Source organism: Balaenoptera borealis (assembly GCF_965194805.1).
Source record: "Balaenoptera borealis genome assembly, chromosome: 15".
NCBI classification, from domain to species: domain Eukaryota; kingdom Metazoa; phylum Chordata; class Mammalia; order Artiodactyla; family Balaenopteridae; genus Balaenoptera; species Balaenoptera borealis.
The window spans coordinates 64,532,415-64,604,503 of NC_138871.1; the positions used below are offsets into that span (position 1 = coordinate 64,532,415).

Below are 72,089 nucleotides of genomic sequence, written 5' to 3' on the forward strand. Positions count from 1 at the left end.
AATCCTACATGAACCACCAGGCCGTAAAGACTGATGTGGGTGACAGCAGTCCATCATCAGGTGGAAGTGGTATGTGCAAGACTGGGCTCCAAAAGAAAGGTGAACATAAGCTGCCACAAGCTAGTGATTTAGATTCTCATGGTGCCTACTCATGTTGCATTGCCTCTTCTCCCTCACCTCATACCATGGCCTCATGAAAACTCCACTATGACCACTTCACTGAGAAGGGAAACTAGTTGGGCATGGTTTACAAATGGTTCCAGAAGATAATCTAAAACTATTTGGAAATAGATGGCAGTAGTAGTACTGAAGGGAAGCTATTTAACGGATATCCTCCTTGCAGGTAGAATTTTGAGCAGTTAGAATTTTAAGTTAGGTAGCCTCAAATATAAGGTTACTTGGAAAACAAAACTGTAAATCTACACTTATCTATAGATAGTCACTAACAATTTAGCTGAATGACCAGGGATTTGAAAAGGACAAGATTCAAACACTGGAAAAACTGCGTAGGAGAAGAGGTATGTGGATGAATCTTTCAGAATGGGCACAAAATGTGGGGGATATTTGTGTGTCATGTAACAATACAAGAGCAAACATAGCAGAGGAGACACTTAACAATTAGATGGGCAAAACGTTCCATTCTGTGAATATCAACCATGGCTGGAAATTATGTGTTGGCTCAAAAATGCGACTTTTCATTCCCCATTGCTGATATAGTTATATCCACTGTTGAAGGAGCAATTTATCAGCAACATGGATACCAATTCTGAGTCCCCACTGGGCAAAAAACTATGATACACTTGCTGAGGGCAAAGGGATTATAGATAGTGGAAGTGGGAAGTTACAAATACCAATTATGGCCATGTGACAAGAAGCAGAAAAAAAGGGCTAGTAACTGTCCATATTTTCTTTATTCTTTGATATGTATATATTTGTATAAACTAAGCTTCCCCTATATTCTCCATTATGAATATAAAATATGCTCAGAGTGGTCAACTCTATATTTTAATATTCAAGTCATGGACTATCAGAAATAAAGTGGCATATGAGCCTTTCTGCCTTCCCTTTGGGGAAAATGAATGTGTCTGTACTTGAATTAAGGTTAAGTGCATCATATTAGTTGGAAGCAAGACATTATATTTGTCTTTACTCAGAAATTAAATATTGAAGGAGAAGTGTTACACTTGGATGTTGAGTTGATAAAGGGGTGATTGTGTGGAATTGCCAGTCCTCAACTCAACACTGCCCCTATTCCCCTCCTATGCAATGCAGACGAGTAGCCGGGAACTACATTTTTTAGGAGCCTGAACTTTGTATGGTTCTGGATTAGAGACTAACAATGAGAGAAACTCGTGTGATATTGTGCAGGCAGAATGGAGAAGAAATCATTATTCTTTGGAGTTTGCAGTAATGAGATTCATGGGTAGATGGAGGATATTCATTGACTTCCCAAGCATTCCAGATGGGTCCATATTTTCATGATAGCCCACTAGTTGGTAGGAACTTTCCCAGAGATATTGAGATTGCAGCAATTCCCTGGCAATCCTTTAAGAATCACAAGTTTTAGAGCCTCCAGCTGAGGTCCTTAGTGACTATTTCCCTCACCTTCAAGCTACAGACTTCCAACATCCACTCTCTCAGCTCTTTCCACAATCATGGCAACCTTAATTCCTTTAATTGATATTTTTTCTCATAATACCTAGAGTGGTTCTGTTTTCCTGATCAAACCCAGACTGACGCAAATTATTTGTGTTTTCTTTCATCTGTGTAAGTTTGCCACTCAAATTCTCTCTGATTTCTAAAGCACAGTCCATCTGTGACACCAGAAGTATCATGTCTCACAAATCTTTGTAACATTTCGATATGACTACCTTTTATATTGAAAATATAGGGCAAGATGTGGAGAAGTGATCTCCTGAGGTGAGAATGGTGCTGGTCATGAGAATGGATGCTCATGGTTTCAGACTGAATTATGCCAGTATGAGTCCTAGATCCCAAGTGACAGAAAAAACCAAGTACTCTTAGATAAATGTACTCTGTCTGTGTTTGTGTGATACACAGGGCTCTCTAAAGTTCAGGGCCTTGCCCCAACCTGAAGGCTGTTCTAAGAACAAAAATCATCCAGAAAAACTATGAAGTAAACTTGTATAGATGCTATATCTTCTGGTCTACATGTTACCATCATTCTAAAAACTATCAGTCAGAAACTGGGATGCATTGTTTACATATTTATGTAAAGCCACTGAACTACATGGAGTGATTCATTCATGTCGTTCCATAAATAAAAGCAACCTACATGAAATTAGTCACAAGAGCACTAAGTTACATACACTCTCTATTCCTCACATCAAAGACCTAAAGGAACATGCTATATGCCCTCAGGGTGATTCACTTAAGGTAAAAACACCCACAGATTGTTTTAAGCCTTTCAGAATTATATATCAGAAATGCTTATGATAAATATGCCAAATGAGAAACCAACCAAGTGACATATATGCTGCAGTGCATTTTTTGGACACTTCCCACTGAATCAGAGTTATCTAAGCCTATACAGAAGACATCAATTGCTGTCCCAGATGTAAAGAAGATTTCAGATTCATTTTAATCCTAAGATTAAAGGGATAGAAAAGATACTGAGAGATCTTCAAGTTCATCAAGATTAGATTTAAATTGCTCCAAGGAGAACAAAATCCAATCTCTTTAGACTCTCTAGGGAAGGGATATTCGACTTCCTCTGCTACCATCCTCACTATTGGGATGTGACTTTAACCTAAATCAATTCTGTTGCTATTTCCTATTGTTTGTTCCCTAGTAGACAAGGACAGTTTGCATTCTCTTTGTCAATGAATGCTTTGAGATTGATCTATTTGTATGTATATAAAATACATATGTGATTCTGAAGCCAAGGTTCATTTCTTCAACAATCAATTTATGAGCATCTCCTAAGTTATTATGATTCTTGCACTGGATATTAGGAAACAGAAGCAAAGAAAAGGAGCTCATAATCTAAACTGTAAACCTAATACTGCCTCTAAGCTTCGTAGCTCTTTGTGGTTTATAAACTGTTTTCATTCTCTTGATAATATTTGAACTCATAAAATCTTCTAATATTTTCCAGGATTACTCTATCAGTAATATGACATGAGACATAACGAAGAGGTGAGGCATCTTGAACGTTATCCCATACCTTTCAATTCTTTGTCCAGGCTCTTTTGATTATGCCTGTTTTATGAAAATTTTTATCTATGAAACCTTTCCCTCAAATGAAAACTGAAACAATAGCCCAGCATATTTGAAATCCAAGTCTGGGCCCCACTACTACATTTAGTCAAAACAGGTATCAATCTTGCCACCCAACATATTCGTCTTGCACATTGATTATAAAAAAGGCACACTCATCCAAAGTTTAGTGAATATTATGTTTTCTGAACATCTCATGGGAAAATGAAGGAGAGGGTGCAGACCATTTACTATGACTTAGTAAAGAATTGCATTAGACAGTTTCCCCAAGTTTTTTGATATTCACTTAGCCAGTCGGTGGTCCTTTCCCTCACCTGTCTACCATTCCCTCTTGCTTTCCTTTGGCTTCCTCTGCCTTGAAAGAGCACATGCACACAGCCAGCTCTAAAATTCACACTGCCCACAGGTGATCCTCACCACTCTATGCAGCTGTCCTGAAAGATGTACTCAATTTCCCATTTTGACCCTAGTGCTTTCATCAGAGGTTATTTGATAGTGAATAACAAAAAATAGCCTCAAACTTTCTTAACAAAAATAGGAGTTACGAGCACTTTACTTCCATAAGGGACTAAATCAGGTAGTGGAAAGCCGGGTCACAGGTTACTTTGCAATTTCTCTAAGCCCCAGTTCAGTAGCTGCCTCATTAATATCACCCTCTGCAGAATAATTTTATCTGCTTCTCCCAGTAGAATAAGATGCCCCATGGGAGGCAGACAGCACTTTACTTTAAATACCCACCAGAGATTGACAACAATTCCCACATCCTGTGAGACAAAATCTGGTTGACTCAGCATACACCAGCCAGGTCAGATGTCCAATAAACCATGGCCAAAGTCACATAACCCATTCTCTATCCCGAAGAGGTGGTAAAGATACACCATCAAGAAGGGTCTTGGGGAATTCCCTGGCGGTCCAGTGGTTAGGATTCTGCGCTTTCACTGCTGAAGGCATGGGTTCAACCACTGGTCAGGGAACTAAGATCACACAAGCCACAAGCCATGCAGCGCAGCCAAAAAAAAACAAACAGGCCTTGGATGTAAATGGTATTGCTAAACATACACATAAGTCATCATTAAAGCCTATACTTCTGAATTTGAGGTCAATATTTATATACTCAGTCAATCAGCCTTTCAGTTAATGAATATAAGTTTCTGCTCTACAGAAGACTTCTCTATAGAAAAGAAACAAAACCCAGATATTTGGCCTGACTAAAGACAATCTGTCTAGTAGAGAGTAAAGCATATATACAAATAAGACTGACTGCAGTGTTTCTCTAATAAGGATCTATTGGTGTATTCCTGTGACTCCTAAAGTTCTTTATGATAGTGTTTAAATATTGTCTTTGTATTTTGTTGAGTTGAAAAATATATCTTATTCTAGATTATCTAGATAAGCCTCTAATAACCATGCTTTGCTCAGACTTTCATTGCTTAAGTTTGATTAGTATTTATGTGTAAGGTGTGAAATGACCACCTAACTATTTAATAAAGTGTTTCTTACATTGGAATCCATATATTGGGGGAACTTTGAGGTTACTGAAGTTTAAGAAGCACTGATAAAAGAAGAAAGTTGATAAGGTACTGTCATTTATTGAACCCCTCCTATGAACCACATATTTTTAGAAAGATTTTATAAAATTACACACTTAACCTTAAAATAATCACTTGAAGTTGGTATTATGATCCTCATTGTGTAGATGGAGAAAATGAAGACTATAAAAGCTAAGCAGTTTGCCCAAAGGTCACAGAGATGGCCAACTTGAAGCCATAATGCTAATCCAAGTATGTCTCATCTTTATCCTTTCTTCTACATCATGTTGACTTAGGAGAGGGAACAGTTATGTGCTCCATATTTTATTTATGGCATCTAGGTATTTAGGAGGTAATTCTGACAAGAATCAGAAAAACTGAAAAGCATGAGGTACATATAGAAAACAAAATAGATTTGAATCTGGTAAATGTAGCAAGCATGGAAGTAGGGTTGCCAGATTTAGCAAATAAAAATACCCAGTTAAATTTAAATTTCATATACATAATGAATCATTTTTATAGTATGAATATTTCCCATGCAGTATTTGGGATATATTCATACTAATAAGTTACTCATTTTCATCTGAAATTCAAATTACCTGGGTATCCTGTATATTATTATCTGGCAACCCTCCATGAAAGGAAGTAATTGAGAGTAAGCAGAAGGGGAAGGGAGTGGTAGAGATAAATGGAACCGAAGGCTGTTGACTGACTAAAACTAGATTTTATTCTCCAGGCATATGGGAATCATTTGGGGTTTCTGAGAAAAATAGTGACGTGATGGGATTTGTGCTTCAGGAAGATTAATCTGGCTGAGAAAGGTGAAACAAATTAGAGACATGAAGAGCTGGAGGCAGCAATTCAGAGAAGAGGTATGAGGGCCTGGATTATGCTACTTACAGTAGGATAGAGGTGCCAGGGCAGGTTTGAATGAGATAACGGAGGTAGCATCATCAAATTAGGTAATCTCAAACTGGCTAGTGAAAGTTGCCTCCCTGGATTTGTAGAACTAACAAACAGCTTCGAAAAAAACATGTACCACTGTCAATATTTCTAGTTTAAAACAAATACTAGAAATGCATCTTGGATTGTTTCCCACATTTGGGTGACATTTTCTTCAGAAGCTATGTAAACAGCTGAGATTCAATGTGGAGTTCCTCTGCTGAGTTCACGGAGCAGTTTTTCATCATGACAGTGAACCCAGAGCACATGCTCAAGAGGTATATGATGGATTAAGGACAGCTTTGAGTTGCCAGTGGGGATGAAAAACAGAAGACTGAAGACTGCAGCACACCAGAGAGAAGCCTTACCTTTTGGTCGTTTTTTATCAAGCATGAAGTTTATCTTTAGCCCCAGGACTGCAATGTTTTCCACATGGGCACAGTACTTTCTGATCACATGTAGGTAACTCTCCAGAGGTTATGTAAGTCATCCATCAGGCCTGGTGGTCAGTTGTCACGAGTATCATCTAGATACACACACACTCTGAAAAAGAGAACAGAATATGTTGGCAATATTAGAATTTTTTAAATCAATTTTTTAAATTTATTCAGCTAATATTTATTGCATACCTACTATGGTCTACAATAAGGGTCAGCAAATGGAAGTCCATATGCCAAATCTGGGCTGTAGCCTGTTTTTATAAATAGAATTTTACTGGAACTTAGTCACAATCATTTATTTAGCTGCTTTCAAGCCTCAATGGCGAAAACAGATCCCATGTCCTGCAGGGTCAGCAAACTTTCCTAAAGAGACAGATAATAAATATTTGAGGTTTTGTGGAGTCATTTGGTCTCTGTCACAACTACTCTATTGTGCATTGTCAAGCAAAAGCCACCACAGACAAAATGTAAATGAATGGCCATGGCTGTATTCTCATACAATTTTATTTGCAAAAGCAGGAGGTCAACCTGCAGCCTTAATTGGTCACTCCTTGGTCTACACCATAGAATTATCTTTGGAAAAGGCAATAATAATTTCCCCAAGAACTGGTTCCGTATTTTCAAATAACACTGGCTCAGTATTTTTATTTCTCTCCACTACTCTAGACACAGAGGTTTGACAAAACATATTTTATTTGTTGTTTTTGTTTTTCCATATCATGACTTGGATAATGCAGTTTCAACAGATCACAATTAAATCTCAAGTTCATGTTATTCTATGTTTTGTCATTCAAATATATGTTTGTTGCAAAAGAGAAAAGAAAACATCTTCATATGCTTCTCAAATTCATTTGACAACAGACATTTTATGGTGCTTTGCTTTTATTTCAACATATACTTGAGTAAATTGAGGTTTTTTTTACTAAGTTTGGATGTAGATTCTGCCATATGATCACCAATTGCTGGTAACTGGAAAGGAAAATATATTAGCATTTAAAAGGCACACTCTGAATTTACCAATTGCTACATCTGGGTGATATCCATTATACATGGAATAATAATTTATCAGTAAGAACCCAACCGGATACAGAAACCACACCAGTAATTTAATCAGGGAAACTTTAAAGAATTGCTAACTAGTACAAAGAGAATAAACATTTTACTAGTAAAAGGTAAAAGAACACTAACGAATACAAGAAAATAAACATGAGATGCAGCCACTATCCATAGGGCTGAAGGATAGTGCCCAAGGAAGAAACAAACCCAGAAACGAGCTCCACCAGGGCTGAGGTTCAGATTTCACTGGAAGGTGTGGCTATGGCCCAACAGATGGCCAAGTTTGCTGAGTTCCTGCAGGCTGAGGCTGGCAAGCAAGAAAATAACCACTCACTGGGGTGCCAATTAGATTTGCATGGAAGACACCCACTGGGGCACCCACAGGACTTGCTAGAGAGCTGTCTACTGGGGCTTACTTGGGAACTGCCCACTGGATTCCTGGGGAAACTATGTAGGAAGTCATTGATCGACCAAGATAAATAGCACTGAAACTGCAAGACATGTTCCTAGATACCCTTCCAGTGCCCTCTACTGAAAAGACCTAGCATTAGTGATTGCCATGAATAATAATTTCATTTTTCAAATATGGCCTGCAAAAGCATCATTGCATCAATGCACTCTGTTCTAATAAGAATCTATCTACATATCTTGGGGCTTCCCTGGTGGCGCAGTGGTTAAGAATCTGCCTGCCAATGCAGGGGACACGGGTTCGAGTCCTGGTCTGGGAAGGTCCCCCATGCTGCGGAGCAACTAAGCCCTTGCGCCACAACTACTGAGCCTGTGCTCTAGAGCCCGTGAGCCACAACTACTGAGCCCGAGTGCCACAACTACTGAAGCTCGCGTGCCTAGAGCCCATGCTCCACAACAAGGGAAACACCGGCAATGAGAAGCCAGTGCACCGCAAGGAAGAGTAGCCCCCGCTCTCCGCAACTAGAGAAAAGCCCACGCACAGCAACAAAGACCCAACGCAGCCAAAAATAAAATAATAAATAATAAAAAATAAATAAATAAAAGAATCTATCCACATATCTTGTATCCAGTGTCACCCATGTGCAAGGCAACTATTCCTAAGCCTGAATGTACACTTGCCTCTGGATGCAGTATAGATGTCTACTGTGAACTGCTTGTTTGTGTCCCCCCAAATTTAAAAGTTGAAATCCTAACCCCCATACTGCAGTGTGACTGGAAAGCAAGTCATTATTCCCAAAGTTGGGCCAATGATTTTTTTTTTTTTTTTTTAAGGCCTCACTGCAGGGCATGTGGGATCTTATTTCCCTGACCAGGGATCGAACCTGCACCCCCTGCAGTGGAAGCACGGAGTTTTAACCACTGGACCACGAGGGAAGTCCAGGCCAATGACTTCTAAATTTGCATCTTTGCTAATGCTTTTTCCTCTAACTTACTTCCCCCAACACTTCAAAATAAAATATTTGATGAAATCCTGCCCAATCCAGTCCAGTTTAAAGGCACTGCCTTCACTGTCTTCCCTAAATTTTCCATCTAAAACACTTATCTCTATTTTGGGGCCCCTAGTATTATGTGCCAGGTTCTGTTATAGGTACTGAGGGTACAGGTAAACAAGATAAAACCCTCCATACAGAGATTCTTTGGTAATGGATGAGACAGACAATGATGAAAGAGATGTTAGAAAAGCTAGAAGAGCAGGACCCCAAAAATCAGTGAGGAAGTGTTTCTAAATAAAAGGAATGATCATCAATGCCAAATGCTACTGAGAAATACAGTAAGATAAAAACTGAAAACATACCATGAGCCTGGCAAAATGGCAGTATCCTTTATAAGAGTTATTTTGAGAGATGGTGAAAACAAAAGCCTAATTGGAGAATTGGAGTGGATCAAAGAGAGAATGACAGATGAGGAAGAGACAATGAGTAGAGACAAGTTTTTGTTTTGCTGTAAAAAGGAGCAGACAAACGGGGTGATTGTTTGATTAAAAATGGGTCCTTTACTATATTTGAAAACGAAATACTTCATAGCATGATTTTATATTTATGGGAGTGATCAACAAGAGAAAGAAAATATTGAGATGCAAAAGAGAAGCCCTTGAATAGGCAAGAGAGACTGATATCTAATATACAAATACAGAAGCTGTAGGTTAGAATGGGGCTAGTTCAATCAGGAAACAAGAGGGAAAAGACTACAGAGATGTGGATGCAGGTATAGTAAGAGATTTGGGGAGGGAAAATGAGGTCTATTTTGAGAGATTCTATTTTTTCAGTGACGGAAGGAATAAAGGATTGGAGAAAGAGTATTAGAGTTTGGAGGAGAGGAAGGTGTGAGTTATCTCAGAAAATAAGGTGAATTTATTAGGCTTACCATGAGGCGTCAATGATGTGTTTGAGAATTTAGCATTGATTAGGCAGCATGATTGTGTCCTTTTCTCCAGCCACACTTTGATGCACGGGTGCAGAGGTGAAGTATCTGGAGAGTTAGGTTTAATGAGGGTAGAGGTATTGTCAAGTATGACAGGAAAAGTGAAGGGAAAAGGGTTGAGGCTGTAGTTGGGAAAAGTTGCATGGATTCTAAGCTGGGTGAGCAGGGAAGTGAGCACAAGAGAATAGTAAAGAATAACGTATATAAAAGATACTGAGTAATAGAAGTCCCACTGGGAAAATGGTTGAAAATGGGGCACTGGAATGGTACAGTTATTCCTGATGACAAGATCTAAAATATGATTGTGGAAGTGGGTAGCTGATGTGGGGTGGAGAAAAAATTCTTGGGAGTGGGATTCAAAGAAATCTTGTCCTATTTAATGGTACTCACACTCTGCCCAGTACTATATACAGAGTTCTATATTTGTAGTCCCCAAAATTTAAGTTTACAGCACCTTTAATATCTCAGTAATTTTTCTCACATCACCCAGAGGCAAAAAACAAACAAACAAACAAAAAACCTAACAGTTCTGTTTATTAAGTAGTTGGGTCCAAATAACTTAAGTATTTAAGTCTTAACAACTTGGCAGTTTTTTGAAAAAGAATGTACATATTGAAAGAAAAAACAATATTGAGCTAATTGAATAGACACATAAATTACCACAATTAAGAAAGGGTAGTCCTGGGAACTCCCTGGCAGTCCAGTGGTTAGGACTCCGCACTTTCACTCCCAAGGGCCTGGGTTCAATCCCTGGTGGGGGAACTAAGATCCCTGCAAGCTTTGAGGCGCAGCCAAAAAAAAAAGAAAGAAAGAAAGGGTAGCCCTCATGGGGAAAACTGATCTCTTGATTGACTTGGAGATGGGATGATGCACTGCTGGTAACCTATATATCCCAGTACTGTGGGCCACAGCCTGGGAACCTAGGTTCTGGTCCAGGGATCATATCTGGTCCATATGTCCACATATGGCATAGAGGGCTAGAAATTGTTATGTTTGTTAATTTTATGCTTGGGATATGTATCCTAGAGGAGAACAGGACTCAAAAAGAAAAGCAACACAAATATATTCATGCAGGAAGATTTTTACTAGTTCTGGTTTCTTCTTCCTATTAGCAATAATAATAACAATAATATGATGATGATAGCATTTTGATCCTAATCTTTGAATCATTGTCGTCATCTCCCTCTCTAACACCACCATATCCAGTGGTTGCCAAGACCCACATGTATTGATATTTAGTCTATTATGGTTACCTCCTAATTAAGGTCTGCACTTTCAGTCTCTTTTGACATTTAAGGACTCCTTGGCTTTTACCTTAAAGACTCCCATAAAACTGGCTAATTTCCTTTTCCTGGATTACCTCTGTACTTTCTGCATAAGTAACTTTTTAGCTGACTTCTTTTCTTCTGGAATGTTCCCACCCCCATCTCCAACTGTCAAAATTTTCTTATTGCTTAGGAAGCCATCTCTAATACTGTCTTTCACATGAAGAGTTTCCTGTTGCTCCACTAAGTAAATATACTCATTCCCTACTCTGATCTCCTCCAACAACATTTCTATATCCCTTCTGTCAGTTACCATGCTCCACAAGTATTATATTCCTTTGTCTACTATTTTGAGAAAACAATGCCTGATAAGCAACTTACAGACTAGGACTGTATTTTAGGGAGCCAGTGTAGTACAGGGGATGATGTATTAAATCTGATGGTTGGGTATGAGGCCCAGCTGCTGTACTTGCTAGAGGTTCTCTTCAGGCCTCAATTTCTGATTCAGTGAAATACAGATAATATTAACAGTGTTGCACACAAATTGACTAACACAGTGTTTAGCTCACAGTATGTGCCAAATAAGTGTCAGTTTTTTTCTTTTCATCTTTAGAGTCCTCCTGGTCCCTAACACAAAGACTATTCAATATTTTTAATTCATTTACATAGAAATGTAGGTCATGATAAAGGCTGTCATACTGGGAATTCAGTATCATCAAATGAACAATCTATTTCAATCTGTAGTATAGCAAAATCTTTAAAGGTCTAATTTCCAAATCTGTTTCTCCAATATGGGAAACAAAATATGAATTAATCTAGTGTTCCCAACTCTGTGTGTGTGTGTGTGTGTGTGTAGATACATAGAGATACATATATATATATATATATATATATATATATATATATGGAGAGAGATACAGATATATATATATATATATATATATGGAGAGAGAGAGAGAGAATGAGATTATGTAAATGAAAGACACATGGAATCCTTAAGTTCCAAAATCAGACCATTATTTGGATTTTGTATTCATTTTTCTTAGTCCATTCAGTATTTTTTTCTTATCTGTTCAGTTCAGTTGAAGTTTTAGATGGAAACATATTAGTTCTTTTTTTTCCCTCTATTATAACCTTTCTAGCTTTCTTTTAGTTGTATTTGTCCCCTCATTTTGCATTGTCTCCAAATCCAATGTAATTACTACCATCAAGCAGAAATTTTACTAATTCTTTTATTTTAAAAAAATCAAGTTGCTTAAACCACACAAGATGACCTAATTAAACAAGAAATGAAATCCTAAAAATTGTGAATAACTTGAATTTGTTTACTTGAATGAATGAATATTGTGTTAAATGTTTTTTAATATAATCCTTGAGGAATAAAAATATATAAGTAATCTGGGGAAAGTGAATAATTCACATTGATATAGCTCTTTTTAAATGCAGGTTTTCAGCTGTCACATTGTCTTTATGTGGGATAAATCTGTAATCTCATTCCTACCTACTTGATATTTATTTCCGTAATAACAAAATATATATTGGCTTATGAGAAAATAAAAACCACGTTTAATGAAATAAATAAAGGGGAGAAGTCATGAGCTGCATTAATAAATTTAGCCCACAGTTTAGAAAGGGCAGCCAAATGAGGTACCCCATCTCTTATATTCAAGTGGAAATGCCCTCTTTGAACACAGAAAAGAAATATAACTCTATTAAAAACTCAGACACAGGCTGCTAGCCAGTTGAATATAATTTTATAGATTTTTTATACTTGAATATGGAGAGGCTTTTGACTGTCATTTCTTCAATAAGATTTGTATAATTGAGGGATGACTGGTTACACTGTGATATACAAATGTACTGCTCATCTGCTACTTTCATGGTTTTGCTATGATGATAAAAAACTTACAATGACATTTCCCTTGACATAAATGCAGACCTATGAAACAGAGATTACATCTTCAGGATCACAGAATGTTTGTACTAATGGGATCATAGAGGTGACTTAGTGTAGCCTTTTCCTTTTATATTTCAGAATATCGAGACCCAGAGAGGTAATGACACACCCAAGATCATCCTGGTTGTTGGCATCTATACCACAGGAACTTTTAGTTCTCTGTTTCTTCCTTTATTCCATAGCTGAAAACAGAAATGGGAAATTCTAGAGCATTTAAAATCCGAAATTTACAGCTTAACCTCTAGCATACTTGTTGAGAGCCTGAGCTGCTCTAAAAATTCCAGCACTTCATTCCTTTGGTGAATGGTATAAACTCTCAAGATGGTCCTTCAGGCAGAGGCTGGGCTTACTATCAGCTATCAGCTGACTTCCAGCTCCTCTCATGAGCTCTTAGACTCAGATCTTTCTGGTTGATTAGTGCAGTTACCACTTGCCTGTCTGCTTTCTTGTATTCCAAATGTTTCTTGTATTCCAAATTCCTATTATATTCTCCTTGTTCCTCTGCACTTATGGCTTTTTTAAAAATCACTTTGCTATCAGAGTATTGCTGTTTGGATAGAAAGGAGGTTTAATCTGCTAGTGTAATCATCCCCTAGGATATTCTGACAATTAAAAAAAACCTGGCAGGTCAGCATACTTTGAGGGACATCAGCACTAGGACGTAGCATGGTCTGGCAGAAGGATGAAGACCTTTGGGGTCAGAGAAACTGGGATCCAATACTAGCTTTGCCATTGTTAACTAGGTGATACGGGGTAAGTTAAAAATATCTAGGCTTCAGTTTTCCCTTCCAAATGGACATAATACACATTTTGTAGCTTCTTGAGAAAACTGGGTTAAACAAAGATGTTAAGCATATTTTCATGTCCTTTTTGGTCATCTGTATGTCTTCTTTGCAGAAATCTCTACTTAGATCTTCTGCCTATTTTTTGATTGGGTGGTTTGTTGTTTTGTTTTGATATTGAGCTGTATGAGCTGTTTGTATTTGGAGATTAATCCCTTGTTGGTAGCATCATCTGCAAATATTTTCTCACATTCCATAGTTGTCTTTTCATTTTGTTTATGGTTTCCTTTGCTGTGAAAAGCTTTTAAGTTTAATTAGGTCCCATTTGTTTATTTTTGCTTTTGTTTCCATTACTCTAGGAGACAGATCCAAAAAAATTATCGCTGCAGTTTATGTCAGAGAATGTCTTGCCTATGTTTTCCTCTAAGAGTTTTATAGTATCCGGTCTTATATTTATGTCTTTAATCCATTTTGAGTTTAGTTTTGTATGGTGTTAGAGAATATTCTAATTTTATTCTTCTACATGTAGCTGTCCAGTTTTCCTGGCACCACTTATTGAAGAGACTGTCTTTTCTTCATTATATATTTTTACCTCCTTTGTCATAGATTAATTGACCATAATGTGTGGGTTTATTTCTAGGCTTTCCACCATTGATCTATATGTCTGTTTTTGTGGCAGTACCATACTATTTTGATTACTATAGCTTTGTAGTATAGTCTGAAGTCAGGGAACATGATTCCTCCACCTCTGTTCTTCTTCCTCAAGATTGCTTTGGCTATTTGGGTCCTTTGTGTTTCCATACAAGTTTTAAATTTTTTTGTTCCTGTTCTGTGAAAAATGTCCTTGGTAATTTGATAGGTATTGCACTGAATCTGTAGATTGCTTTGGGTAGTGTGGTCATTTTAACAAAATTGATTCTTCTAATCCAAGAACATGGCATATCTTTCCAACTGTTTGTGTGGTCTTCAATTTCTTTCATCAGCATCTTATAGTTTTCAAATACAGGTCTTTTGCCTCCCTAAGTAGGTTTACTCCTAGGTATTTTATTCCTTTTGATGTAGTGGTAAATGAGATTATTTCCTTAATTTCTCTTTCTGATACTTTGTTGTTAATGTATAGAAATGAAACAGATGTCTGTGTGTTAATTTTGTATCCTGCAACTTTACCAAATTCATTGATAGTAGTTTTTCAGTAGCATCTTTAAGGGTTTCTATGTATAGTATCATGTCATCTGCAAACAGTGACAGTTTTAAGGAATATTTTGAAGCAAAGTGACTGTCATTATTCTCATCAAGATACTTGAAGCATTCATTTAAAATTTGGACTCTGTGAATTCAATTGGTTACCAGAAAGAATTATGAAATGTCAGTGTGATGACACTATGCTCCAACTATCCCTTAATCCAACCCCAAACAGGATGCTCTCTTAAGCACAGCCTTAGATGGCAAGAAAAAATCAGGAAAATGATTATCAGCTTCTCAACCAGATACAGCTTTATAACTGCAAAACTACTTTGGATTAATGCCCACCTTTAAACTGCTGCACCCAGGAATTTAATATCTAATGTCTAACTCTCACACAGGATTGCCATGCTCATAGGTAAATGTTAATTAGAGGACTAAATAAACCAACATTTTGTGACAGTGCTCCATCAGTACATCTAGAAAAGCCTTTACCCCTAGGACCTTGTTTGGCTAGCCACTCATCTAGTAGATCTTTCCAGATCTCATCAGTAATTGCAAATGTTACCTCTTTGGATGAAAGAAAAATGCTGCCAGTTATTATGTTGACAAGTGTATCTGTGGAGATATTTCACTGCCAAGAGCAGAAGCTGGATGTGAGGAAATTTCATTAGGCTCATATTTCCATTTAAAAAATTAAATGATCAGAACCATCTCTCTTAAGCATAGTCTTTAGCATTGACCTGGAATTGATTCAGTTGTTATTGTTGTTTTGATGGAATTGCTTTTTTTTTTTTCTCAATAAAACTTCAATAAGATTCATTTGCAAAAGTTTTAGTTCATGGCATTTAGCCAAAGGGTTTATCAACAGGATTTCACTTCTTAGATGTGTTTGGAAGCTTTGAAATAGTTTTTTTTTTTTTTTTTCCCCCCACTTGGAAGTCTCCAGAGAATGTCTGGAGACATAAGTATTAGATGGTCTCTATTCCAAAATTCATCTTATATTAAACTTGAAATTCCCAGGACTCCCTTGGGTACTAAAATATGTAAATGTATGAGTGTAATACCACATAAATACATGGTTAAAGATTCTGTGACTGAAAGAGAATACCAGTTTAAGTGAAATGAAATGTATTTTTTCCTTAGTTAAAGGATAAAGAAGACCAAAAACATAGAAATGTATTGAGTTTGATGGTAATAATAATACAGTACAATTTATTAAATTAAAATTTCAATCCTGGTCTGTCTCCCCAGGCCATACCATGCTTCGTTAACTGACGATTTCAATTGCTACAGTGCAGAAGAACATCCGTCTCTTTTTAGAATATCTTTGCTCTGATGAAGAAGTTGGGTTTTACTTATGGAAGAAGACTCTGGTTCACCACAATGCATTCACCCGCATGTGCTACTTTCTAGCTGCAAGATCTTGATTCTTCCTCAGAACCTCATATCCTTCATTTTGAAAATGCAGAAAATGTCTAACTCCCTCACAGGATTGCTATGCTCATAGGTAAAGCACCTGCACAGAATTTGTACCTAGTGAGACACTCAATAAACATTCATTACCTTCTCTTGCTTTCCCACCACAGCCTCAAGCTATAAATAAAAAATACCTATATGGCTTAGAGATTTCCTGGGCTTTACTCAATCATTTACCTTAACAGTGACAATCATTATCAGCTGTACTAGCAGAAACAGTCACAGGTCAGATACATGGGGTTTATATTATACACTGACTTCGCTCATAGGCTCAGGATTCTGTGGCTGCTTATATGGTAACAAACTTTGAATCTTTATGTGAGAAAATATAGAGACCTGGGATGCTTTAGGAAAAACTTCTGTACCAAAAATTAGATCTGTTCTCCAGTCTTATTTTCATCACCGAGTGTCTCAGTAACTTTTGCTGTCACTTTATTTTTTGAGACTCAATTTCTTCACCTGAAAATTTGTCTCAGTTAACTCATAGAGTCTTATAAGGATCCAGTGAAGTATGGAAACTAGAAATCTACACAACTCCAAGGCAGTGGTAGTAATAGAACCACAGAAATCTTCCTGCTCCTCTGAGCAATTCTGTTTTTATCAGCAAACATGTAGAAAAAAAGATTTTCTAAGTGGATCATTGGTTACTCTCAGATTTTCCTCATGTTGAGAACCAAGATGTCATCAAGACTGGGGTGCAGGGGCTAGACAAATTCTCTCTGGGTGAGACCAATGGGGCAAAGGGTAGGAGTTACAAATAAGAGAGTGTTACTAAGAAGGATGAAGGTCAGTACACAGTACATGTAATATGACAGAGCAGGTCATGATGTAAAATTATATAAATATTTATCAATTTGTGAATATATAAAAGCAGTCTGAACAATAAGAAAATTCAGTGAGGTTGAACTTCTTTTCCTTGATTGGGAGCAGGGATTTGTTACCTAATATAGACGAATAGGCATGCAGCCTTTTTTCCATGAATTTTTATATTGGCTTATCCAAAACAAGGACATGGGCCATTTTGGCTTGAGAAGTAAAGGTGTGAGAGCAAATGAGTGAGGGTGTAGATACCAGAAGCAAATCTATCATGTTATCCCCAGCATACCAGCAGTGGCTGAACTTTCATCAACTATAGAAAGGGCTTCACAAAGACCTTCTTTCTCCATGAACTGAACTTTCAAATAAACTTTTGAGCCCTTCAGAATGACTACTAACAGAGTCCTCCTACTTGCTAGCAATGATCCATCAACCTTGTGTCCCAGATTCCTAATGGATGTCCATTGTAGACAATGAAAGCCATGGCTATTACTCAGCCATAACTTATTTTTAAGGGGTGATTATTTGTGGGGTTTGTTATCAAGAGAGAATTTTCATGCTTCTTCTGTTTAAATATCTGTAAAACGTTCCAGATATATACACATACATCTCTCATATAATTCTAAAATAAGATGCCTAAGAGAATGAACCAAATCTGGAAAGAAAAGGAAACCGTCAGTAGCATAGGAACTTCTCTTTAAATAGCTTATTTTTCTGTTATAGAAAATTCCCAGCCCAATCACCACCTTTCTAAGAACTTAAAGGAATAAAGCCAAGGCCCATCCAGAGCAATTTTTATTGAAATTTGGTCACTCTCTGTGAAACCATAGACAATTATGCCTCAGAATGCTAGAAGAAAAGACCCCAGAAACCCAGGAGTGGATACAAACAGACACAGAATCATCTTCTAGTGCTAGCAGAAAAGTTTGTTTTCAAAGGAAGGATAAACACTTTATTGCCTATGAAACAAGATTCTGATATTCTACCAAATAATGTCAGAACATGAAATAAGGAGGCAGAAGAATTTAGAATTAAGAATCAAGATGTCTTGCTCTGCCTCTAGCTATTTGTACATCACTGGCAAGTCACTTTCTTTATTTAGGCTTTGTTATCTCAACTGTAAAATGAAAAGGTTAAATTATGGTACCTAATGTTCCATACAGCTTTCAGTCTCTGTGATGTTCATGCTACCTCTGTTCAGTAGTGACAAGAGGAACCGAAAGGCCACACAAGGAGAAGTCAATTTTGTCTTAGATGGAAAAATCTTCCAAAATACCATCTCTTTAACTTCTGTATGAAAAAAGTAATTATTTATTTGTTTATATTTAATAAATATAAACAGGCCAATCAGCACCAATGAATCTACTAACCAAACTTGAAAGCTAGGACCCTGACAACGATGTGAGATTTTTTTTTCTTTTCCTAAAAAGGCAGAAGACATACCTTTGGATTCAGGGTCATCAATGACTTCATGAAGCCCAAGGGTTTTCCCTGGTCTTGCTAAAATGCACATGTTCCTAACAATCCTAACACTCAGCAATCTTGGGTTGGATCCAGCTGCCAATAATTTGCTCTGTGATCCTGAGCATATCACTTAATTTGCCCATACTCAGTTTTCTCTACTTTACATGGTAGGGGATTAGAGTAGGTTCCATGCATCCCAAAAATTCTATGATTCATTTAAACAACAATGAAAAGGAATGATTGTAATGTGCAATGGAGAGATATTGTATCTATGACTTCACCCTAACCTTACTTTACCTTCACTTCTTCTAGATCCATTTTCCAAATATGGCTGAGTTGCAAAATTGCAAACACATTCATTCAGTAAGTAATTTTTACAGCACCTAGAACAGTATATGACATATATTAGGCCATAAGTATGTGTTGGTTGAATGTATGAATGCAAGGAAACTATAGAATAACAAAGAGAAGCTTCAATTATTATATCAATTCCAACCAAATCCTATGAAATCTAAGACTAGAAACCTTTTAATTGGAAGTTACAAAAATTAACCAGTATTCTGAGATATACAGTTACTTATGTATCCATTGCTTTGGGATAATCTACAGCTTGGACATAATTCCAGCTAAATGGATAGGATTCAAATCTAAAGTAATTTGTCCCTTCAAATCCAAGCAGTATAGTGGAAATTTCATATATGTTCAGTGATTAGGTGATTTTCTGGTCAGTATTTCATTATTGGTTTATTATTAAAGACAGGTCACAGCTCTAATTTAAGTATTCTATTTATGTCTGGAAATCTGTGCTGTGGTGTACTTTGATGTGCTATTGCAAGGGAGAGAGAAAGGAATAGCCCTGAGTCAATGGCAATAAGTTTAGATTCTGGTTCCTCATCTAGAGTGATTTAAACCTATCCCTGTTCTCAGTTTGCAAGTGTAGAATGATGCCAATTAAATTTTCTCCTGCATACCTACCTCATGAGTATTAATGGGTTACTGCTGATTATTAACAGGGTATGCATAGTCTAGAAATAGGAAGAATAAAGGAAAAGGAAGGAAGCAAAACAGCAGGAAGAAAAGATGTTCCTTTTGGCATGTACTGGATGTTCTATTGACAACATCTTTGCTTCTTCCAAGAGATCCTAGAAGCTAGAATGATGAATGCACAAAAGGGGGGATTGGGGAAGGACCAAGAAGAGTGCTTGGCAAAGGGAGAAGAGAATTGACACACCATCTGTGGAATCTTCAATTATCAGTATGGTTGGTGACAATAATATTCTGACTGCTATTCACTATTTGCATACACTTGCACATGCATAGCTCTATATATAAGCTTTAGTAGTTAATTCACTCTGAAAGCACCTAGGCTTACGTTTATTGTGCTTTAAATACCATACCTAAAAGATTTATGTACATCTTTAAAAAATGAACAATGTATTTCTAGAGGAAGTAAGTGGTAAAGAAGATAAAATTTGTTGAAAGGGATTTGTAGCAAATGGAAAGCATTTGAGCCAGCCTCAAAGTGTGCTGGGAGAGAGGGAAGAACAAAGAGGAGGGAGGTTGTATTAAAAAATAAATAAATGGTGACCATGAGGGCATTGAATTCCATCTTTGTCAGAGACAGCAGTTGTATATGCAGCAAAGTTAGCCCTCCTCTAAAGAGAGCTAACATGGGGAAAATATAAAGCCATAATAGGAGCTCCATCAAGTACAGCTTGAAACTTACTAGAGTGGAAGAAAGACAACACAACATATCATCACACAACATATCCTCTGAAAGAAAAGCCATAACAATTCTAATCGCCTAGGAAAGAGTAAAATGGGAGGAATAAAGGAACCAGACCACACTGAATTTCTACCCAGAACAGGAATAATTATTAATTTTACTCAAAGGTTGCCTAGGGGAAAATTCTTTAATTTTACATATAAATTGTTTACATTAGACATAGATAAATATTATATATATGTATACATATATACATATTTGAATGTCAATGTTATAGGACTTTTGAAGATAAAAATATTAAAGAAATATCTTGCTTGTGATATACTAAACTTACAACCCTACGGTGTACACCTCTTTTCCTTTATGAACACTTAATTTTAGAAATTTGAGAAGTACAATGAGAGTTAAGTAACACCTCTCTGCATCAAGTACACAAACTTTAAGCCATTTTTTGGTGAAAAATGTTCAGATCCCAGGACTTTAATAAGGAGAGGGGATGCCCCCATTCCCTGAAGATAACCTCTTCATACAGAATGAGTACTTGCCACCAAGAGCAGGAGGTTCTCCCAGAGAGAGGCCAAATGATGGGAGAGTAATAAAGATGTTTGCAAAAGGTAAATGTTGAAGTTAACCCCCCTCTGTTTTTTCTCCTACTAAATTTAATACAACCCTCAACTCTACCTGTAATGGAATCTCAATTTTAAAAATTACATCTTGTTTATAACCCACTGCTTAAGCAGAAGAAACTCTGAAACCTCTTAGTGAGCTTTAAAATCTGCTGGTGATTCACTAAATATTAAAAGTAATAGCAAAATAAATAAATAAAAATAAAACCCCCAGTCATTTGTGTCAGGAAGAGCTAAGTTCTCCAGCAAAATGCAGAGAGAGCTCACTTTAATAAACTGCAGGAAAATTTTCAAATAAACAATGGCTACTAGAGCAAAAATGAAAATGAATCTACAACTTCCAAAGAAGCCAAATAACTCATTTCCCTTCCGAAAGGATTATGTCTGTTCAGCAGTGCCTTTAATATAGTAAAGATGTATAAAAAGACGCAATTATATTTAGCAATTTGGGAAGGTCAAAACTAAACCTTTTATTCTAACTCAAATTTGTATAGTAAGCACCTAGCAGAGCAAACAAACAGAAAGAACTGTTTATCAGATGAAAGCTGCAGGGCACATGGCAACACAGCAGGCCCAGGCTAACAGCAGATTTCCAAAGGACAGCCTAGTGGGACGATCAAAGAGGTGGAACAATCAGCCAAGCATGACTGCACATCACAAATCCATCAAGACCTATGATATCCTGGCAAGACAAACAGCAAGGAGCACAGAGACTTAAATGCTATTTGAGAAAATTTACTATCCCCCAGCCTCCAGCAGGGCTGAGAAACAATACCATTCAAACTCCCATCTATTCCAACAACATAATCAAAATACTCTTTTCCTTAGCCAGTTGAATTTACTACCTAATATTTATTTATTTTTAACTGCATGTATGTATAGCTATAAAAATAAAAATACATTTGTATATGTTTTAACATATCTCTGTTACTACATCAAGCAAAATCAGCTTGACAGATTTTCATGAAATTTGGAGAGTATGTTTTGAGCAACATGATTTTAAATATAGGCTATGGGGCATGCCTGAAATTTGCTTTGGGGTCCTCTGGGGGGACAGGCAGGCAGTCATTTACCAGAGCAGTTGAAACAGAAGTGAAATAAGAGGTCCATAAGACTGCCAAAAGGAGTAATGAGCCATAAGTATGAAGATGCATTCATATGCCAAGGACAGAGAAAACAATCAGTAGTTTTAAATTTGAGTCCCAAACTGATCATCATAAAGGCAAGTGTGGTTTCCAATCTAGCCACGTCTCACCTGGGTAACTTTAAGTAGAACCATTCAGGCTAAGTAGCATCAGTGACTTATTCAGTTAATTGTGATTAATACATTTTTCTTCAGCAGTTCTGAGGAGGCATTTTTGGAAAGAAGTAGCAATGTGGAGTGAATCCCACCCTCCATCCCAAGTCAGAGTAAGGAAATGTTGGCCCTCTCACCTCACACTGATGAGAGGGGCTTCAACAGAACACTTGGGAGCACTTATTCCCCACAGTTACAAGGTCTTGGGCCCTGATGTCTGACTCTTTCCTACAAATGTAACAGTCCAAAGGCAAGCGGACTAGCCACTACTGACAAGTCAAAGGAATGGTGGATGAGTGGGTTCAGCCCGAACTCCCAGAGTCTGTTGGCACAAAACACGCATAAGCATTTCCCATGGACCAGATGTGTGCCATGCAGGAGAGAGAGAGCCTGAATGTTATTAAGTCCTGTCTGAGTGGGTAACAGACTTGAGCAGAGAGAAATTGTAGGCAGTACCTGATTTCTAGTGCCTGCCTGTGGAAGGACTAAGTCATCAGCCAGAATAAAGAAATATTTGCTATTATCAAGGGATCTGCAGTAACTTGGCAGTAGTAGGAGAAGGTTTCCACCAAAGAATATTTGAGTATCCCATGAAAGGAAGGATTAAACACATGCCAGATCCAGAGGACAGAGGCAGCTTTTGATAGTGCCCATTATGTAGAACTTACTAGAGTAGTCACGGACCACTTAGATTTTCATCCAGAAGCAAGGAAAGAACTAGCTCCAACAAATATTTTTAAAGGGACAGAGGAATAAATATATAGTTGCTTAATGGTTATACCCCAACAGGTATGGTGGTTCAATACACCAAATATACTACATACACATAAGCAACAGTGGAATGGCACACTCATATAGACATACAATGTGTGATTAGATAAGGTGATTTAGAAGCAGAAAACAATTTAAGAAGCACTAGTTGTCTGAGAATTATACTGCTCAGGGACTTAGGAGAGCTCCCAACTGTCTAGTAAATCGCATTTCTAAGAGCCCTTGGCCTTGTAGTTGAGACTATACTGCCTGACCCCACGTGTCTACTTCTCTTCCTCACAAATCTCATTTCCCATCACTCCCACATGCACATCCTTTGGCACAGCCAGGCAAACTATTCATTATCACTCTCATTATTGATACTTATGTCCAATTTCCCACTCTGCTATGTGCAAAGAAATACTTCTCATTGTTCAAAGAATCCTCAGGACTGGGGAAGATCTAGCTATTGATCTTTTGTGCCTTAGGGTTATGTGTTCTCATGGCTGCTGATCTTCTCGCCCTATGAAGGTTCTGTGGTTCTCAAAACTGGCTACATATTACCAGAGAGCTTTAAAAACAATACCACTGGGGTTTCCCTGGTGGCGCAGTGGTTAAGAATCCGCCTGACAATGCAGGGGACACAGGCTCGCGCTCTGGTCTGGGAAGATCCCACATGCCACGGAGCAACTAAGCCCATGCGCCACAACTACTGAGCCTGTGCTCTAGAGCCTGCGAGACACAACTACTGAAGCCCGCGTGCCTAGAGCCCGTGCTCCACAATGAGAGAAGCCACCACAATGAGAAGCCCACACACCGCAACGAAGAGTAACCCCCGCTCGCCGCAACTAGAGAAAGCCCGCGCGCAGCAACGAAGACCCAATGCAGTCAAAAATAAAATAAATAAATAAAATAAAAAACAATACCACTGACTGGGGCCCCATCCCATAATAGTTGAACCAGAATCTCCAGGGGTTGGTGATGAGCAGAGGTGTTTGTTTTGTTTCTGATTTTTTAAAAGCTCCCCAAGTAATTCTAATGTGCAGCCAGAATTGAGTCTACACTGGCTGAGGTACAATACAGCTAATCAATTTCTTAATGTGTAAGAATGTATAGGTTTTCTAAGCTGGTCCCCTGAGTAATGTTAATAAAATGTCAGCTGTGGTTGTGTAGGTTTTTAGTATTCTCTGACAGGTGAGAATGGAATTAGACATGGCTATGGATAAAATGTTGGGCCTGGGATAACAGAAAATAGATCAAAAAAGGGGGAAATGGTTGTGCCAGAGCAGTGGTTCTCAATGCTGAATACACAGTGATATCCCACATTTTAAAAATATGTTTATGAAATGTAAGTAAGAGGCAGTATCTCTATTAACAAAGCAAGACATCAAATTGCCTATAAGGTACAGTCTCAATGATATAAAATAAAATAAATATATAAAGTCTAAAATGTTAATGGAGGCTATCCTTGAACAAGGGCATTAAGAATAATTATTTCCTTTTTTTAAGCCTTTCCTGTACTTTCTAAATTTTCTTTCATGAGCAAGTTATACTCTTACCTTCAGGAAAAAACAACTCTAAAAAGGGTAAGAAAGAAAACAGTCCCTGAGGGACTTGTAATTCTGATTAACACATCATTCAAAAGGGGGAAAGAGTTGACAAAGGTCCTCCCTTTTTATAACTTATCCAACTGGCAAAATGAGATGAAATTGGCCTCTGTCAGTTGGTGACAGTCCTCTACTTCTAAGGATCCCTCATTTCTTCTTGGGGATCTCTATCTGCCTAGCCACTTACTAGGAATAAGTTTCAGCTTGGTCTCTCAAATCCTGCACATTCTTGTACATACTGAGTTGCCTCCTCCTTAGAATCAGAAGCAGTTCAATACTAACAAAGAAGGATTTTCATTTGTGTTTGGTTTCATTTCACTTTCCCAATTCCACTAAACTGCATGAAGCCAAAGTTTCACAGGTAGCCAATATATAATGAAGTGAAAATCTTAATAAATGTCTAATTTCATGTTGAGCTTTAGATTTTAAAGGCCACTATTTATTTATACTGTGATATTCATGTCTTTGAATGAATGATTCTATTTTTAAATAATTGAAACCATTCCATATAGTCAATTTAATGTCTTATTTTGTTAATATGAATACTACACTAAAATTTCATAAGCATATTTTTAAACCAATGGATTATGAGTTTCTTAAATTGGAAAACTCCATTGCACTCATCTTTGTTATCCTCACCACTTAGCAAAGTGGGCGGCACACTGTAGGTGGGGTTGACACTAACAGTGCTCACTAACATCTGGTTTTGCTCTGTATCTAAGACCTAAGACAGATCTTGTTTCGCAGGGACCTTGCAGTTAGGTGGGGCCAAGTGACCTGTTCTGGCCAGTAAACTATGCTGGGACATGACACCTGTCATTTTAGAGCTGAAGCAGTGAAAAGTCCATGAACTACCCTCTAAATTCTCTTCCATGGCTGCAGCAACCAGGAAGCCCCATGTTGAATGGCAGAGCTGCAACAAGATGGGCACGATCAGGAGTCCTGAGTCACCACTTGGAAGGAAGGTGTGTGAAGGAACTGCTGAGCCTGCAGAAGATTTTGCTTGAGCAAGTAATAAATGTTTATATGTTAAGCCACTGAGATACCAGGATTTATTTGTTCCTGAAGCACAGTCTAACCTATCCTAATACTGTAAGCATTCTTGGAAGTTGATTTGAATTTAATTAGAAGCTTTTAATATTTCACTGTCAAGATATGTTTCCTGATAAAACCAAAAGCACCTATGCTTTTGTTTTTTCTACTAAATGTTTCAGCATTTGCTAAACTTAGCAAGGGAAGAAGACAGACTCTTCTGTGCAGGCTACTCCATAACCATAGCCTTAGAGGTTGCAGAAAGGACATGTAAGCCATTAAGCTCATGCTCTAGGCCTCATGTCTCATTTTTGAGCTGCAAGGGAATTTTCAAACCAGTTCCCAACTTGTGCTTACATCTCTGGTAGTGGTCTCTAGATACTGTGCGGCACAGCATTTGGTAGAGGACATAAGCTGTTAGATGGATCATTCTTCAAATGTACAGAAGTAAAGAATGAGACTTGGTACATTGTTTTTTTGAAAGGGAAGAGGGTAAATACTAGCTTTAAACCTGCTTACACCGTTGCAAGCTCAAGAACTATAGGAACATGGTACTTCCTTATAGCTACACATCTATAACTCTCTCTTCCCAGGAATGGTTCTCTGTGTTAAAATGAGCCTTAGTTATGCAATCCATTTTTCAAATAGTGAACAAGATATAAAAGATACCAGACATATGATTCATAAGCATGTGCAGCTAAAAGACAAATATGTGTTTGAAAACCCCTTTTTCTGGGACATTGAGTTTCCAAGGCCATGTGTAGACATACCCCTTTTACTGGAGTGGTGGATTTATAAACCAGTTAGTAACTAGGTGATTGGCTGAATTTAATGGTTGCTAATTGATTCATTACCAGTTAATCTAGACAAAATAATCAAATCACTTGTTTACTTCAGGCTTAGTAGCAGTAAAAATCTATTACTCTTTTAAAAACACGGTGCATAGAAGCACCTCACGTTCAGTAACTAAATAGTGTACCATTACTTATTTCAGGGTCTCTCTCCAGCTGCCTTGGCATCCCTTCCAACTCCCTGCCTTCCCCTTCCCCTCAAATCTTTTGAGTTCTTTGAGTAGGGATAAGTCTCAGCAATGCCAAATCCTGTATTTACTTTTAGAAACTGTAGCAGCAGGAGCTTGCTGAATTTCACCTTCAGGGGTGTCATAGATGTTTGCAGCTTCTCCGGTCTATTCATCATCTCCTCTGCAGTGTCCTCACTTAGACTGGCTGCTAAGGCTTGAGAAAGTAAGTATTTAATCTTAGCACACCACCAAAGGGATGAAAGCTACTCTCTATTATCTTTTAAATACCTCAGTGATTCAGATTAAAACCATGGAAGGTCCAGCCATATTAACAAGTGTTGCAGTATATTAATTTCAAATAGGACAACAAAGAGTTTAAAGAAACAACCTCCCACCAAACAAATTCTAAGGCAGGGCACAATCTGAAACAGCCTAGTACAGTGATTTTTTTGAAGACCCTCTTTGTGGGCAAGAGTTCAAAATTCAAGTCTGAAGGAATCAAGGTGAAAATGTAATATTAAATGAGAAGAGAAAGGAAAAGAAAGCTTTTATATAAATTTAGGGACCTATGTCCTCCCCTCATAGATGTAGATATATTCCTTGTAATGGCAATTATATGATGGTTCAAGGGGTTACCGCCCTGTTAAAATGGCTCACCTCTGAAATTTTATAACCCAGATAACCTCATGGTGTTATCCAAAAAAATTCTACTTCTAAACTCACTAATTGGACAGATGCAGAAACTTGCCAGTTTATCACAAATAAGATAGGAAACATTTATATCAGGCAATGATATTATCAAGAATACTACATTATAATCCCAGATTGTACAATATTAATAAACAACAGTCCAGGTGTACAGAAAATTATCAAACTATGATCATCTAAAGGCAGGTTGACAGAGTCAGATCATCTAGCCAAAACCATCTCTGTTCAAAGATTGTTTTTTAAGAAAATCCAATGTTCCAGGTACCTGTTTACTGCAGTTTGTAATCCTAGTAAGCGCAAACATACAAATGTTCCACTTTTCTACTTGAAAATACTTAATCTCACAGAGGACCTTCAAGATGGCAGAGGAGTAAGATGTGGAGATCACCTTCCTCCCCACAAATACGTCAAAAATACATCTACAGGGCTTCCCTGGTGGCGCAGTGGTTGAGAATCTGCCTGCCAATGCAGGGGACACGGGTTCAAGCCCTGGTCTGGGAGGATCCCACATGCCGCAGAGCAACTAGGCCCGTGAGCCACAACTACTGAGCCTGTGTGTCTGGAACCTGTGCTCCGCAACAAGAGGGGCCACGACAGTGAAAGGCCCGCGCACCGCAATGAAGAGTGGCCCCTGCTTGCCACAACTAGAAAAAGCCCTTGCATAGAAACGAAGACCCAACACAGCCAAAGAAATAAAATAAATAAATGAATAAATAAGTCAGGAGCTCTTTAAAAAAAAAAAAAACTAACCCATGAAGGATTTTAAGTCCTTATAAAAAAAAAAAAAAATACATCTACATATGGAACAACTCCTACAGAAAACCTACTGAACGCTAGCAGAAGACCTCACACTTCCCAAAAGGGTCTTGTTTCTCCGACCGGGTGTCAGGCCTGAGCCTCGGAGGTGGGAGAGCCGAGTTCAGGACACTGGTAAACCAGAGACCTCCCAGCCCCATGTAATATCAATCAGTGAGACCTCTCCCAGAGATCTCCATCTCAATGTTAAGACCCAGCTCCACTCAATGGTCAGCAAGCTCCAGTGCTGGATACCCCATACAAAACAACAAGCAGACAGGAACACAACCCCACCCATTAGCAGAGAGGCTGCCCAAAATCATAATAAGGTCACAGACACCCCAAAACACACCACCAGATGTGGACCTGCCCACCAGAAAGACAAGATCCAGCCTCATCTATCAGAACACAGGCACCAGTCCCCACCACCAGGAAGCCTACACAACTCACTGAACCAAACTTACCCACTGGGGGCAGACACCAAAAACAACGGGAACTATGAACCTGCAGCCTGTGAAAAGGAGACTCCAAACACAGTAAGTTAAGCAAAATGAGAAGACAGAGAAATACACAGCAGATGAAGGAGCAAGGTAAAAACGCACCAGACCAAACAAATGACGAGGAAATAGGCAGTGTACCTGAAAAAGAATTCAGAGTAATGATACTAAAGATGATCCAAAATCTTGGAAATAGAATGGAGGAAATACAAGAAACATTTAAGAAGGACCTAGAAGAACTAAAGAGCAAACAAACAATGATGAACAACATAATAAATGAAATTAAAAATCCTCTAGAAGGAATCAATAGCAGAATAACTGAGGCAGAGGAAAGGAAAAGTGACCTGGAAGATAATATAGTGGAAATAACTACGGCAGAGCAGAATAAAGAAAAAAGAATGAAAAGAACTGGGGATACTCTCAGAGATTTCTGGGACAATATTAAACCACCAACATTCGAATTATAGGGGTCCCAGAAGAAGAAGACAAAAAGAAAGGGACTGAGAAAATATTTGAAGAGATTATAGTTAAAAACTTCCCTAATATGGGAAAGGAAATAGTAAATCAAGTCCAAGAAGCACAGAGAGTCCCATACAGGATAAATCCAAGGAGAAACACGCCAAGACACATATTAATCAAACTATCAAAAATTAAATACAAAGAAAAAATATTAAAAGCAGCAAGGGAAAAGCCACAAATACAAGGGAATCCCCATAATGTTAATAGCTAATCTTTCAGCAGAAACTCTGCAACCCAGAAGGGTGTGGCAGGACATATTTAAAGTGATGAAAGGGAAAAACCTACAACCAAGATTACTCTACCCAGCAAGGATCTCATTCAGATTCGATGGAGAAATTACAACCTTTACAGACAATCAAAAGCTAAGACAATTCAGCACCACCAAATCACCTTTACAACAAATGCTAAAGGAACTTCTCTAGGCAGGAAACACAAGAGAAGGATAAGACCTACAAACACAGACCCAAAACAATTAAGAGAATGGTAACAGGAATATACATATCGATAACTACCTTAAATGTAAATGGATTAAAGGCTCCAACCAAAAGACATAAACTGGCTGAATACAGAAACAAGACCCATATATATGCTATCTAAAGGAGAGCCACTTCAGACCCAGGGACACATACAGATTGAAAGTGAGCGGATGGAAAAAGATATTCCCATGCAAATGGAAATCCAAAGAAAGCTGGAGTAGCAATTCTCATATCAGACAAAATAGATTTTAAAATAAAGACTATTACAAGAGACAAAGAAGGACACTACATAATGATCAAGGGATCAATCCAAGAAGAAGATATAACAATTGTAAATATTTATGCACCCAACACAGGAGCACATCAATACATAAGGCAAATGCTAACAGCCATAAAAGGGGAAATCAACAGTAACACAATAATAGCAGCAGACTTTAACACCCCACTTTCACCAATGGTCAGATCATCCAAAATGAAAATAAATAAGGAAACACAAGCTTTAAATGAAACATTAAACAAGATGGACTCGGGCTTCCCTGGTGGCGCAGTGGTTGAGAGTCTGCCTGCCAATGCAGGGGACGCGGGTTCGAGCCCTGGTCTGGGAAGATCCCACGTGACGCGGAGCAACTGGGCCCGTGAGCCACAGTTGCTGAGCCTGCGCGTCTGGAGCCTGTGCTCCACAACAAGAGAGGCCGCGATGGTGAGAGGCCCGCGCACGGCGATGAAGAGCGGCCCCCACTTGCCACAACTGGAGAAAGCCCTCGCACAGAAACGAAGACCCAACACAGCCATAAATAAATAAATAAATAAACTCAAAAGTTAAAAAAAAAAAAAAAAGCTCGTAAACTCAGTGATCAAAAGACAGGCAACTCATTTAAAAAAAAAAAAAAAAATGGACTTAATTGATATTTATAGGGCATTCCATCCAAAAACAACAGAATACACTTCGTTCTCAAGTGTGCAAGGAACATTCTCCAGGATAGATCATATCTTGGGTCACAAATCAAGCCTTGGTAAATTTAAGAAAACTGAAATCATATCAAGTATCTTTTCCAACCACAATGCTATGAGACTAGATATCAATTACAGGAAAAAATCTGTAAAATATACAAACACATGGAGGCTAACCAATATATTACTAAATAACCAAGAGATCACTGAATAAATCAGAGGAAATCAAAAAAATTTGATTTTTTTTATTGTCATTTTTAGAGAAAAATGACAATGAAAACACGATGACCCAAAACCTATGGGTTGCAGCAAAAGCAGTTCTAAGAGGGAAGTTTATAGCAATACAATCCTACCTCAAGAAACAAGAAAAATCTCAAATAAACAACCTAACCTTATACCTAAAGCAATTAGAGAAAGAAGAACAAAAAAAAAAAAAACCCCAAAGTTAGCAGAAGGAAAGGAATCATAAAGATCAGATCAGAAAAAAAACAAAAAAAACAAATGAAGGAAACGATACCAAACATCAATAAACCTAAAGGCTGGTTCTTTGAGGAGATAAACAAAATTGATAAACCGTTAGCCAGACTCATCAAGAAAAAAAGGGAGAAGACGCAAATCAACAGAATTAGAAATGAAAAAGGCGAAGTAACAACTGACACTGAAGAAATACAAAGGATCATGAGAGATTGCTACAAGCAACCATCTGCCAATAAAATGGACAACCTGGAAGAAATGGACGAATTCTTAGAAAAGCACAACCTTCCAAGACTGAACCAGGAAGAAACAAAAAATATAAACAGACCAATCACAAGCACTGAAATTGAAACTGTGATTAAAAATCTTCCAACAAACAAAAGCCCAGGACCAGATGGCTTCACAGGCGAATTCTATCAAACATTTAGAGAAGAACAAACCCCTATCCTTCTCAAACTCTTCCAAAATATTGCAGAGGGAGGAACACTCCCAAACTCATTCTACAAGACCACCATTACCCTGATACCAAAACCAGACAAACATGTCACAAAAAAAGAAAACTACAGGCCAATATCACTGATGAACATAGATGCAAAAATCCTCAACAAACTACTAGCAAACAGAATCCAACAGCACATTAAAAGGATCATACAGCATGATAAAGCGGGGTTTGTCCCAGGAATGCAAGGATTCCTCAGTATACGTAAATCAACCAATGTGATAAACCATATTAACAAAGTGAAGGAGAAAACCATATGATCATTTCAATAGATGCAGAAAAAGCTTTCGACAATATTCAACACCCATTTATGATAAAAACCCTCCAGAAAGTAGGCACAGAGGGAGCATACCTCAACATAAAAAAGGCCATATATGACAAACCCACAGCCAACATCATTCTCAATGGTGAAAAACTGAAACGATTTCCACTAAGAACAGGAACAAGACAAGGCTGCCCACTCTCACCACTATTATTCAACATAGTTCTGGAAGTGTTAGCCACAGCAATCAGATAAGAAAAAGAAATAAAAGGAATCCAAATCGGAAAAGAAGAAGTAAAACTGTCTCTGTTTGCAGATGACATGATACTATACATAGAGAATCCTAAGGATGCTATCAGAAAACTACTAGAGTTAAGCAATGAATTTGGTAAAGTAGCAGGATACAAGATTAATGCACAGAAATCTCTTGCATTCCTATATATTAATGATGAAAAATCTGAAAGAGAAATTAAGGAAACACTCCTATTTACCACTGCAACAAAAAGAATAAAATACCTAGGAATAAACCTACCTAAGGAGACAAAAGTCCTATATGCAGAAAACTATAAGACACTGGTGAAAGAAATTAAAGATGACACAAACAGATGGAAAGATATACCATGTTCTTGGATTGGAAGAATCAACATTGTAAGTATTTGATGATGAAAATGACTCTACTACCCAAAGCAATCTACAGATTAAATGCAGTCCCTGTCAAACTACCAATGGCATTTTTCACAGAACTCGAACAAAAAATCTCACAACTTGTTTGGAAACACAAAAGACCCCAAATATCCAAAGCAACCTTGAGAAAGAAAAACGGAGCTGTAGGAATCAGGCCCCCTGACTTCAGATTATACTACAAAGCTACAGTAATCCAGACAGTATGGTACTGGCACAAAAACAGAAATATAGATCAATGGTACAGGATAGAAAGCCCAGAGATAAACCCATGCTCATATGGTCACCTTCTCTTTGATAAAGGAGGCAAGAATATACAATGGAGAAAAGACATCCTCTTCAATAAGTGGTGCTGGGAAAACTGGACAGCTACATGTAAAAGAATGAAATTAGAACACTTCCTAACACCATACGCAAAAATAAACTCAAAATGGATTAAAGACCTAAATGAAAGGCCATACACTATAAAACTCTTAGAGGAAAACAGAGGCAGAACACTCTATGACATAAATCACAGCAAGATCCTTTTTGACCCACCTCCTGGAGAAATGGAAGTAAAACCAAAAATAAACAAATGGGACCTAATGAAACTTAAAAGCCTTTGCACAGTAAAGGAAACCATAAGCAAGATGAAAAGACAACCCTCAGAATGGGAGAAAATATTTGCAAACGAAGCACCTGACAAAGGATTAATCTCCAAAATATACAAGCAGCTCATGCAGCTCAATATCAAAAAACAAACAACCCAATCCAAAAATGGGCAGAAGACCAAAACAGACATTTCTCCAAAGAAGATATACAGATTGCCAACAAACACATGAAAGGATGCTCAACATCATTAATCATTAGAGAAATGCAAATCAAAAGTACAGTGAGGTATCACCTCACAATGTTTAGAATGGCCATCATCAAAAAGTCTACAAACATTAAATGCTGGAGAGGGTGTGGAGAAAACAAACCCTCTTGTACTGTTGGTGGGAATGTAAATTGATACAGCCCCTATTGAGAACAGTATGGAGGTTCCTTAAAAAACTAAAAATAGAACTACCATATGACCCAGCAATCCCACCACTGGGCATATACCCTGAGAAAACCATAGTTCAAAAAGAGTCTTGGGGCTTCCCTGGTGGCGCAGTGGTTGAGAGTCCGCCTGCCGAAGCGGGGACACGGGTTCGAGCCCTGGTCCGGGAAGATCCCACATGCCACGGAGCAACTAAGCCCGTGCGCCACAACTACTGAGCCTGCGCGTCTGGAGCTGTGCTCTGCAACGAGAGGCCGCGACAGTGAGAGGCCCGCGCACCGCGATGAAGAGTGGCCCCAACTCGCCACAACTGGAGAAAGCCCTCGCACAGAAACGAAGACCCAACACAGTCAAAAATAAATAAATTAAATAATTAATTAAAAAAAAAACCCAATCAAGTAGAAGATACCTCCTAGTTAGATTTTAATTCAGGAAAACCACTTCTACTGTTACAAAAGGGTTTCCAATAAAGAAAACATGGGAATAACCAAAGAAAATATTTAAAAAAAAAGAGTCTTGTACCACAATGTTCATTGCAGCACTATTTACAATAGCCAGGATATGGAAGCAACCTAAGTGTCCATCGACAGATGAATGGCTAAAGAAGATGTGGCACATATATACAATGGAATATTACTCAGCCATAAAAAGAAACGAAATTGAGTTATTTGTAGTGAGGTGGATGGACCTAGAGTCTGTCATACAGAGTGAAGTAAGTCAGAAAGAGAAAAACAAATAACTGTATGCTAACACATATATATGGGATCTAAAAAAAAAAAAAAAAGTTCTGAAGAACCTAGGGGCAGGATAGGAATAAAGACGCAGACGTAGAGAATGGACTTGAGGACATGGGGAGGGGGAAGTGTAAGCTGGGACAAAGTGAGAGAGGGACATGGACATATATACACTACCAAATGTAAAATAGATAGTTAGTGGGAAGCAGCCGCATAGCACAGTAGATCAGCTCAGTGCTCTGTGAGCACCTAGAGGGGTGGATTAGGGAGGGGGGAGGGAGACACACGAGGGAGGGGATTTGGGGATATACGTATACATACAGCTGATTCACTTTGTTATACAGCAGAAACTAACACACCATTGTAAAGCAATTATATTCCAATAAAGATGTTAAAAAATTTTTTCTATATATGTACTTGGATCTATTCCTGAAAAAAAAAAAAGTTCTCATCACAAGAAAAAATTTGTAACTATGTATGGTGACTGATGTTAACTAGATTTGTTGTGGTGATCATTTCACAATATATACTAATATTGAATCATAATGTTGTGTACCTAAAACTAATATAATGTTGTATACCCAATTATACCTCACTTAAACTGAGAACAATTAAAAAAAGAAACTTATCAAATACTTAAATCACTCCCAAAGAGGGCATCCTCAGAATGGCTGTTCTCTAAGTATCAAAGAATTAGGCCTTCCATGCCTACTTGTCCATTAAATTAAAAAACTCCAACTTCCATATCTGTGTAGAGTGCTTTCTTTTGAAGTGTGAGGGCATGTGGATAGAGCTCAAGAGGGGTTGATTTTTTCCAGTTCTCACAACCATTGACCTATTTAGAACAGATATTTTACAACTAGAGAAACTGAGACTCTGAGAAACCTGCTCTGAAAAAGGCAACACAGCATGCTAATGACGGAAATGGAAGCTACACACAAATGCCTGACCCCTGATGTGTCATTTTTCCAGCTCTTTGTACTACTAACTTCGTATTTTCGGGTTCTACCTACTCCTTGGTTCTGCATATGACTCCTTGCTTCTCAACCCAAATTCAAGTTCCCTCCACCACTCCCGCCCAACCCCTTTGCTTCCATGACCACATAACTGATCACAAGGAAGACTCTGAGGTTAGAGTCAATCCAGGACTTACTGAGTTGAAACCCACTTGAACACAACACAACACAGTGCAATCATCAGAATGGCTGAGCACCTAAACTCAATGGTCGTGATGTCAAAGTGCCAAAAATGAATTATAGGCCAAACTATAGGCCAATTATATATCAAATTATAGTGATGTTATGGGTCTATTACTGTTGACTGACATTTTTTTCCTGGTGATTGATACTAGATAATAGCATTGGTTTAAATTTCAGTTGTAAAAGAAGTTAAATAGAAGGAATCCTGTTTAGCAAATAATATATAAATACAAGTCAATATCTTCTTCCTGTATCCCACGGCCCAAACCAATGGCAGATAGGAAACCCTCAAAGGATTGCAGCCTCCATGCTTCTCAGGACCTGACTCAGAAGTGGGCAAGAGGATTCTGCTCAGTCATCTGTGTGTACTGTGATGCTCCTAGCCCAGGAGGACATGGATGGCTACTGCCTTACCCCATGCAAGATGTGGTGGGACCAGGTGTCTGAACCCCATCCACCCCTTGCCCACGGCCAGGCCCCAACCTCAGACAGAAGGCAACAGCTCTGTAGGTCAGATGTTCAGGCAGGCTTAACTAGATTCTCTGCTGAGAAAATTCAAGGAATTCACCAGGATTGGGCTTTTTCTTATCTTGGAGGCTCTGGGGGAAAATCCGCTTTCAAATTCATTCAGGTCATCCACTAGGGGGTCTCTGCTCCTTGGCTTCCTCCAACTTCAATCCAACAACAGAGCGTCAAATCTTTCCCATGCTTCAGATCCCTCTGATTTCTCTTCTGCTATGAGCTAGAGAAAACCCTCTGCTTTTAAAGGGCTCATGTGATTTGATTAGTCCCACCTAGATAAACTCCTTATCTTAAAGCCAACTGCTTACCAACCTTTTGCCATGTAATGTAACATAGTCACTGGAGTACACCCAGGCAAAGGTCATGGGACCACCCTAAAATTTTTACCTACCACAGTTAGAAATATGTTCATTTGGCATTTGGAAATACCTTTCCAGGACTTAGGAAAATGTTAGGGATAGAAATCTAGATCTAGGATCCATTACCTTTAGGTAATAGATTTATAAAACATAAATGCATGTACAAATATAATACTACTAGTTCAGCAATATCTTTTACCATAGAATCACAAGAAACAAATGGACAGGGCAATGTTTTGTGTGTTAGATATTGTTGACATTATCCCTAAGAGTAACACTGGGTTACTTTGACTGTCCATTTAGGAAGCTCAATTCCAGTTTCTTTAATTTATTCTAGAAGATACAAAAGGACTAGATGAGATTTCCTGGATTCCAACCATTTCAACACAAAAGGAAACCAACCTAACTGTCACATGACAACGAAATTCTGTGCGTCTACGTGCGTGTGTGTGTTTAAGTATTAAAATACTTCTTGCCATTTTTTAAATAAATGAGTAGGCTACACAGCATCAAATACATTCAATTAATGTATTTCTCCAAAATGAGCAATTCATTTTCAGTTATGTGTCTCTTCTGTCAGGATTCAGGTAGTTTCCTGTAAAGGAGGACAACAGGAATTTGATATATGTCTTTATTGGTTTAGAAAGCTTTTATTTAAATCTTATTCAAAACAAAAAAACTTGTAGAGCTAAATTTTCCTCTGTGCCTGTGCATTAAATTAGGGGGAAATAGGTATCTTATTTATTCACTTTTCCTCTTCTCTTTCCCCACCTTTTCCTCTTGGAAAATTTATCTCTGTCCGTATTAGTGATTCACTCTCCCTTTGCAGGGGGCTTTCTTAAGTTGTCAGCAGACAAAGAACAGCATTAAAGACTTGCTCAGAGAATGAAGAAGGCCAGAAATACACTAGTGTGAAAGATTAGGAATGTGAGAACTGAGAAGGAACCAACCAACCTCTCTGCAACTTCTCAGGAGAGCCCAGACCTTGGAACTCAGACCTTCACCCTGCCACTCTGTCTTAGGCACCCAGAGTATTTGACTCAACTCAGCAAACCTATGTTGAGTGCCTACCACACACACCTACTCTATCCCTCTTACTCTTCTTTCCCAATTTACCAGTAAAAATCTACTTAAAATAATATGTGGAGTACTGGGTTTTAATATATTACAGTGCACGCTATAAGATTTCACATTTCTACCATTAAAATGTGATATATTATATTTTTGTGTGTCTGTTTAGCAACAAATGAAGGTATATGCTATGGATAACACTAGATTTCATAGGGAACTTTTTCAATCAAGGAGAAAGGTACATTGTCGCCAGATGCTCATTTTATTTCAGATTTCTGTGTACTGTAGTTTGCTAAGATTTTAAATCAACAATGATAACTATAAGAAGTCCCTGATAATAATGGCAGTATATGTTACAAGTCATCTCCACATGCAAAAGCAGTCTTGTAGGAGATGAAACACAATATTGTAGTTAGAAATAGATGGATTCAATAAATATTAAGCAGTAAAAAATATTATTCATTTAGTCATTTCCTTCTCAGTAGCACCTGCAATTCAGGCTCATCCTAACATCTGACCCATGAAATTAAGATGATAAGGAGTTACTGAAAGAGAAGATGGAGAGAATTTAAGAGTCATGGCTTTTTGAAATTCCAGTATGCTTTTAACAATTGCAAGTCGATGCTTCTTCCCCTCTCCCCACCTAAATGGTAAACAAGAAATAACTGGCAGATGGACAAATGAATGCATTTCAGTGAGTCCCATTTTTAATTCTATGAGTTACATTTCGTTATTTTGATAGAATCAGACTTCAAGATCAGGTGTTCCAGATAATCCTAACAAGCACAAATTTTAAACTATTTTGCCTACATTTCCTGGTTATTTACAACCTGTGTGACCAATTGGAGCATTTCTTTGAATTGAATTGACCAGTCTGGTCAAGTTAGTCCGGTAGTTCAGAGCCCCACTTTTTTCTTTTAGAGAAGAATTCCTCCCCTTCATCACAATGAAACTTCAATAAACTCCACCTTCAACCAAGTCCACCTAGTCTTCTCCTAGTCTCAGTTTTGCCTCTAGGCTGCCTGGAGTAGCAAGAAGCAGGCCAGATTAGCTCTTTGCCAGCTGATCTGATAAACTAATCTGACAGAGATGAATGCTTTTTAGGAAGGTTGCTGTTTTGCCTTTTGGAAAATGGATGCTGAAAGCAGCCCAGGCTTTGGCTATTGAAATTACTTGGGTCTCTTCTCAATGAAAAGTTGGCCTTACATGACTCTCATGGTAAATAACTATTCTTTAAATACTTTTCAATAAATAATAATAATAACAGCAACAATGATAATACATAGCTCCATTTTTTTCATTTCACTAAAACTAAGCATTGTACATACTGTATTCCCTAAATTAGGGGTCAAAGTCTCATTCAGCCTTTCCAAATTCTGCTGAGAGAAAGAAGCTGCTATTAAGCTGATAAATCACCAGAATGTTTTCCAGGGTTTGGCTTAGGGAATTGCTTCCATCTGTGAGTGGCAAACTTATTCCCTCCTAGAAAATTCTCCCTTCTTCTAAAATACTAAAAGCACCCCTGGAGTACTTTAAGGACAGACAGCTGGCCTCAGGGCTTCTAATGCTTTTTTAAGTTATAACTCTCCTCAGAGGCCCTAGGGCTGGGTGCAGCCTGGTGATTTGCAGCCTTGCTGGTCACCATTCCACCTGCTCAACTCCAGGCAGGTGCAAGGCATTTCTAACCTTGCTCAGCAGCCCTCCTGATTCTCCTTGTGTTAAAGCCTTGGGGTGTGTGTTTTCAGACGATAGCGGCTCATGGATATATGCAGGTCCCCAGTGTCAGAGTAAACTCAGGGCATAGCAAAGGAAGAAAATAGCTAGAAATCTAGAAAGGTGAACAAAGGTAAAGGCCAGGTTTAAAGGACAAGAGTAAGTCAAGGGAGAGTCAGGGATTCCATCCCAGGTCAAGACTGAGTCAAGATCAAAGCTGGACATGTAACCAGAGATCATGAAGAAATGAAGGCAGAGCAAGGCAATGGGTTCAAGGTCATGGAAAAAGCAAACAGACATGAAAATGAGAAAACCTGGGTTTTGATTTCACTCTACCCAGGGTCTCAATTTATGTATCTGTAAAATGAAGCTCTGAAATGAAATTATCTCCGTCATTTAGATATTGAGTCTATAAGGCCATATAAACAGTCATACACACCACACTATTTAGAGACCAAAGCAGGACAAATGAGCTGGAGCCAATTAAATAATCAGATCAAATATAGACAAAAACAACAGCATTTTGAAACCAAGTAAAAGTCTGCCTCAGAGAATCTCTCACAGGCATCTTGTTATCTGCATCCTTTCAGACACTCTACTAGGCATTGTAGACGACCCTAGAAATAAAAATCATGCTCCTTTCCCTCTAGGAGGTTGCATCTTCGGTGGAAGGAAAAGGTCCACTTTTATACAATTTTTAAAATTTATTTATTTATTTATTTATTTATAAAAATATATATGATATATATATATGATAGTTCAGAAAAACAATAACTAAAATGGCAAAAGATAACACTAAAGGCATTCTTGGGAGAGAGTCCAGGACTTCTCCAATTACTGTGCCTCAGGTCCACATGGTTGATCTGCTTTAGATGGGCTGCTTTCCAAGGAAACACTCAGCAGGTACTAACTCCCAATCGTAGCATAGTCAAGTAGAAGCTTGGGTTTATCTGGCATTTATGACTGTCTGAAGCTTAAAATCCTTCCATTAACTTTTGTAGCCCCTGCCAACCTCCAAATATATTATATTGATTGGATTTCATAAAAAAATCTAAACCAGACTGTAGCCTCAGGTATCATGCCTGGAAAACAGCAAGATACTATTGGGCAAATACTTTAGGTCTAGGTCAGAAGTGTCCTACCCAGTAAAAGGCAATCATTACCATAAACTTAGAAAGACATTTACTTCCCTCTGTTGTTAATCAACAAGCCATTGAGCATACACCCTGCTAAGAGTGGTTATGAGCAGAAGCCATGAGTTCGGATTTCAGGCAGGATCAATGGCTGAGAGGCCAGAAATAGAGCTGAGTCCCATCATGTGAAGATGGAGCTCTGAGGAGGGAAATAGTCTGCTGCCCACTTCACTTTTATTCTGTGCCTGCTGTGCTGATTATGGCCACAAGAATATCAGCGGCAAATTAATTCTGCTCCTGACTGGCTTGGAAAAAGAAGCTAGGATTTCATAACATCAGGTGAGAGTTTCCTGAGTTTCCAGAGTTTTATAACACTGGTGAGAGTTTCACTTTTTTTCCCTTCATGGTATCCCCTTCTTAAGGTAAATAAAAAGTTGTCCAGTTGTACAAATGGCAACAAAACTCTAGCATTAGAAATACATGGAGAACTAAGGATTCCAGTTACTTTCCAAGTTCATCATATTTCTGTTGGTCCAAGATCACACTTGGAATCTCAGAAAATACCTCCGCCAGAAACCCCAACATCTTTCACAAACTGCCTACTTGCAAGTTTGTCAGCCACAGTTCACTAAAGGAAAGTTTTATGAAAAGATTTGTTTCACTTAGCTTTTTAACCAAGCAAGAAATTTGACATTATGAAACGGAGAAACCATACTGGTTTAAAGTTAATAGTGGCCTTACAATAAGCTATACCCAGCATCATTCACAGCTGCTTGGATTAAAGACCTTTTGATTTGGGGATCTGCCATCTACTGAATACCTCTTCCCCAATAAGTCAATAATTTGCCCTCAGATGAGAATAATGATCTTTTATGGTATGTTTCCTCTTATGCGCAAGTGCAGCCATTGCCAGTGCTGGTCTGAAGCCTCCTACTTACGAGTTACACCTTTGTTTCTTGTTGGAGCCATTGGCCCTCTGGCCTGATGGTTTTGCATATGACAGAGATTTATACCTTCCTCCAACTCCCACCCACACCCCACCCAAAATACTGGGCATTGAACATTGGTACTGAAAGTATGGGAACTTCCTCTTTGACCCTTGGTTAGATATGGTTATAGACTGCATCTACCCTATTTGAAGTGAGCCAGTGCCTTTAATTCCACAAGATACAGTCACTGAAGTCTCATAACTGTATTGGAGATGTCAAAGATACCATCTATTATGCCATACCTCTTCTCATGAAGTGAGTTGTGCTCCCATCACAACTTACGTATCATGACATAGCTCTTCCCCTTCCATATTGTGGCAAAGCTTATTAGAGCTAGAAGTGATCACCTGACCCAAGCTTGGCCAATCAAATTCTTTCTTACGGGAATTTGGAACTGGGACACAGAGCCTCTAGCCAATCTGTTCTGGTTACTTGAACATGTGGTCACATAGTACACTTTCTATATTATAAGAGTAAATAACTCTAAAGAGAAAAAAGGAAATTGGTGGATACAAAGCTGAGATGCAATGCAAAATGCAAGAGATAGAGAAATCAACATTAACTGAACTTTGGCTCATGTTACACACTCAATGTGGGTCACCTGGGATGCTGTGTTCATTGTAGTCTTTCAAGCAGGCTAAAGGGAGATTTATCTTGACACATGCTTTCCAGATCTCTGAGACAGGAAAAGGAAAGGTAGAAAATTACACACCAGCTCGTTTCCACCCCAAAGTGACAATGTCACATCTGCTTACATTTCATTAGCAATACCAAGTCATATAGCTCTAACTTCAAAGGGTGTGAGAAAATGAAATCCTACCATGTTCCCAGAGGGAAGAAAACTTTAATATGACTTCCATGCCATCCTTAGGCTTTTTTCCCTCCAAATAAAAATATATAACCGTCTTTCCTTGGCTCCCTGCTCTTCTCTGAAACTGTTCTTACCATGGTCACTAGTGACTGATATTTGTTAAATCCAATTAACACTTTTTAGTCCTTATTTTACCTTCTCTTCCACCTCTCTCCTTCTCTCTCTCTCTATTTGCTGCAATAAATTATCCCTTAACATCATCATTTTCTCCAGCTCAGGCTTCAGTGATACCACTGCTTCCCTCCAATATCCTTATCCATTTCTTCCCCTTTCCCTTCTTATTACATGCACACAACCAGGCGCTCCCTGTGGCCCACTAAAGTCTGTTCCTCATTACTCCTTAGTGAATTATACCACCGTTCTCCAGTCACCAGCATCGAAGTCTGGGTGTCGTCTGCAGCGTCCTCCTCTCCTTCCTCTGCCCTATATTTTGGTGACCAGGTCCTTGCTACGACTTCTCACTTGGTTTACTTCCACAGCCTCCTAAAGGTTCTCCTTCCACCAGCATCAGCCCATGAGTCTTATTCTGCACAAATGATTAGGGTCATCTTTCTAAATATTATTATGTCACTCCCTTGCTTAAAACTTTAATGGTTTCTAAATGCCTTAGGCTATTGTCCAAAATCCTTCAAGTGCTTTATAAGGTCTTCAAGATCTGCCCATGATTACTTCACCAGTTATATTTGTGGCCTTGGCCCTCTCCCTCCGAGTTATGCTCTGAATCACCTGTATTTCCCAGAACTGCCCCTGATGATTCAAATCTCCATGTCTTTGAGCATGTGGTATTTAATAGACACCTTTCCTTCCTATTCAGGTTAACTCCACTGAGACTTAGCTCACTTATCATTCCTTCCAAGGAGTATTCTTTGATCCTCCCGGTCCTAATCAGAATCTCCCTGCTATGTGTTCTAAGAACAACTTGAGCTTACCTCAATCTCAATAGTAGGTTATCAAAAATATGTTTTTCCTATAAAGCACTGATGAAAGAAATTAAAGATGATACCAACAGATGGAGAGATATACCATGTTCTTGGATTGGAAGAATCAACATTGTGAAAATGACTATACTACCCAAAGCAATCTACAGATTCAATGCAATCCCTAACAAATTACCAATGGCATTTTTTACAGAGCTAGAAGAAATCATCTTAAAATTTGTATGGAGACACAAAGGACCCCGAATAGCCAAAGCAGTCTTGAGGGAAAAAAACGGAGCTGGAGGAATCAGACTCCCTGACTTCAGACTATACTACAAAGCTACAGTAATCAAGACAATATGGTACTGGCACAAAAACAGAAACATAGATCAATGGAACAAGATAGAAAGCCCAGAGATAAACCCACGCACCTATGGTCAACTAATCTATGACAAAGGATGCAAAGATATACAATGGAGAAAAGACAGTCTCTTCAATAAGTGGAGCTGGGAAAACTGGACAGCTACATGTAAAAGAATGAAATTAGAATACTCCCTAACACCATACACAAAAATAAACTCAAAATGGATTAGAGACCTAAATGTAAGACTGGACACTATAAAACTCTTAGAGGAAAACATAGGAAGAACACTCTTTGACATAAATCACAGCAAGATCTTTTTTGATCCACCTCCTAGAGTAATGGAAATAAAAACAAAAATAAACACATGGGACCTAATGAAACTTAAAAGCTTTTGCACAGCAAAGGAAACCATAAACAAGATGAAAAGACAACCCTCAGAATGGGAGAAAATATTTGCAAACGAATCAACGGACAAAGGATTAATCTCCAAAATATATAAACGGCTCATGCAGCTCAATATTAAAGAAACAAACACCCCAATCCAAAAATGGGCAGAAGACCTAAATAGACATTTCTCCAAAGAAGACATACAGATGGCCACGAAGCACATGAAAAGATGCTCAACATCACTAATTATTAGAGAAATGCAAATCAAAACTACAATGAGGTATCACTTCATACCAGTTAGAATAGGCATCATCAGAAAATCTACAAACAACAAATGCTGGAGAGGGTGTGGAGAAAAGGGAACCCTCTTGCACTGTTGGTGGGAATGTAAATTGATACAGCCATTATGGAGAACAATATGGAGGTTCCTGAAAAAACTAAAAATAGAATTACCATATGACCCAGCAATCCCACTACTGGGCATTTACCCAGAGAAAACCATAATTCAAAAAGACACATGCACCCGAATGTTCATTGCAGCACTATTTACAATAGCCAGGTCATGGAAGCAACCTAAATGCCCATCAACAGACGAATGGATAAAGAAGAAGTGGTACATATATACAATGGAATATTACTCAGCCATAAAAAGGAACGAAATTGAGTCATTTGTTGAGACGTGGATGGATCTAGAGGCTGTCATACAGAGTGAAGTAAGTCAGAAAGAGAAAAACAAATATCGTATATTAACGCATGTATATGGAACCTAGAAAAATGGTACAGATGAGCCGGTTTGCAGGGCAGAAGGTGAGACACAGATGTAGAGAACGGACATATGGACACCAAGGGGGGAAAACTGCGGTGAGCTGGGGATTGTGGTGTGCTGAATTGGGCGATTGGGATTGACATGTATACACTGATGTGTATAAAATTGATGCCTAATAAGAACATGCAGTATAAAAAACACAAACAAAACAACTAATACTAAACTTTCATTGGGTTATTTGTATGGAAATATGTTAATATAAATGTTTCAGACACTACATGAAATTTCTAAAAATCTTATATGTTCTGGTATAATGTTATAAGTTATAATCCTAGTTATTACTTTAAAATGTATATCTCAGAAATAACTAATTTTCTTGTCAACTGCATTATTATGAACTTTCATCAAATCTTTAACTGTGGTCATTTTTAAGTCTTTTGTCATTTACAGACAGTTCTGGGTGTACTCTGATGCTTTTGCAAATATGTTCCTATAAAAGGGTTTCATCTTCAAGAAATTCATGGAAAAGACTCTGACAAGTACAGGTTTCTGGTAACTGACTGTACTGCTGAACTGAATGAATAAGCATTTTCAGAACTCTAATGAAAAACTGATGAACTCATAAAAGTGCTAACAAAAGATCAAGATGAAAAAAAAAATTAATTACATGGGACTGAGTGAACTGATGATGATGAGTATAATTTTTGTGACTTTCTGTCTGAATTAAGAAAAAAAAAATCCCACAAGGACTCAGAGGCAAAGAACATACAAATCAATTTTCACTGCAAAGTAAAGGAGCTGTTACAGTGGAGGATTACTGGACTGAATGTCAATATTATGACATAGTATGAGTGTGTTTCGTGTTTGGTAACTGCAATCATTGTTGCTTTTGTTGTAGTCATCCATGTACAATGCTTGGTGTCAGTCTATTTATCTCTTGTAAAAATAAAATACAGTGTGTGTGTGTGTAAAAAAATATATATATATATGTTTTTCTAGTTAACATTTCATCTTTCTTCCCTACTATGAGTTCCATAAGGAAAGACTCAGCTTTACTGATTTTTGTGTCTTCAGGGTCTAATACAGTGTCTGACACATATTAGAAGCTCAATAAATACCCATTAGGTGAAGTAATTAATCAATAGAGCCCTATATCCTTATGAACACCAAATTCTGAAACTGTGCTCGGCGGGGCAGAAAGGAGGAAAAATGTGGCTTTTATACACACACACACACACACACACACATCGCCTTAGGCTAATATATGCAAATATGGCGTATATTACCTCTACAAAGTAATTACTCAGCAATGATGCCCTGTCCTGGATCTCTGGGTAGTTCATGCTGCACTTTGTCCTTCTGTGATAACTGCCTTGCTTTTGCCTTTGAGATTCAGTTTGAGGGACAAGTGACTTATCTTGTACTAAGAGTTCATATTCCTTAGAATTGTGTGTTAACTTGTTTTTATAAACTAAACGTATCTATTGAAGGCCTATGTGTTGGTTTCCCTGGAGATGCAAAATCCCTGCCCTCAAGGAGTTATAGCCTAAGCAGGGAGCTAAGTTCTCAGCTGAATGGAAAGAGAACTTACTGTAAAGAAACAGCATTGCAGAATAGGAAACAGCTTGAGAGCTGAAGTCTGTACATCTCAATCTGAGTCTTAGCTGTTGCCTAATATCACAGAACACCTGACCAGCATTTACCTCTCTTTTCTATGACTTCATTTTCTTATTTGCAAAAAGTGTAAATTAATAAAATACTAAAAGATAAAATGTAGATTATGATAATAATAGTAATAATCTCTTACATGAAGTTTAATTGATATGAAAGTACTTTATAATAATAGCTATCATTTACTGCACACTTTACTACGCAATCACTTAGATTCTTAATTTTACATTCACATTCTTAATTTCATCTAATTCATGTAACAAGCCGATGTAGCATTATAATCTCCATGATACAGATGGAGAAATAGTGGTTCAGTGAGGTTAAGTAACTCAGCCTATATCACACAGCTGGAGACAGCAGACCAGGATTCAAACCCCAATCTGTATCACCCAAAGGCCAGGGATGCTAACCATTATATTACACTGCCTACTTTCAAACTGCCATGTAAATGTAATTTATCTACTCTGTTGTTCATATATAAGCACTATGATGAAGTAGAGCACATGCTATAAATGAAAGTTGCCAATTAACCAAATTGTTTAGATTTTTCCATCTGTACAATGAGTGAGTCGGATCACATTAAATGAGACACTGTATCAAGCACTCTGCACAGCAGAGAGTACAGTATTCAAAAATGCTAGCTAGATTATTGCTAAGTTCCTTTCTATAATTCTGTGACATTTCATTCACATACAACTTTTTCAGAGGGCTAGGGTAACAAAGCATGGGATTTATATCAGAAGATACAAACTTATAAACCAGGCACTTATTTATGGAGGCCCTGAAGGCACTGGTAGTTTTGGGGGACTGTAAGGAACTCATGTTCAGATAAGCCACCACAATTATCCAGGAAACTTGTTACCATTTTGCAGGTGCTGAGAATCTGTCCCAACTTTTTTAAACAGCCCAGGCTCAGAATTCATTCTCCAGCTAATTAAAAGCACAGTGTGTTCATGTTTTTCCCAGTGGACTCAATGCTACAGGAAGAGAAATTTCATGTTTTGTTTATCTAGTAGGAAGAGGGTAGTGGAATTGGCCGGGTGTGACCACCCTATTCAAAGAGCACCAAAGTATTTTTTTTTAAAAACAGCTTTGAAATTCTCATTTGTTGTAGATAGTTGGCCACCACCACCCTTCTTGTGTAATAAGCTCAACTTATGAGCTACAACAAAGCAGTCAGAGATAAACAAGCATTGTTGTCCACTCAGAGAGCCAAACAGACCAGAAGACAAGAATCCAGGAGTAAGCCAAGATTTTAGGGCCTGATATGCATCAAAATCTAGGGAATACAGAATGAGTCATGATGAAAGTTAATGCTATCTAGAAAGAGTCTGAAAAGACAGGAGTTAAGACATCATACAGGGCTTCTTTCAAACACAAACCTAGTTAACCCTCACAACCTTGGGGGCATAGGTATGATTAAACTCAGTTTATAGATGGAGAAACTGAGCTTCAGGGAATTCAAGTGACTTGTCAGAGGTTACAAAATTAGTAAGAGATTTAGGGGAAGGGAGATAGATAATTAATTAAAAGTAAACAACTATTATGTGAATTTTTTTTAAAAGATTTAAACAAAGTGATATGAGAGAGTAATTAGAGGTAAGGCTAATATTAGCTAGATGGAGTATATATTAGATATACCATTGAATAACAAATTACCACAAACTTGGCAGCCTAAAAAAACACATATTTATTATCTCAGTTTTTGGGGGCTAGGAGTCTAGGCATGGCTTAGCTGGGTCCTCTTCTTAGGGTCTTCTGAGGCAGCAATCAAGGTGTCAGCAGGACTGTTTTCTCATCTAGGCTTCACTGAAGAAGAATCCACTTCCAGACTCACTCAGGTTGTTGGCAGAATTTATTTTCCTGCAGCTGTAGCACTGAGGCCAAGCTCCGTGATAGCCTTTGGAGGGAAGCTTACCTAAGTTCCTTGCCACATGGACATTCCCAATATGGCTACTTATTTCATCAAGTTAATAAGGAAATCCTCTAGCACAACAGATTCTTAAATAAGGTAGCATAATCATGCAAGTCATAGTCCATTCCTTGTGCCATATCCTAGTGGTTAGCAGCAAGTCACACGTCCATCCATACTCAGAGCAGGGGAATGGACAAAGCCATGAATATCAGCAAGCAGAAATCATGAAGACCATCTTAGAGTCTCAAAGTTTAAAGATTCTATCCAATAACTTTACATAGCCTTAATTTCATAGGTATGTAACTATGCCTACTAGCCTAGCCATAGTTCTACAATATACACATAAAATGGACACATCTATGCAATATAAGAGAAAACAATATTCTGTTATTGGTTGCCCTATACATCCTTTTATTTATGTATTTTTCAGTTTTTTGCAGGCTATTTTGAGATGAGGTAGAGCATCCTGAAGGGCATTCTGTTATACCAACGCTACGATCACGTTTTTCTTTTGCTCTTGTAGAATTTTGCTGATTTCACTATTTTAATCAAATCATGAGAGAATACTGGTTCCACAGTTCTGGCCCCTCCTCTAGAATTATGCTGGAAAACAAACTTCTAAATATGAATTTCTAAATCATGTTAGAATTTTTAAATACCAACCAATGTATATAAATTATTGCAGCCTCATAATAATCTGAGCACATATAATGGCTGCTTCATTTTTTTATCTAAATTTAGCATAAATCAAGCTTATGTGGTAATATAACAGCTTCTAAGAGGAAGTGGCAATTCTATAAGTAACTGAAGGCCTCAAGGTCACATACACCTCTGCAACTGAGGGACTCCCTAGTCTAATACCTACTATTCTCTTATTACCCTCAGATAATTTGATAATTAAATTATTTGAATGGTATCCCAAAAAACTACAAATCTCCAAGGAAAGATTTTCATTCCAATAAGTGCATTCTAAGGAATATTGCTTATAAAGATGTTAAAAAAAAATAAAAAAATAAAGAATATTGCTTAGACAAAAAATAGATTTATAAAGGGAACTTGGAACTTTTAAAATACCGCTGCATTGATTTTCTTCAAATTTCCTGCGTGCAGAAATAATCTTTTACTGGAAGAAAACTGTCACTTTGTTGAGAATTTAAGGGAGAAAGCCTATGATCTGAGATTAGATTAGCCTTAAGATCTAACCCCAAATTTTCTGCACTTGCTTAGTTTCTTTTTTTGTAATATGTGGATAATCCCCACCATAGGATTTTTGTAAGAATTTATGAGCTCAGTCAGAAGGGCATAGACTTGCTTCTGGAAGTAACATCACGATGCCTGCCCAAGAAGAACCCCAAGTTCAGTTCAAACTTGTATTGGTTGGTGATGGTAGTACTGGAAAAACTACTGATACATTTGTGAAACGTCATCTGACTAGTGAATCTGAGAAGTATATAGCTACCTTGAGTGTTGAGGTCCATCCCCCTGTGTTCCATACCAACAAAGGACCTATTAAGTTCAATGTATGGGATACAGCTGGTCAGAAGAAATTTGGTGGACTGAGAGATGGCTATTATATCCAAGCTCAGTGTGCCATTATAATGTCTGATGTAACATCGAGAGTTACTTACAAGAATGTGCCTAACTAGCATAGCGATCTGGTACGAGTGTGTGAAAACACCCCCATCATGTTGTATGGCAACAAAGTGGATATTAAGGACAGAAAGGTTAAGGCAAAGTCAACTGTCTTCCACCGAAAGAAGAATCTTCAGTACTATGACCTTTCTGCCAAAAGTAACTATAACTTTGAAAAGCCCTTCCTCTGGCTTGCTATAAAACTGATCAGAGACCCTAACTTGGAGTTCATCGCCATGCCTGCTCTCACCCCGCCAAAGGTGGTCATGGACCCAGCCTTGGCAGTGCGGTATAAGCATGATCTAGAGGCTGCTCAGACAACTGCTCTCCCAGATGAAGATGATGACATGTGAGAAAGTGAAGCTGGAGCCCAGAGTCAGAAGTCTAGTCTTATAGGCAACTGTCCTGTGATGTCAGTGGTGCAGCGTGTTTGCCACTTTATTATATAGCTAAGCAGAACATGTGCTTAATCTTTGGGATGCTAAAGGAGATGAATGGGCTTCTGAGTGAATGTGGCAGTTAAAAAAAAAACCTTCATTTTTTGGACCTGCATATTTAGCTGTTTTGCAACACAGTTGTTTCCTCCTTGAGTTTCAAATATAAGACTGTTACAGTCACATCACTATATTCAGTGGTAGACTCTTGTTTTTTACTGTCATTCCCATTCCTTTTCATTTAGAATCAGAATAAAGTTGTATTTCAAATAAAAAAAAGAATTTATGAGATTTTCATGAGAATTAAATAATAAACATAAATGTAACAAATATAACAAATAAATGTAATAAAAATAATCAACAAATATAATATCAAATATAAAGTATATAAGATTGTGACTGGTACCACCTAAGATTTTTAAAATCTGTAATTATAGTTCTTCATAGCTTGAAGCTGGATAGGACTAGACAGAAAGCCCTGCAGATGGGGTTTTGTCTATTTAACTGGTTGTTATCTTCAACTCTAATTGGCAGTGTCTCTCTCTCCTACCTGGCCTAGCTACACCCATGACTTGATTCCTTTTTCTCCTGCCTTTCACGACTTCTGATAACCCTTTCCACCACTGCTCACCCTTCTCTCTATTCCCACTCCCAACACACCCAAGGAAAGCTTTTCTCATCTGGCCTCAGCCATGCTCACTTGGAAAGCCCTCTGCTGCCCCCCATCAGTAATTGTGAGGGAATGCCCACAACCTCCAGATAAATTCTCTCCCTCCCAATAAACCATGAATATTTGGTTTGCATTGAGTTCCAGTAAAAGGAAAGTTAATGTGAATTTTACAGTAGCAAAAATATAGAAAACCTATTGTGTTTTATGAATTTTTATGGGTAGACAGTGCCATTTTATCCTGAAATACGTTTTTAAGGTAGTAGCAGAGAGTGGAAGAGAGACTCCTAATTCAAGCAAACCCTTTAATTACAAAGAAGTCAGGGCCTTTTGATGAATTCCAAGAACATATTCTAGAATGGCCTTGGATCTATTTGAGCTGCTATAACAAAACATAAAATACCATAGCCTAGGTGGCCTAAACAACAGACATTTCTCATAGCTCTGAGAAACTGGGAAGAAGATCAGGGTGGCAGCAGTTTTGGTGTCTAATGGGAGCCCACTTCTTGGTTCATAGACAACCATCTTCTCACTATGTCCTCACATGGTTGATGGGGGTCTCTTTTATAAGGGCACGAATTCCATTCATGAGGGCTCTATCCTCATGACCTAATCACCTCCCCAAAGCCTCACTTCCAAGTGCCATCACACTAGGGATTAGGTTTCAACAAATGTATTTGGGGGGACAAAAACATTAAGTCTATAGCACCTTTTGACTAAGTGAAATAATGATAAATTGGTATTATGTAAAGCCTGTTGAATTTGTAACTCAGTCCTTCCCTCCAAAAAAGAGACAAAAGAGAGAATGAGAGAAAATCATGCAGAACAGTGATTAAGAAGTTTGAAATCAAACAGATCTGGTGTTGATCTTCCTGAAAACCAGCAATTTAGGACAAGTTACTTAAACTCTCTATACTGGATTTTCCTCTAGTAAATGGAAATAATAACAATAGCTACTTCATAGCATTATTGCAAGTATTAAATGTGATAATATATTGCATGGCCTTCATCATAGTGCCAGGACATAGCTCTATTATTATTTTAAATGATCTTCAGGAATTTTTATCTGGCTTTTATGGAATCTGATGGGTGGGTAGAAACCACAGAAATTTATGGTTATATTGAGTAAGGCCTATCAGACACTGCTCTACCTAGAAGCTACAGAATCTGAAGAAAGAGCAAATAATTCTGAAATGTTTTGAGATATTACCTTATAATACTCTATTTGGGTTTTAAACTTATTATTCATTTAAAACACTTGCTAGGGTAATGAAATGCCCTTAGTATAACAAACAGCATGATCTTTTTATTGTGATCATATCAGAATTTCTGGCTCCTTTATGAAGAAAGTGAACCAATTTTGAGACGGATGTTTTGTGTGAGTGTTTATTATGTTTACAAACATCATCGTTATAAAGCAACAAAGCCAGGAAACCTCTCTGAATAAGCAGGATGGCGGGGTTTATAGAGCTAATGTAGCGATTAGAGCCACACTAACAGAATTGGGAGAGGAACCGGTTATAGTTAATGTGCATCAAGTGAGTTTTCCATCAAACTTCTGTCTCTTTATGCCAGATTAACTCACCTTTTTACCATTTCTATGCCAGGTGATTTTTTAAAAATATTCAAATGGATATCATCCAGCACATACCTCAGGATATTTGCAGGACTGCTTTTTTCCCCTTTATCCTTGTTCCCAGATTCCATACTCTTGGCTCCTCACTGGAATCCCAGTCACTGGGCTCCTCCGTATTTCCTTTTCCTGACTTTCACTCAGCATTTGGTCTTTAACTTTTCTACCCAGCTGTAAACTTCGTTTAACAACCCAGGGTCTCAGGCCCTGTAATTCTTACTTTCACTCAAAGCCAGACTGACTCAGCCCTCCTCTTCCTTCAGAGGAGCACAGATAACAATAAACTCAAGACGACATTATTAAATATCGTGTGATAGACAAGGACAGAAAGAATGTTGCAAATAATTCCTATGCAGTCATTACCCTTGTACCAGTTAACTTTTAAAATTTACAGCAAAGTACACAGTGTTACAGGGAACATGCCCAAGTTTAAGATGAATCCCCTGTCCTAGAGGAGTTCACTGTCTTATTTGGGAGATTTGATATAAGCATAGAGAAGTTGAAAAAAAATCCATACAGTATTTAACTAAGATTTCAAGACAACTGAAAATTTCTGCTTCTGGCCAGATGTACACACCAGCCTGAAATAACAAAAATGACAAAATATTTTTTAAATTGTTTTCATGACATGGGATATCAGGCAATAAAGGACAGTGATCATTGAAAGGCAGAAAACAAGTAAGGTGGTATCTATTGTTGCTCAAGTTTACTTCCTTAAGAAAATTTCAAATCATGGTACAGGTAGAGGGAATCTAAGCAGAGCAGAGTGTACCTTGTAACTTGAGGAGATAGAGGTAAAAGTCTGTGAAGAAGGTTCTTAGGACAGTGCACAAAAGAGAAGAAGGATATACAGAGAAAGAATTCCTAAGCTTGCAAAGGGACCCCTCAGTGTTCAGCTGAGTAATAATCAGCAAGTGTACGTGAGGAAAATTCCTGAAGCTGAGCAGAGTCACACAAAAGGATTAGAGGTGATAATGCCCAACACTCACACAAGGCCAGGTATAGTGTCTGTTCCCACCAGCCAAAATGAAAACCCTCATGATTCACTGAGTTTTGGGTGGACTACAAAGAGGGGTCTTGTATTATTAGTGGAGTAATTCTCCTTAGACTGAGCACTGCTACAGTTACACCTAACAAATCGTAAGTAAATGCAAGAGCTGAAGAAACCAAACCCTTCTAAATAATTTAAATGTATTCCAGAACAAAATACAAGAATATTTATAGTAATAAAAAAGTATGTTTTCTAAATTAAAAAAAAAAATTATTTCTATAAACACCAAACAACGTAGTATTTACAACAGATGGAATCCAGTAGCAATTTACCAGACCAAAAAAACAAGAAGGAAAATAAATTTTTAAATGTAATAAATCAAAAATGACTCAAAATTGATGCATATGTTGAAATTAGAAAACAAGGACATTAAAACAGTTATTACAGCTATATATCATACATTCAGAGATTTAAGTAGAGAGGAGAAAGAGAGAAAGAGATCCAAATCAAACCTTTAAAGGTGAAAATGTAACATGTGAAATGAAAATAGACTGGATAAGATTAAGAGCAGGTTAGACATTGAAGAAAAAAAGATTAATGAAATTAAATATGTAGCAATAAAACTACCCAAAATGAACTAAAGAGAAGCTTTTTCAATGAACAATGCCTCCATGAAGTGTAGGACAAAATCAAGCAGCCCTAATATATGTATAATTGGAGTCTCTGGGTTTGGGGGATGATGGAGGTGGTAGAAAAAAATACTTGAAAAAAATAATGGCTACAATTCTTTAAAATTTGCTGAAAACTATAAACCCATAGAGCCAAGAATTTTAGAAACCCCAAGCACAAGAAATTGAAGAAAATATGCCAAGGTATGTCATAATTAAACTGCTCAAAATCAGTGATAAAGAAAAAATATTAGTCAGAGGGAAAAAAAGTTGTATTACATCCAAAGAGACAAAAAATAAGAATGACAGCTGATTTCTTGTCCGGAAAAAATGCAAGCAAAAACTCAGTGAAACAATATCTGTCGGTCTAAAACTCTATACCTAGTGAAAATTTCTTTCAAAAGAAGATGAAATAAAGACTTATGCAGAAAACTGAAAGAATTCATCACCAGCAGATCATTACTACAATAAATGTTTTTTAAAAAAGTCCTTCAGGCAGAAAGAAAATGATACCAAATGGAAATAAAGATCTATACAAGGAATAAAGAGCACTAAAAATGGCAATAAAATGGGAAAATATATTATTCTTATTATTTTAAATATATTTTAAAAGACAATTAATTGTTTAAACAAAAATAATAGTAAGATTAAACATGGTTGGGGTTTCCCTGGTGGTGCAGTGGTTAAGAATCTGCCTGCCAATGCAGGGGACATGGGTTCGAGCCCTGGTCCGGGAAGATCCCACATGCCGCGGAGCAACTAAGCCCATGAGCCACAACTATTGAGCCTGCGAGCCACAACTACTGAGCCCGAGTGCCACAACAAGAGAAACCACCATAATGAGATACCCACGCACCACAACGAAGAGTAGCCCCCACTCGACGCAACTAGAGAAATCCCGTGCACAGCAACGAAGACCAAACACAGCCAAAAATAAAATAAATAAATTTAAAAAAGAAGAATAAACATGGTTTATAACAGTTGTAAAATTGGACAGGGAGAAAAACCACAAAAGTTGGACAGGGAGAAAAAGATGTATACCATTGAAAAGTTCATAAAATGTTCATGAAGTGGTATGATTTTACCTGAAGTTAGAATGTGATAAGTTAAAGATATATTATATAAAACCTAGCAAATACTATAATAAAGAGCTCTATCTAGTTAAGTCAACAATATAGGTAAAACAGAGTCATAAATATATTAAGTTAATCCAACAAAAAGAAGATAATGGGGGAAATAAGGTATAAAAAATGGATGAGACAAACAGAAAGCAAATAGCAAGATGATCAACTTAAACCAAAATATATCAATTACAGATAGATTTTTTTAAAGACACAACTATATACTGCTACAAGAAGCATGCACTAAATATAAAGAAACAAATAGGTTAAAAGTAAAAATATGAACAAACATATACCATATTAACATTAATCAAAAGAAAGTTGGAGTGTTGGCATTAATATCAAAGTATATTTAAAAGCAAAAATTACTAGTAGGGATAAAGAAGACCATTTCATAATTATAAGTGAGTATTAATCAACAGGTATAACATCCCTAAATATTTATGCACCTAAAAACAGAGCTTCAAAATATATGAGGCAAAATCAAAAACTGATTGAACTTCCAGGAGAAACAGAAAATCCCACAATTACAGTTGGATATTTCAACCCCTCTTCCAATAATTTATAGAACAAATAGACACAAAATAAGTGAAGATTTAAAAGATCTGAAATAACACCATTAGCCAGCTTGACCTAACTAATTAACATTTACTGAATAATTCACCAAACAACAGTAGGATACATATTCAAGTGCACACTGAACTTTTACCTATATAGACGATATTCTGGGCCACAAAGTAAGTCTCAATAACTGGAATAGGATCCAAGTCATAAAAAGTATGTTGTTTTAATCACAGTGTAATTAAATTAGAAATCAATAATAGATTGATAAAGATAAATAAAGAGCTTGAGAAAATCCCAAGCTATTTGGAAACTAAAAAACACATTTCTGAATATCCTATGGATCAAAACAGAAATCAAAGAGGATATTAGAAAGTATTTTAAACTGGATCAAAATGAAAACACAACATATCAACATCTCAAAATTTGTGGTACATTGATTAGTAGGAAATCCATGGCAGTAAAAACACCTATTTTAGAAAAGATGGAATGGAGTCAAATCAATGACTTCAAGTTCCACCTTAAGCATCGAGAAAAACAAGAACTCAAATTAATTAAACTCAAAGTAACTAGAAAGAAAGCAATAATAAATATCAAAGTAAAAATTAATGAAATAGAAAAAAAGGGAAAAAATAGAAAAATGAAATTGAACCAAAAACTGGTTCTTCGAGATTAAATTGGTAAACCTCTAGTCAAACAAACTGGGGCAAAAATGACAAATTAACAGCATCGAATGAAAGAAGTAACAACACCATAGATTCTACAGATATTAAAGAACAATAAGGAAATATGAAAAACTTTATGCCTTGAAACACACAAACTACTAAATCTCACACAAGAAGAAACAGATATCCTGAGTATTCCTATACCTATTAAAGAAACCAAATTTGTAGCTAATACCTTTCAACAAAATAAACTCCAAGCCCAGAGGACTTCAATGGTTATTTCTACCAAATTTTTAAGGAAGAAATAATATCAATTCTATAAACACCCTTCCATAAAATTGAAGAAGAGGGAATCCATTCCACCTCATTCTATGAGGCCACTGTTAGTCCGATACCAAAACATAACAAAGTCATTACAAGAAAAGAAAACTAATGACCAATATCCCTCATGAATATTAGTGCAAATATTCTATAATAAATAAAAATTTAATTAATAACATACAACAATATACAGAAAGGATAATATATCATTACCAAATGGGATTTATCCCAGGGATGAAATGTTAGTTTGACAATCAAAATATGAATCAATATAAAATTTTTTAAGAATCAATATAATTCATTATTTTAACAAAAAAATACATGATTATCTTAATAAATGAAGAAAAAGCATTTCCTAAAATCCAACACCCATTCCTGATTTAAAAAAAAAACTCTCAGCCAAATTGCAATAGAAGGCGACTTCCTGAATCCAAATAAAGGGCATCTATCAAAAACTTAGAGCTAATATACTTAATAGGGATAAAATAGACTCTTTCCAAATATCAGGAAAAATACAAGAATGACCACTCTCAGCACTTCTATCATACATTGTACTTAAGGTTCTATTTACTATCATAAGGCAAGAAAAAGAAACAAAATGAATGCAGATTGGAAAGGAAGAAGTAAAACCCAGTACCTGTGAATGTGATCTTATTTGGAAATAGGGCCTTTGCAGATGTAATCAAGCTAGGATGAGGTCAAACTGGACTAGGGCAGGCCCTCATTCAGTGACTGTGACCCTTATAATGAGGGGGAAATCAGAACACCGACACACAGGAAAGACGGACACGTGAAATGGAGACAGAAATCAGAGTAATGCACCTCCAAGCTAAGGCACACTAGAGATGGCCAGCAACTGCCACCTGTGTGTAGCATGATTTCTGTAGTTACTCAAGGGCAAATCTGAAATTCAAAGAGCAGAAAATCAATAGAGATTTACTGATACTCACTATATGCCAGGCACTTTATACACTATATCATTTAATTTTCTTAATGATCCAATGAAGGGATATAATCATCTCTGTTTTACAGACAAGGAAACTAAACCTCAAAGGAATTAAGTAATTTACATGAATGAGGAAAAGAATTTGGACTCAAACACAAGTCTGTCAGGCTCTAGACTATTCTGTTTCTAATCAACAAAACACTATATTGAATTCTTCTGATTCCTGTGCACCCATTTAAATATACCTGTACATTCTGAGAGGATGGGAGAAGTGGAGGAGGATAAACTGCTCATTAAATAAATGCTCATTGATTCCCATCATTCATTTACGACAGAAGTTTGATCAGACAAATGTTTATAAACCCCAGGCAAAGTGCCCTGTACCAAGCTCTCATAGCAATATATATTTATTATAAAGCTAAAGACATAGAATTTTTGAGTTATGAGGAACTACATGCGTCTTTAGTACAATGACTTATTTTATACCTAAGGGGTAGAAAGTCCCCAGACAGATGAAATTACCTGCCCAAACTCAACAGAGACAGCTCAAGTCTCTTGACTCCTGCTCTACACTGAATTCATTAATGGACATTTGGCAGAACTCTGGAAAAGAAGGAGTCCAAAGGGATGTGAAACATTTTCATCACTCTTCAACCCCCACATATGTGAAAGGAAAATAAATAAGAAAAATATTACATGATAGAAAATTAAGAATAAAAAACCTTAAGAAGGATAAAATATTATAATTTACTTGTTTCCAGGAGGATGCATCAAGTCTTCTGTAGTCCTGTTTTGTATCCATCTTTTCATTCAACAAAATAAATAGACATGATATATGCAAAGCAGAGATTCTCAATATATCCATTCAGCAGACATAGTTATCATGTTATATATATTGTTTTTCCACTGATAACTCTAGTAACAACCACCTCAAAATGGATTAAAGACTTACACATAAGACTTGAAACCATAAAACATACATAAGACTTGAAACCATAAAACTCCTGAAAGAAAACAAAGGGAAAAAGCTTCTTGACATCAGCCTTGGCAATGAATTCTTGGATATAACATCAAAAGCACAAGCAACAAAAGCAAAAATAGACAAGGGGGATTACACCAAAGTGAAAAGCTTCTGAACAGCAAAGGAAACAATCAACAAATTAATAGGTAACCAATGGAATGGGAGAAAATATTCGCAAGTCATGTGTCTAATAAAGGATTATTATCCAAAATTTGCAAGGAACTCTTACAACTCAATAGCAAAAAAATTAATTAATTAAACCAATCTAAAAAAGGGCAAAGGAGCTGAACAGACATGTCTCCAAAGAAGACATACAGATGGCCAACAGGTATATGAAAAGGTGCTCATCATCACTCATTATCACTAATCACAGGGAAATGCAAGTCAAACCCATAATGAGGTACCACCTCACAATTGTTAAGATGGGTATTGTCAACAAAACAAAACAAAAGATAAGTGTTGGTGAAAATATGAAGAAAAAGGGACTCTCATATACTGTTGGTGAGAATGTAAATTGGTGCAGTCACTACAGAAAATAGTATGGAGGTTCCTCAAAAAAATTAAAAAGAGAACTACCATATGATCCAGAGATCTCATTTCTAGGTATATATTCAAAGGAATTGAAATCAAGATCTTGAAGAGATATCTGCATTCCCATGTTAGTTTGCAGCATTATTCAGAATAGCCAAGACATGGAGGCAAAGCGAATGTCCACTGACAGAAAAATGGACAGAGAAAATGTGCATACACACAAAAAAGAAGGCTAACAATACAAGAAATCATGCTCTTTGCAACAGCCTAGATGAACCTGGAGGACATTACGCTAAGTGAAATAAGCCAGACACAGAAGGACAAACACTACATGATCCCACTTATCTGAGGGATCTAAAATAGCCACACTCATAGAAGCAGAGAATAGAACGGTGGTTGCCAGGGCTAGGGAGAGGGGCAAGCCAGGAGGTCAAAGGTTACAAAGTTTTAGTTATGCAAGATGAATGTCTTAGAGATCTACTACACAGACTATAGTTAAAAGTGCCCATAGTTAACAATACTGTATTGCATACTTAAAGTTTTGAAGAGTGTAGAACTTTTGTCAAGTGTTCTTACAAAAATAATAATAATAATAAATAAAGAGGGGGGAGGAAACTTTTCAAGGTGATGGGTATGTTTATGGCATAGATTGTGGTAATGGTTTCACAGGTATAGTCTCATCTCCAAACTCATTATGTAAAGCTTTCTGAACGCTAATTATACATCAGTAAAGTGTTTTTTAAAAATAACAAGTATAAAGTAGTATGCTAAATAGTAACAGTAATAATAATGAATCTTTTGTGTTATTCCTTCTCCTGCCTCAGCGAAGTATTTTTGTTCTAAAAAAGAAAAAAATACAGAAAAAAATTTTCTCTTACTACAAAAATAGGCTTTGTGTAATGAAAAGACCATTTGGCTGAGGCCAGAATACCCAGGTTGTAGACTGGGCTGAGTCAATACCTCTTCTGCTTTGGAAAAGTCCCTAAAACTGCTCTGCATCTCTTTCCTGAGGAATTAACATGGTATTGTATGTCAATTATACTTCAAAAACAAACAAACTCATAGAGAAAGAGATCAGATTTGTACCTACCAGAGGCAGCAGGGTGGGGGAAGGGGAATTGGATAAAGGCAATTAAAAGGTACAAACTTATGGCTCTAAAGTAAATAAGTACTAGGGATATAATATACAACATGATAAATATAATTAACACTGCTGTATTCTATATCTGAAAATTGTTAAGAGGGTAAATCCTAAGAGTTCTCATCATGGGAAAAAAAATTTTTTTCTATTTCTTTAATTTTGTATCTATATGAGATGATGGATATTGACTAAACTTGCGGTAATCATTTCATGATGTATATAAGTCAAATCATTATGCTGTACACCTTAAACTTATAGAGTGCTCTATGATAATTATATCTCAATAAAAATGAAAGAAAAAAATTACTGTGGTTAATCCATAGATTAATGGATATCTATGGTGTCTTCTGGCTGTAAAATTCTAGTATTTTATAAAATACTATAAGATTCCCTCTGGCAAAAAAAGCAGCTAACATCATGTTGCAATAGTTCATTAATTATACATACACACACACACACACACACAAACACACACACCATGGGAATATACTGGCATTTCTCTTTGAGCAATAGCAGAGATATAACCCAGTATCCCAGGCCCAGGGATGGAGGTAGAGGTGCTATTTGAGATGAAGACAATTGTTTCTTATCAGGAATTTCAGCTCCCACACACCACCTGACCACCTGAGTATGTCCCCCTGCCCACTGATGACAATAACCAGAGGGAAAGAAGTTAACCCCTTCCCAAGATCCATCAATATCTCTTCAATTACTAATACTAGAAGTGTTCAGATTGCTAACAGAGAAGGGGCAGTGCCCACCACCACCCCCAGTTCTGCAAAAAGGAATTAAGCAGAGCCATATAAAGGCACCCAAAGCAAGGACTGGACTCACGATGTCATCTCTTCTAGAAGCCCTGTCTCTGATTCCCTTTTTTTTTTTTTTTTTTAAAGAAAGCTGCGTTTTTTTTTTATAGCTACTTTATTTATTTATTTATTTATTTTTGGCTGTGTTGGGTCTTCGGTTCGTGCGAGGGCTTTCTCCAGTTGCGGCAAGCGGGGGCCACTCTTCATCGCGGTGCGGGGACCGCTCTTCATCGCGGTGCGCGGGCCTTTCACTATCGCGGCCCCTCCCGTTGCGGGGCACAGGCTCCAGACGCGCAGGCTCAGTAGTTGTGGCTCACGGGCCCAGCCACTCCGTGGCATGTGGGATCTTCCCAGACCAGGGCTCGAACCCGTGTCCCCTGCATTGGCAGGCAGATTCTCAACCACTGCGCCACCAGGGAAGCCCTGATTCCCTTTTTTGGTTTCACATCAATTGCTGACCTCGATAAGACTGTAGCCATGAAAGAAATGGAGTATCTGCAAAGTTCCACACAGGCAGCCTAGCAGCTGAGCCCTTACCTGTAGCTGACATTCACAGCCCACTGCCATCACAAGTATCTTCGGGTTAAAATTAACAAACTCCTGTTATCTAAAAGGATCTCACATTCTGTGAGATTTTCCTCCCAAATCTATGTGGATAGGGCTGCCAGGGTGCATACAAAGAAAACCACTGTACCTAACTGGCACAACACAAAGATGAATGTGGATAAAAGCTCGCTGGAAAAGGGCAGGATTCTAATAATCTCCTATTATTTGGGGATGCCTTGCCAGCTGGCAGAGCCAAATCTGGGCACGTTCTCAGCCAGTTCTCATCTTTGGGATGCAGTGAGGTGAAAACAAAGGGATCAAACCGGATTTCAGATTCATTCAAATGAGCAGTTCAAGTTCAGCGTTCCCAGACCTGCCGTGGGCCCCCTTCGGTTCACAGACCCAGGTCTAGTCCCTGCAAATGTAAAGGGAAGCTGGGCCAAGGTGAGAGACTGACGTACTGTCAGAGATAAAATATTCAAATTCAGAGCAGAAATGTCTGAAGATTTAACGTACAAAAAAATTCTACATATACGAAAAATTTTATACAAAAGAGATTTATTGGAACATTAAAAAATCCCCAAATTAGAAATATTAATGTCCCAAAGCGATGGGTAATTAACTATGTGATATCCATCTCACAGAATATTATGAAGCCCTTGAAAATATTTACATTGAGTTTATAATAATACAGAAAATTCATGGATAAAAAAGAGATTCGGAATTGTAAATATACAATATTATGCCAAGCAAATGAAAGAATAAATATATTGAAAAGTTAAAAACAAAATCTAGAAAGAAAAAATACCAAAATGCTAGAATTAACAGTGTTTTTCTTTGGTTGGTAGAACTCTGAGTGACTTTTTTCTTTGTTTCATTTTCCTTTATTTTCTGTTTAATAAAATATCTGTTGTCTCAATAATGGGAAAGAAAAGACTAAATGAAGTTTTCAACCAAGTTCTAAGCTAAAAACTAATTAAGCTTTACATTTTTGTATGCATTTTGAACAGGCCTACAAATTACCAACATGCCTGCCTGGGATGATTTCTAAGGCTACAGCTCCTCCCTCAGCCTCCTCCACCATATCCCCAACAATTCTGGAGAAGTTTAAGAAGTTCAGGTTGCTCTTCAAAGTACCAAGAGAATATTCAGTTACCTGGGGATACTTCGACCCTGCTGCTATGCCTTGGATTATAGACTGTGAGCGCTATAGAAATAGCCCTATCTGGTGAGGTGTGCTTTTTGATCAGACTGCTTTTAAGATCAGCCAATGGCTGGGCTGCAAGCATAGATAACCACAGCAGAATTGAAGGGAAAGAGTAGCAAGCTGTGTGAATCCTGCCTGCAGCTCATGTGGCTGACTTAATGAGCCACTACCAATGCAAATGACTGAACCTCTCAGTTGCTTTTAATTTTGCACTATTGTATTATAGTGACCAGCCAATAAGCTCCTGGTACTTAAACCAGATCTAATCTGGTAACTGAGCTAGCTAATAAAGAGTCGTTTGAATTCACATGGTGACTCTACAGTTGAAAATATCCTGCAGGGTAAGAAAGAGTAATCTTATCTAGTGTTTCTTACTCTTTTTAGCTGGGTGGACTGTGATCTGTGGTTACATTCAGGGTATGAGTCGGCTTATTATAGTTGCAAATAAAAGAAATCGATTTCAGTAAAATAGGTGAATTTATTATAAGGTTATAAAGATGTTTCATGGAAACAAGAGAAGCAGTCAGGTCTCAGGAACAAACTGGAAGCATAAACTAGAATCTATAGGAAACCTAGAAAGTCTTCCTCCTCACTTGGCTCTGCATCTCTCTGTACTACTGCCCCATTTATTATTTTTTTTAATCTCTGCTTTTCCCATTTACTAGCTATAAACCGGGTATCAACAGCCTTATTTACAGGTCCAGCCACCCAGAGAAAGACTCTCTCTCTCTCTCTCTCTCTCTCTCTCTCTCTCTCTCTCTCTGTCCCTGTCCCTATCGCTATCTCTATCTATATCTCTAATCATCTTCTCTCCCCCAAATGTCTATAGATGGGTCTCTGACTGACTGAACTTGGGTCTGGCGCCTACTCAAGACCATTCACCCGTTGCCAAGGGACGTACAGTCACTTTGCAGAAACAAGGCTTCTGAGAGCCCTGCCCCTATAACCGGGTAGACAGCAAGAGGTAGAGAGTGGCAGGAACAAAAGAAGAAAAAGTGTCCACCAAATACGTCATTCATGTTTCCTCATTAGTATTTCAACACAAGTCTGTGTTCAAAAGGCTAAAAATCCAGTTTGATAATATATTAATAACAGCAAGAACATGAAGAATATTGTTCCTATGAAGCTGTCTGGATGAATTTTCTAGAGGCCACAAAAAGATGACAGGAGAGAAAGTGGCAGAAGAAATATCAGTGAGTTACATCTATGTAACTGTAGGTCTAAGACTAAAACAACTGTGGAGTTTTGCTGACAGAAAAGGATATTACAGCTCTTAATAGTATATAAGCAAAATGTTAAGAAGGAAGGTGAAATAAAGATGGCAGGTACTGTAAGGATGCTGACTTACTTTTAACAGTTGGAGGTCAAAAATAGTTAAATCAGAAAAATCAATAATAGAAGAAGATTATCTGATAAAAACAAAAGTAAATATTAAGAAATATCATATAGTTAAAATTAGGAGGTGGAGAAGAGGCAGGAAAGTAGAAAATCATACTAATTTTATAATTAATCACATTAGAAAATTATTAAATATTGTCTATAGAAAGAATTAAGACTATCATATAAAATTATAGCTTTATGGGAGATAACCACAAAAAAATATAGACTTTTCTAATTACCAGAAGGAGCACAAACATAAAGTGGAAAAAGCAGAGCAAGCCATGAAATATTTTTAAAAGCTATAAAAAATATAAAATGTAAAATAAAATATGACAAACTAAGATGAAACATATTTGTTATTTCAGTAAGAATAAAAAAATTGTATTCATTTATTGAAAGAAAAATTTTTCCATATTTGATCACAAAGCAAAACCAAATATACACTGTAAACGTAAATCAAACCTGAAACATTAATTTAGAAAATTTTTAAATGAATTGATAAATTACTTTCTTACTATAAAAACAAGTCAGAAACTATGATCTAAGTATCACACTGATTGAATAAATGGCAAAAAACATATGATGAAAAAAGAAGAAAGTTTTAAAATAGTAAAGGTTACAATGCTCAATAAAACTATAATAGTAGAAATATCTATATATTATAAAAGACAGTATCAATATTCACAAAAACTAGTGAATATTCAAGGAAGAAATAGAAGCATATTAAAAGCAGAAAATGAAGATACAGAGACTATGCTTTCTTTCAAGTATCCATGAAAAATTCACAAAGCTATTAGGCCACAAAAAAATTCAATGAATTCTAGAAAGCAGAAATAGTCCAAATTCTCTGGCCATAATACAATAAAATTAGAAATAAAAATAAAGACAGAAAGTTCATACAATCTGAAAATGAAAAAAAAAAAACGCACTCTCTTTGAACAACATGTCAAAGAGAAAATTAAAACTGCAATTGCAGTATATCTTTATAGATTGCTATAAGAATATACCATACTAATATCTATAAGTTGTATATCTCAGTCTTAGAGAAATATTTATAGGCTATACATATAAAGCAATTTCCTATAAGTAAATGAAATATATATATTGAATTACTGTAAATAAATTAGAACATACAGGCATATATATACATCTAACTCAAGAAATGAAACAAACTGAACAAAAAATAATAAATCTAAGGAGAGCAAAAGAAAAAAATTAATAAGGAAAACACTGCATTCAATGGATTAGTAAAATAGTAGTAATACTAAAAAATCTAGAACTAATTTTTTTGAGAAAAACAATAAAACTGATAAAATAAAACATAATTGAGTGGCTAAAAAAAGAGAAAACTCAAGTGAACAGCAAAATAAGAAATAAAGATCAGGAGACATTCCACTTCTCACTGAAAACAAGTAGAACACATGGATAAAATTTTTTTTTAATCTGTTTGACATCATTGAAGAGGTACCAAGACAAGATTCCTGACAGAAGGAAAAATCATTTAGGTGAGCCTTAAATTCTATGCTGTTTTTTACCCTCAAGGCACTTATCAATTCACAAGTGACACAAATGGACAGGGTGAAAAACCACAGAGGGACGAGTAGCTAAGAAGAGAAGAAGTTGGGCAAAGTTTGTTTTGTTTCGTTTGAGGTTTCCTTTTATTTAGACTCAATATACGGGGAAAGAAATGACTTTAGTTAATACCTAAAATACTCTGTAATTAAAGTTATCAGAGACTACAAAACAACTATGAGTAGGTACAAAAATGAATATAAATTAACATTTAATTTCACAGTTTACAATGAATTAATTCACTAATCTTAATTTTTCATTAATTTCACTAATTTCAGTATTTGCTTGTGCCTGTTTTTACTCATTTTAGAACAAAGATTTGATATTTTCTTGGACTATTGAGAAAACAGTTGGAGTTCAGAGCTATTAACGCAGTCTGGACTTGAAGGACCAAGCTCTGAGAAGGTAAACACAGAGAAGTAAATAAGCTCAACAATCAGACCCATTCTTCCCCACCAATAGCTAAGCTTCAGAAATTGAGAGGCAAAGAAGTCCAAGAGAAAGCAACGCTAAGAAGATGAGAATTCAGGCAGTGTTACGCATCTCATAGGGCTGGAAAGATAAAAATTGGAGTCCAAAAACAGCAACACAACACATACAAAATGAAATTTATAACAAATGCCATTAAAATGTTTTGGCCTTAAAAGATAGCAAGTATACAGGTATCAATTTCACAAGAGATATACAGAAACTCTGCATAGAAAACAACAAAATATCAAAAGAAATTAAAGAAGACCTAATTAAATGGATAGATAATGTTCATGAATTGAGAGACTCAATGTCATAACCATGTCAATTCTCACCATGTTTATTTACAGTTTCAATGTGATCCCTAAAACATCTCAATAGGTTTCTTACTTTCACTGTGTGTAGAATCTGACAAGCTGATTTAAAAATGAATATGGAAAAGGGCCAAAAATAGCCAAGACAATCTTAAAGAAAAACAATAAAACTGGAAGATTTATACTACCAAAAATCAATAATTATTATAAAGCTCTAATAAGTAAGACAGAGTGTCTTAGTGTAATTATAGACAAAGTAGTGGAACAGAAATAGGATCCAGGAGTAGACCCTCAAATATATGATCAAACATAATTAATGACAAAAGGTAACACCTTTAGTGTGATGGAAAAATAAAAATCTCTTTAATAATGAAGCCAGGTATACTGGATAGCCATATAAAAAAAATATATCCTTCCCTACCTTACACTATACACCCCAAAAAAAGATCAATCCTAGATGAACTGCAGACCTAAATGTGAAAGGTATAATTTTAAAGCTTCTAGAAGACAATGCATATCAAAAGATTATTGTAACTCATTATAACTCTTATGGCAGGCCACAGAATGTGTAAAGGTATTTGCTGTACATACATATTGCAAAGGACTACTGTGCAGAATTATAAAGGATTCCTACAAATCAATAAAAGAAAAAAAAATAGAAAATGGATTTTAAAAACTCAACTGCAGTTCTCAAAGGAGGATATCCAAATGGCCAGTAAGCATATGAAAAGATACTACATCACTAATCATCAGGGAAATACAAATCAAAACCACAATGAGATATCACCTCACACCTTTCAGAATGACTATCCTTAAAAAGACAACAAACAACAAGCGTTGGTAGGGATGTGGAGAAAAGGAAACCCTCATACACTGCTGGTGGGAATGTAAATTGATGCAGCCACTATGGAAAACAGTATGGAGGTTTCTCCAAAAACTAAAAGTAGAACTACCATATGACCCAGCAATTCCACTCCTGGGTATATATCCGAAAAAAACAAAAACACTTATTTGAAAATATACATGCATGCCAATGTTCATAGCAGCATTATATACAATAGCAAAGATATGTAAGCAACCTAAGTGTCCATCAACAGATGAAAGGATAAAAAAAGATGTGATATATAATTACAATGGAATATTAGCCATAAAAAAAGCGAAATTTTACACCAATGTGGATGGACCTAGAGAGTATGCTGCTTAGTGAAGTAAGTCAGACAAAGACAAGTACTCTATGTTATTACTTATATGTGTAATCTAAAAAATAAAACGAATGTATATAACAAAATAGAAACAGACTCACAGATACAGAGAACAAACTATTGGTTATCAGTGGAGAAAGGAAGGGCAGGAGAGGCAAGACAGGGCTATAGGATTAAGAGATACAAAATACTATGTATAATATACACTAATATGTATAAAATAGATAATTAATGAGAACCTGCTGTACAGCACAAGGAACTCCACTTTGCTGTACAGTCGAAACACAACATTGTAAAACATCTATACCACAATTAAAAAAAAAAAACAAAAACTGGAAACCCTCAGATACACACACAAGAGCATGGATGTTGGGGCCAAAGCATGAAGGGTCTTGAATATGCAGCTAAGAAGTTGGACTTGGTGAGAAAGTCCACAGGGGACTGCTAACGCATTAAAACAGGGGACATATGTGATCTCAAAGTAGAGTAAGTCATCTATGCTGGGGGGGTTGAGTAATCAAGTGTTTGAAAAATAGCGAGAAAGATTTGGTGCAATTGCTCTCAGAAATATTCTAGAAAGTCTGTAAGAGATAAATAGGAGAGTAAGACACACTGAGGACACAGCCGAGAGGAGAGAGTGTGATGCTGCACAGACCTCATTCCAAAAATTGTCGTGGCTTTCTGAAACAAAGCTTGGTTACCTCGCAGTGCAGAAAGCAGATAATGGGGTGATCCAACATTAGAGATTAGCAAGGTAACAGAAATGTTGAAACACTGAAACGACTAACCATGGGTCCTGGGGGACAAGCAAGGCAAGTGAAATCTACAAGGTGCTTATGAGCCAAACTGATATAGGAGGGAAGGGCTGAAGGACTAGATCTGAATACTGTGAAATATAACACAAGAGTCATGGTCACCTAAGTATGTCCTGAGTCCTAAGCCACACTTGAGTGGTGGAGTGCACAAAAACAATCTCTCCAAACACAATGCAGAAAATCAGACTGGACCAATAATGTTGATTGTATTTGGAGGAAGAGTTGTAATGGAGCATCCATAGACTGATAGAAGGTGATCCCTGTGGTTGGAATAGGTGGGTCTCCCCAGCCTCCTCCAATCAATCACCTGAGAGCCAGTTTGGTGCAAAACAAAACTAACAAAATAGAATTAGTTTTGGTTAGATTCAGAAAAGTGTACAGGTTTTCACTGCTAACATCATCATAATTCCTATAATTCTGAAGAGAAACATTAACTGAACCAGTGCAATAGCATATTATGCCATCTTTCTTTTATTTATGCAACCTGAATTAAAATTGAGCATTGTTTTACTGATCATCATTATCTTTTATAAGCTGATTTCAGCTCATATAAAGGGTATAGGAAACTGTCAGCAAAATGTACTAGTTCTATGAAAACACAGGACGAATACAATGTAAATCAAAGTTATCATTCATTTCCAGCTAATGAGGTGCTTTATTTTCTTCAATAAATATATTATTTCATCAAAAAATACTATGTATAAGATAGATAAGCAACAAGAATATATTGTAAAGCACAGGGATTATAATCCATTTAAAGTTATTACAAAATAAAAATATTGAATGACTATGCTATACATTTGAAACTAATATAATATTATAAATCAACTATACTACAATAAAATTTTTTTTAAAAAAACAACTTAACATTCAGTGTTTGTGAGTGAATACAGAACAGTCACTTTCACACATTGCTGGTGCAAGTGTAAATCCCATGCAACCTTCATGAAGGGCAATCTGCCAATATTTATTTTTTAAAATGCAGCAATTCCACATCCAAAAATTTACTCTACACTTAAACTTGTACAGATTATTCTCTGCAGCATTGCTAATGATAGAGAAAGATTGGAAACAATTTAAGCATCAATCAAAATTTATTGGTTAAATAAATTTCAGTATAGTCCTACAATAGAATAAGATGTATGCATAAAAATGAATGATAAAAGAATGATAAATACTGGTATGAAAAAAATCTTCAAGATACATTAACTGTAGAAAGGCAAGACATAAAACCGTATATACGGTATGCTACCATTTGTGTAAAAAGTGGAGAAGTAATATTTATATGTAAAAATATTAACAATAAAATTGTCTCTTTGCTCTTTCTCAGTCGTTACTTTAGGAGTTGGGTAAAGTCACAGCCCCTCCCTGAGGCCTTCCCAACCATTCATCCATATGGAATTTCATCCGTGGCTCTTATGTCATTCCAATACTACCTAAATTTTAATTAAATGTGTAGAAGCATGTTTTTGAATGGGCTCAACTCAATAGGATAAATATAGAAAGGGCTCTAGACACCCGCCACTGATTTCAAACACTCTCTTCTGGCTCTCCCTCCTTAGATCTTATGCAGTATCTTGGGCAAATCATACTGCTTTCCAGGTCACCTTCAAACATTACAAGGTTTCTTCTTTTTCTCTCCCTGCCCCACATCTTCCTCAATCATTCTGCAGCTTGTCACCCATCCAGAGGCAGAGACAGGAAGAAGATGATTCAATCAATATCTTCTTTGATGAGCATTGTTGTAATTTAGGGTCTTCTGTGGTGCAGGTGCACAAGCTGGTTCTTTCTTGGGGGGAACTTTTATGGCTTCTTTGGAGTTACTTCCTTTAGGAATCTTGACATGTCTTATGCCCTCTCTGCCTAATGTCTGTTGGCAGCCATCCAACTGCAGCCTTCAACATTATTCCCTCATATCCTCTTTCTGCACAAGTCGCCTCCCTGCAGGCAACACTTTGGGCAAGGTCCAACACCACTACTATCCTAAGCATCCACCCCTCCCATGGAAACTCACCCCCTTCTTATCCACCAGATTTCGTGAGTATGGCCTTTTGGCTCAGGAAGCACACCTCTCCCTTCTTGCCTTACAGAAGGAAGAAGCTCCACCCAGTTCCTGACTTCAAGGCAGACTCCAGAATCAGCTGCTCTCTCCACAAAGCTAAAGGGGACAATGTCATGTTCTCCCAGAAAATGCATCATGTTCCCTTCTCCCTACACTATCCTATATTTCATGGACTTTGCATGTGTCATTTCTCTCCTATTTGTCCTTTCCCCAAACTGTCCACTTCAGTAGGGTATAAATGCATCCATTCCCAGTGCACAAAATATTTTCATTATAGCTCAAACATCCGGGAACTTTTGTATGCCACATTCCACTTCTGGAAAACACCCCTAATCTCTCAGAGATGTTCTCTTGATTCCCGCTGATATTTATTACAGATTCTCTCCCCCAACTTGATTGTGTCGCCTAGGTGAGGTGACTGAGTCACAAACCTCTGCAAAGAATCTCCTGTCAGGGGAATCTCTAGATTTCTGTTACAGCTCCAAGTAAAAGATCGGAGTTTAAAGTTCATAGTCCAGTTTCACTGCATCTTTTCAAATCTTATGAAAACTTATCTAGCATCTTTTATTTTTTTGAGGGCCTTGTGTGAGTTTTTATTTTTTAAAAGGACACTGTATTAATTATCTATGGCTGAGTAACAAATTACTCCCATATTTAACAGCTTAAAATAACCAAAACTGATTATCTCATAGCTTCTCTTGGTCAGGAACTGGGGCACAGCAGGGCTCAGGGTTTCTCAGGAGACTGCATTCGCAGTGTCAGCTGGGGCTGCTGTCATCTCAAGGCTTGACAGTGAAGGAGATAGCATCTCTCTTTTAGAACTTGAGCATACTTGTCACCTGATATCCTCAGCTTTTGAGTATTAATTAATTTCCAACAAAAAGATACATTCCATTCTTCGTCCTGTTATACTGGCTTATATTGTCTCCTATAGTTCCAGGTATGTTAGCTTTGCCTGCCCCTCACTGAACTGAAGTTATTCCATGCCAGAGAACAGGCCTATAATTCTTCTGTATCCCCCGTCTACTCAGAGCAACTACCACAGATCTGAGTGAAAATCACTTGATTAATGAATATGTAATTAATTGTCATATTATAGATTCATAGCTTGTAGGGCTTATAGATTAATTAATAAATTACTTGATTAACAATTTACTTGAGTAATAAACATAATTACTTGCCATATTATAGGCTCACAAGTTGAAGGTTGATGAAAGCTGACTTAATTCATCCCCAAGGTGCCCCGCCTATACTCCTGGATACTGATCCTTTCCCAACATAGTTTTTGT

General features: G+C 37.2%; 1 pseudogene across 1 annotated transcript; it reads left to right on the forward strand.

The window, feature by feature from the left end:
• Positions 1-37,472: 37,472 nt before the first annotated feature.
• LOC309611855 (GTP-binding nuclear protein Ran pseudogene) lies at positions 37,473-56,695 on the forward strand (annotated as a pseudogene). The gene has a single exon. The product of its transcript is annotated as a GTP-binding nuclear protein Ran pseudogene (transcript).
• The last annotated feature ends 15,394 nt before the right edge of the window (positions 56,696-72,089 follow it).